This window comes from Abrus precatorius, unplaced genomic scaffold (genome assembly GCF_003935025.1).
Source record: "Abrus precatorius isolate BTA unplaced genomic scaffold, Abrus_2018 Scaffold11, whole genome shotgun sequence".
Classification (NCBI taxonomy): Eukaryota; Viridiplantae; Streptophyta; class Magnoliopsida; order Fabales; family Fabaceae; genus Abrus; species Abrus precatorius.
Window position 1 is genome coordinate 12612371 of NW_020874303.1, and position 72089 is coordinate 12684459.

The 72089-nt window shown below is 33.3% G+C and overlaps 2 protein-coding genes across 3 annotated transcripts in view; one reads left to right on the top strand and one right to left on the bottom strand.

The window, feature by feature from the left end:
• Positions 1–3245: 3245 nt before the first annotated feature.
• Positions 3246–35746, bottom strand: LOC113854046 (structural maintenance of chromosomes protein 5). Of its 2 annotated transcripts, none has more exons than XM_027484872.1 (30): positions 35492–35746; positions 34981–35158; positions 34745–34898; positions 33594–33667; positions 30602–30751; positions 30404–30508; positions 30040–30185; positions 24813–24924; positions 24410–24565; positions 22732–22853; positions 22499–22643; positions 22357–22422; positions 21509–21637; positions 21322–21420; positions 21000–21165; positions 20757–20902; positions 20533–20596; positions 20314–20438; positions 20040–20117; positions 18572–18644; positions 18389–18492; positions 8104–8220; positions 7958–8035; positions 6457–6556; positions 6323–6377; positions 5493–5541; positions 5326–5413; positions 5177–5249; positions 3841–3944; positions 3246–3763 (listed from the first exon to the last, which is right to left on the bottom strand). In XM_027484872.1, exons 1-30 carry the CDS (start codon positions 35530–35532, stop codon positions 3705–3707), a joined length of 3156 nt encoding a protein of 1051 aa, XP_027340673.1. In that variant the 5' UTR covers positions 35533–35746; the 3' UTR covers positions 3246–3704. The 2 variants fall into 2 exon arrangements, with proteins under 2 accessions (XP_027340673.1, XP_027340674.1); XM_027484873.1 differs by having other exon boundaries at positions 3484–3751.
• A 23995-nt stretch (positions 35747–59741) lies between these two features.
• The window catches only part of LOC113854261 (protein RETICULATA-RELATED 4, chloroplastic-like), a 14392-nt gene continuing 2044 nt past the window's right edge, over positions 59742–72089 (top strand). The window contains exons 1-5 of the mRNA XM_027485168.1: positions 59742–60375; positions 61573–61641; positions 68100–68231; positions 68395–68448; positions 68525–68569. Of these exons, the coding sequence (XP_027340969.1) occupies positions 59845–60375; positions 61573–61641; positions 68100–68231; positions 68395–68448; positions 68525–68569 (831 nt within the window). The 5' untranslated portion in view covers positions 59742–59844. The remainder of the gene's footprint in view (positions 60376–61572; positions 61642–68099; positions 68232–68394; positions 68449–68524; positions 68570–72089) is intronic.

Genomic DNA, 72089 nt, shown 5'->3' on the forward strand with positions numbered 1-72089 from the left:
ACTTGCTTCAATCTAAAAATGTCTTCAATCTATGTTATTGTTTACTTTGATGGTGCCATTAATCAATATCCTAATGAAGGAGTCACATTCACCTCACTATCAGCCAAATTGGTACATATAAAGAGAGGAATAACTCTACAAAGGCTGAAGAAAGTCATCCACACAAAACTCTACTGAGACAAAAATGAAAGGGTGACAACCATATATTTTCACTACCCAATTAGACTTGACCCGGGGGTTAGCAACTACACATGTGTTGAGTTGAACAATGATGAAGACATCGAGATTCTCTTCAACATCCACGATTCAAATCAACTTCAACATTCATGGGACAACGGACGACGCTAGGGACATATGACAACAAACCTAGCGGAGTCAATCAATTCGGTCTTGAAGAAAACCAGAAACCTGCCAATTTGCTCCATGGTCATGGCAACATACCCCTGTTGCAACAAGCTCTTCATTGAGAGAGGCAGGAAAGTAGATGCAATGATTAATGTTGGACATGTGTACTTGGAGGTTGCCACTAAAGCAATTCAAGATGCACAGTCAAGGCGAACACTTATATAGTCATCACCTTTGACAGAACAAGCACTATATTTTTTTGTCAAAAAAATGTAACATCCGAGACAAGTTTGACCTGTAGGGAGATTTACAGTATGGTTAGATGAAATATGGTGTGATTGTGGCAAGTTCCAAAAAGTTCACATCTCATGCTCGCATGTACTTGCTTCATACTTACACGCACACCACAACTTTGACATTTACATATCTCTCGTGTATACCTTACAATAGGTATACAAAGGTCAGTTTGGAGAACTCAGACACGAAGACTATTGGCCAACTTACACAGGCTCAACTTTGTGTCTAAATCCAGAACTAAAAAGAGCTTCAAAAAGTTGACCCAAGTCCAGCAAGATAAGAACAGAGATAGACATTACAGAACAACAAAATCGTGCAAAAAAATATTCCTATTGTCACATCCCTGTTCACAGAAGGAAGACATGTCCAAACATTGGTCATGCATCTAGTTCTCGTCAATGATTTCTTTTGTTGTAATGAGTTATAAAGAAAAAAGAAAACCTGACTTCAGAGGATGTTGTATTAATAAATGTCATAGTTTAGCGTATTAAAAATTATAATATTAAATAATATAATTTTTAAAAAACATTTAATTAAAATAAATTTTTTTATTCAAAATAACATTTTATCATACTAATCTTTAAAAATATTAACTCAAAATTACATATTTAAATAAATAAATAAACAGAATAATATTTAAGATATTTATTTAATTTTTAAAATATGATTATTATTATTTAAGTATAAATAATTTAAACATTAACATTATTATCTAAAATAAATTACTTATATTTTAAATATTTTAATTAGTTTTTTAAAAAATAATTATTATTGTTATTTAATTTTTATTTTAAAATTTAAAATTAAATATTAATATAAAAATAAAAGGAAGGGGGTTGTTGTAAGTCAGATATCTGACTTGAACAGTAAAAGAGTCTACATTGGTAATTAAATGTGCAATGGGTATATATTCGTATTTTTTTTGTAATATTTTGAAAAAAAATTTGAAATAATTTAAGCATTAATATTATTATCTAAAATAATTTACTTATTATTTAAATATTTTAATTAGTTTATAAAAATTTTCTAAAATAATCTACTTATTATTTAATTATTTTAATTAGTTTTAAAAATATAATAATAATAATAATTATTATTTAATTCTTATTTTAAATTTTTAAAATTAAATATAAGAGAAAAAGAGGGGGGAGGGGCTGTCAGAATTTGACTCCCCGGGACCAAATTCTGAATGCAATAGTAAATGGGTTTATATGTTTAAATATATTTGCAAAGGGTCCAAATGTGTGTTTTTTTTTTTGTAATATTTTAGAAAAAAATTCATTTTTATTGTAGTATGAATGACTTGACTATCACTGTTCATTCAGGTTTTTAAGGTTCAAAAAGTCAGAATATATATAAATTTGAATGTTTTGATGCTCTATATTAGTAACATGCTCTTTTAGTTTGCAACATTATCATGTACCATTATCTTTTTTCGAAACTTATTAATTATGCACTTAGAACCACACAAAGAACTCACAAATTTTAGGATTGAAATCCTCATTAGTTTTGAAGAGAATTGCAGTATGCAGTTTAGAGAAACAAAATTCGCTTAAGCAAATTTAGCAAAAAATGATTTTGACTTAAAGAAAAAAAAAATCACTTAAATAAATTTAGTAAAAAAGTGATTTTTGCTTTAAGTCAAAAAATTCGCTTAAGCCAAAATTACGAAAAAATTTAAAATTTCATCTTCTTTTCTAAATTGCAAAAAATTTGAAGAATCTTTATTTCTCACCAATAACTACCTAATCATCAAAGACTCTTACATATTTTATCTCACCGAATATTCCAAATGTATTGTCTAGTGTACTAAACATTAGTGAAGTAAAACCATTTGAAATCAAGTTAAATTATTAAGAATGATGAAACAGATTATCAGAATGATAACTTTAAAAAATTGGTTGAAAAATAGTTATGATATTACATGTTTTGAAACACTTAATTTTTGTTACATAACCATAAAGTATCACCACATGATCTTACACAAATATTTTTTAACTTTTCTGTAATTTAAAGAAGAAAAAGATGAAGTTTTAAATTTTTTTTGCAATTTTAACTTAAGTAAAAAAATACTTCTTTACTAAATTCAATTAAGCAATTTTTTTGCTTAAACCAAAATTACTTTTTTATAAATTTATTTAAAAAAATCTAAACTGTACACTGGAGTTCCCTCTAAAAATGCATAAGATCCAAATTCCAAATTCCACAATGAAATAACATTATTTTTCATTTTCCTCTTCAAACTAACTATTAAGTATAAATGGGCTAATTCAATTCCCTTTTGCACTTTCTATCTTAATTACATCTCTTTTTCATACAATTAACTACATAAATCCATTTAAAATATCGATTCATCAACTACCTACAAGTTTCAAACGAGAAGAGTTGGACTTATCTTTACTCTTCCCTTTAAATCTCTTTTTGGCTCATTTTGTTTCTTAGTCTTTCCTTTTCCCTTTCCCAATCAAACCATCAAAATAGTCTTACTCTTTTCTTTATTAATGTTTCACTTAACAGTTCTCAACATCCTTAGCAAATCTTGCAACGATTTGTCAAACTTTTTCATGTTATAATTGAAATGCCTCCTTACAACTCATTATATACGTAATTAATACCATGCATTCTTACTAAAGATATCTCAAAATACATTGTATTCCATATATATTACATTATTTTGTTCTGTAGACTTATGATACAAACATAATTTATAGCCTTTTTTTTTTTTTGTAGGAATGTACATCAAAAAGAAAAAGAAAAGAGTCCTACAACAAGTAGGACCATCCTAACCATTATAACTCCCTTAGGCCTCCATCCAAGTCTAAGTAACATAAGGTAGCGTAAAGAAAAGGGATACCTTATCGCAATAGTCCATAAATGATAGTGAGAAGAACAAAGAGGTTGTCAATCTAGCCTAAAGTATACATAAACACACTAATGAATATCATAGTCCGATTTACAAGATTAAAGGTCCAATTCACTATGCCAAGGCTAAATTTCCATGCACAAGTTCACTGGGAAATTGTCGTTTATTTGGTTCCTTGTGGCGTAACTCCTTTGTGTTTTCAACATTGCGTCTCCCCAAGTCCCGTGATAATACTCCATCGATCACCTGTAGCCCAGACTGGTACACATAAAGTCCTGTGAGCAAAATCTCAGTAATTAAAGAGGACTACCAGAGCTTTTGGTATGAGAAATTACCCTTTGAGGATTGCTCAATCCAAGGTCCATTCATCACATTCAATATACTGCATGCCTCACTATATTGCAGATCTGGTAACAATTTTGGGGTAAGCAAGAAACACCTGCATAAGATAAATAATAGCTTACAAATGAGGCAGAAATAAAAGGTGGGAAACAAAACAGATTACTGACAGAATCACCTGCAAGGATCAAAATTAATTATCTGTAGTATGTAATGTAAGCTAACCATCACAATCATAACCTATGGGCTTGTTTGCCTCATATATCATTCGCAATATTGCATTAGATACTATGCACAAAACATACTATCTGCAACAGATCTAAGATGCTGATCATACAGGTAGCTGAGTGTTCCTTCCTCAGCTGATGTGACCCAGTCATATATTATTAATAGCAATGTTGTCAAAATCGAGATCTTAATCCAATTAAGATCATGCAATCCCATGATCTTCCCCCACCCTGCAATCTTAAATGGAAACAGGATCGAAAGTTGGCAAGATTGTGTAGGATCCCAGTCTTTCTCGTTTTGACCACAGGATTGATGATCCAATCCTATCTTCACTACACAGGTTTCCGGGATGGATTTTCACAACCCAGTTTTTGAAAACCTGTTTCCAGGGCACTTTTTGACCCGATTTTGGACTTCCAAACTCTTATTCTCACTGTGACAATGCCTCTTCCAGCTAGGTCACAGTTTTCTCTATCTTGAAACAACATTTTTATGGGTTTGGGTTTGATTTCTACAACCTCTATTTGTGCTATCTCTATGTTCATTTTCTGCAACCTCTGCTCTGCATTTCGTCCTTTCTCTGTCAATCTTCTATTTTCTGCGACCTAGGTGCTGCTGCCTGGGTTTTTGGTTCCTCTTCTCTTCGCCACCGGTTCTGAACTTCTGTGGTGGTTCTTGCTTCTAGGGTGTTGTGGCTCTGCTTTATGAAATATTGTGACTGTGCTCATTTATTATTTCTTATTTGACTAATTATGTGTTGTATTGGATTAACGACCATGAATTTTATGTTTAGTTATTTTCTTTATCTATATTATTTTCTATGTTTATGTAAATGTTTAAGTATAGTTTTGAATGTTTAGTAGGATCTTACAATCTTTGTTACAATCACATGATTTACGATCTGGGACCTCCCCTCCCAATCCTATGTAGGATCCTGATTTCGGCAACATTGATTAATAGCCATGGTATTTCTCCATTTATTCAAGAGTATTGACAAACAAAACAATCTGACTCACTGAATTGGGTATGTACCATGTATTTATCTAGTTATAACCTCATTCTGAGCGAGAAACTGAAAAGACAGTGTTGGTACTTAGTACTCACTGTGGTGTATTTGGCTTGCTTGCTGCTCTCACTAGTTGCTGGAACATCTTCCTTTCATTTATTGGGTCCATCCCTGATAAAAGTACATTCAAAGGTAATTTTAGGGCTTGTGTCAATCTCTTAAGAATTTACTTCAAATGGTAGCCAACCTTGGTTGATCTCATCGACAACCCTAAATGGGCAGTTTGTAAGATCTTGAAGGGAAACAAGATAGACGATAGTTGAAACTGATCGCTCCTAGAAAACCAAACCCCAAGGTTCATTAAGGGAGGAAAACGTAGCATGAATGCAATAAGAAATAAATTCTTTGTAATACCCCTCCAGATTGATGATGGGCACTCAGGACTTGAAGCTGTCCATTTTCTCTGAATGATAACATATAAAAGATAAACTGTAAGAAGGAATAAAAAATAATAACCACATGTTGGGAAGTTGTGGCTTGGGTATTTTACCCTTTTGCAATAATATGCTAACCCAACATGTAGTAACATGGCTATTTGATTGAAATATAAATACAGTTAATGATGATGACACTCCATTAATTTTAAACAAAGTAGGCATGAAAGTGTTGAGATATTCCATAGATAGTGTTATATCAAGATGAAACAGACTTGACTTAGTTGACTTTGTTCTCATTTATATTTTATATCAGACTTTATTTGTATTAATGTAGATAGCCTATCTTTAGGAGATTTTCTGTACATTATGTAAATAGTATCACATCTTTAGATTTAGCTCCATTTTTTCCTTACTTTTGGTTTTTCCTTGTATCTATATATCCATGTATCCTATGTACAGTTTCATTTTCATCAATCAGAAATATACACATTTGACAATCTTTTCCTCTGGACTCTCAAGTGAAAGAACAATTAGTAAACTGAAAATTTGAATCTTATGACATGGAGCAAATTTAAACTGAATAATAAGAAAAGACAATGAATTTGTATCATTTTCTGACAGGTTAAATTAAATTTATCAAAAGTCTAATTACTATTATCAATAACTGAGTTGTAGATCTTAAAGTCAGGCTTCCTTTATATTTAAGTTGACTGGTAACCAGAAGTCATCAATTAACCATAAGGTTGAATAATGATCTTGTGAAAGGATATGTCCTAAACAAAATAGCTAGTTCAGAACATCAGTCACCTGAATTTAACTTTTATAAGTATTCCAAATTGATCGAAGTCCATATCATGCTCATCTGAGAAGAAGAGAAACAGAGATGAGGATATAAGAGTAAGAAAAACCCATCATGTTACGTAAATTACCATCAGACAAACCTAGTGAAACTTCTCCAGCAACAGCCATCTCTTGAAAATTACAACTGAAAGTTTCATTTATTTGTGCCACAAGGTTTCTCAATGTTGGAAGCCATTTTCCCTGCAGGAAAAACTTACAAACTTCAACTTTTATTTTGACAATATTTTCAAGGCAACTAGAAAGAGTGAAACGCATGCCATGAATAAATGCTCTGACACTCCCTCTCTTCCACAAAAAAAAAAAAGGATAAAACCATTAATACAACAAGCATCATTACTCAAACTCACTACAGTTCACAATCACATCATCTATTAATAGAAATTGGCTAATGTCATTGTTAAGATGTAAATCAAATTCAGTCATTATTAGCCACAATAATTAATATTATATCACATTCTGGCTCCATGCTAACTCTTAACTTCAATATTGTCTTCCGATCCTTGTTAGTTCGATGATTTCACTATAACGCACTGGTGATCTTATTTGATACTAAGGATTAAATCATTTCCTGCATTCAGTTCATCAGCTGTAAAGGTTCAGCAATCCATTTTAGCCTGTTGCTCCCTTTCTCTCATACTGACAAAAATGGTGATAAACATAAATTACACATGCCAGTATACATATTTTTGGCAAGAACACGAGAAATAAATAGCCATTTATTCTTCTTTGTCTATCTCACTTTCCAATCACAAATATATTTTGGAAAAAGATATTTGTGCATAACAACCAAGCTTTTCCATCAAGAATCACATCATTGTCCCAGCAGAGAACTCCTTTGGTTTCATGCTGAAAGCTGGAAACATGACAGAAATCCCACACCCCTCCCTGTGACATACACTTCCCATTTAGACAAATAACAGATCCCCTTTAGAGCTGTTTTCCCTCTCTTTCTCTTCTAGCTACCTTAACATTTCTAATGAATCTGTCAGTCTATGAGAATGAACTTCAGAAACTTCTCTGACACAACTTTCACAATTGGATCTGCAATCCACAAGTTGTAAAAAGGAGCCAGTAAACCATAGTAATTGGAAATTGTTTGCCCTACTTTTCAGGGGACACATGCTCAATTGCAGCCACTAACCTCTATAAGATTATAATTTGGGAGTCAATAATTGCACTTCATATATGCTTCTCTATGTTAGAGATGTGTAAAAGCTTATTAGGAATTTGAATTAGTTTGTATAAAGATCATATTACAACCTCATATTGGAGTAGCCTCTAATGAGGAGAGAATGACAAAAAATCTGTGAAGGTAGTTTGGACATGTGCAAAAAAAAAAAAAACTAGAGGCACTAATGAGAGGGTTGATAGCATGGACTTTTTAGTCATATGAAAAGAGTAGAGGAAGACCAAAAATTTAGTTTTTAACCAAATCCCATGAAGTCAAGAAATCCATGTAACTGACCTCAATGAGATATGACTTTATCGCTCTCTTCATTTAACAACTTATGCCCTCAGGATATTTGGTTCATGACAATTATAACGTTCTAGTCATGTAAAGAAAGTTGACACTTAACTGACCTTAATGTTATTTAATTCAGTAAGACATTGTGCAGATTCCCGCTTGTCTGCTTTAAGTTTTGCTGCAAGATCTTCAATCTGTACAATAATTGTCAATATGGATGGCACAGGGAATTAACATAAACAAATAACAATAGCAAGAGCACCTGTCGTTGACGATCTTCATATTGTTCCAATATGTTATGATTGACAAAAAGAATTGAATTTGCTTGAGAAGTGGTATCTTGGATGGCTGCTTCCAATTCCTCAATTGTTGTGGGCATCTACGTAAAAAAAACCTAAATCTTGTTAGAGTGTCTTCTCATCTACATATATAAAATTTCAAAACATAGTATTTCACTGAAACCGTGTATTTTAGTCATAATGAGATGGCAAGACGCAAACCAAAAGCTCATATTTATAAATAATCCAGGTCATCAGAAACAATGTAATAACCAATGAAAACAAGCTTGTTTTGTGGAAGGAGACCATCTTTTAAGTTGTGAGATGAAGAAACACATGCAGCATCATTTGAGTAATGAAGGATGATAACCAACCATGATTTGCCTAGAAAACCTTGGATTCTCAGTACACTTGTGACTTGTAGAGGCAATGATGCTCTGTTTTTGGGCTAAGAGTATGGAAGAAAACAAAGCATTCGAAGAGATTGATTGCAGCCACTTGTTTGTGTTTGACCAGGAAGCCTCGAGTTATTTTGGGCTGCGGTAGTGGGGTTGGCTTAATCATAATGCTTCAAACAAATGGAACCCCAGTACAACTTTGTTTTGCAGCTGCCATACACATCTTGAGGACAAGGTAATTATTTAAGGGAAGGGCATATTGTTAGGTAACCCCCAATTAGTTAGTTGCAATATCCGAGTTAGTTAGCCTGGATTTGATAATTAGGCATGGTGCCTTTAAATAAGTATATTGTGTCATTAAACGAAATTGGAGCCTTTGTGCATATGGAAAGCACAGACCCTCAAAAATCTGCATCATTCTAGCTTTGTAATTGTGGTTTATCCTTATTTATTTCTAATAAGACCAAGTACATATCATGCACCAAGCAGACCTAAAGTCCAGTTTATGGCTGTTATAGGGCTTGAGAAAAGGATAGGAAGAACCAGCAAATACCTTTAGGAGACTTGAAATCTGGGGCCAATAAGCTTCATATTGGGTATCAGCCATGTCAAGATGTCCCACATGACTAGGAATATGACCAAAATACTTCCATAAGAAGTGATCCCATTTTTTTCATCAAATCCGGGTAGAGACCAAAGGTCTTGAGCGATCCAGCAGAACAACTCAAAAGATAAAGAAATATCGTTAATTTCTTCATGCTCCTTCCAAGTTCGAAGCACCATTTGTACAAATAAAAACCCCCCTCGTTACATGATTTCTTCTTCATATAGATAAATATAGGATCTATGGAGCAATCTTTTGGAAGTTGACGAAGTCACAACTAAGCTAAATGTTTAACCTTACTAAATTTCATTTAAATTATAGAATTTCATTTAAGACATTGTGTTATTTTAGTCAGGTTATTAAATAATTATAATTTTTAAGCAAATTTATTAGAAATTAGACTAATATATTCTTTTTCTATTATATAGTACCATTTCATATGGAAAATAGCTTAAAATGAGCAAAAATATTACAAAATCTAAGAGCTGAACAAAGAAGGTTAAGCGTTCCAACACTCAGTTACAAAACAACAAATGTAAAAAACTATGACAAGTGCATCAATTATTTTAATGAGTATAGATAGTTGTTGTTCCCATGAGGATTGGGCCAAATAATTAATGTCGTAAAATATTCTGATTTCCTTCCCTATTTTTCTTTCTTTCCTTATTTATGTAATTAGCATAATTGGGTATGATTGACACCCATGATTTTAGCATAGAATTAATTACCATAACTGTATAAATGGGCACCATTGTACACTATAAAATTAATGAGAAATATTCATTCAATATTTTGTTCAGTACCAATTTTTCAACTTGGTATCAAAGCTCCTGATCTTGGGGGCTCTGCTTCTGTGTCCTAAATTATTTAGCCGCCTTCATTGTGGTCATCACAGCTTTGCCATGCCTTTTTTAGCCAAAGACACACCAAATCTTACTCTTCCTGTCTTGCTGGTTTTTGGCTGCAGCTGCCATTGTTGAGGCTGCACCCTACAAATTTAGTGTTTTTTTTTTTTTTTTGCAGTTGCTCTGTCGTGATGGCTGCAACAAAAGCTCCAGAGGTCACCCAAACCTGCTAATTTGGTGCCATTGATCTCTAATGATCTTCAAGCATTACCTTTTGCTAACTGACTCAATGGTCAGAACTATCTTGTGTGGGCACAATTTATTTGGAGGACGTTAAAGGGTCAAAAAAGGTTAGACCATATTGAAGGGGATGTTCCTATTGCAAAGGATCCACAATTTGAGGCATGGGATGATTAGGACTCTCTCATCATGACATGGTTGTGAGGTACTATGGTGCCGGAGATCAGCCGGAATTGTGTGTTCACTTCCACAACTCAGGAGATATGAGACAACCTTTGTTAGACATACTCTATGAAGCAAGACATCTCCACTTGTTATGGGTTGGAAAGTAGAATCCTTAGTGCCAAACAAGATTCTCTCTCGATAACTGATTACTATGAGCAGCTAAATGATTTGTGGGTGAAATTAGATCAACACCAAAATCTAGAATTGGAGAACAGCAACGATGCTGCTACAGTGTCACAGTCTACTCAAAGGTCTTAAATTTTCAAGTTTTTATCTGGAAATATGATCCTATGTGGGCTCAGATTCTTGGGAAGGAAAAGTTTCCCTCACTTTTTGAGGCACTCTTCATTGTTCGAGGTCAGGAGAATAGGAGGATGGTTATGATAAATGAGAGACCCGCTGAAAGTTGTGCCTTCACATCTGGCAAGATTCCCTAAACTGGAAATTTTACAGCCAACAAAAGGGAGGACCGTTGGTGCTCTTGTTGCAATAGGAGTGGCCACACCAAGACAGGCTTAGGTGGATTTAAAGCCCATGCACAAAAACAGGCTAATCAAGCAGTATATGATGTGGAGGATACAAACAAAGATCAATCAACTCAGCCTGCTGCAAAGGAGATACCAGCATTAAAAGTTGAGGTGGAGTGCTTGAAAAACCTCATGGAATCTCTAAGTAAGCCATCTAATACTTGCTCTCTTGCAATGAATGATAAAAATTCTGGGATCGTCTCTCATTATGTTTCCGGTACTATGCATAAGGATCTCTGGATAGTTGACTTTGGTGCTACTAACCATATATGACACCCCATTTTTCCCATTTCTTCACCTACTCTAGCTCATTTATTAATCAACACATTACTGTTGCTAATGGGTCCAATATCCTAGTTGTCGGGGAGTAGTACCATTTCCCTCAATCCTTATTTACCTCTTCATAATGTGTTACATGTTCTTCAATTATCTAATAATCTGATTTCTATCCAAAAACTTACCCGAGATTTGAAGTGTGAAGTAATATTTTTCCCTTCTCATTGTGTCTTTCAGGATCTTACCATGAGAAGGACAATTGGAACTACTAAGGAACAGGGAGGGTTATATTGTCTACAAAGCATGGGAATAAAGGAGAAATGAAAGACAAATGGTGCCACAATCTTGCCTTCAAATGAATTCAGATTCTACAACATCTCAAATTTGGATTCAACACAAGCGTCTAGGTCATCCACCATTTAGTATTCTTAGGTCCATGTATCCCTCTTTATTTTTAAAAGATTCCATTGAGCCTTTTAATTGTGATATTTGTCAATTTGCAAAACATCATTATGCAACCTTTCTTAGTAATAATAACAAAAGTGTTCAACCATTTCACCTTGTTCATTGTGATGTGTGGGGACCTGTTTGTGTCTAATATTTTTGGTGCAAAGTGGTTTATTTCTTTTATTGATGATTGCTCTCGAAAAACATGGATATATTTGATGAAGGATAAAACTGAAGTTGTACAACTTTTCAAAAAAATTTTCATATGATTCAAACTCAATTTGGAAAAACAATAAAACGACTACGTTCTAATAATGGAAGAGAATATGTGAACTAATCATTTTCTAATTTTTTAAAAAAAGAATAGTGTTTTTCATGAGGCAAAATGGGGTTGCAGAAAGAAAAAACTGTCATATGCTAGAAGTTGCCAGAGCTCCTTTTTCATATGTCAATTCCTCAATTTTATTGGGGAGAAGCAGTCCTGACAGCTATATATTTGATAAACAGGTTACTCATTCGTGTTCTTGATGGAGTCAATCCTATTCAGGTTGTCTTTTTTCTTCCCTTCTAGTCCTGTTATGAATAGTCTAGAGTGTCATGTTTTTGGATGTATTGTCTTTGTTCATATCCATCAGCAGCATCGTGAAAAATTAGATCCTAGATCTCTTAAGTGTGTCTTCATTGGTTACCTGCCTAACCAAAAAAGTTACAAGTTTTACCATCCTCCTAGTCATTGTGTCTATGCCTTTATATATGTCACTTTTCATAAAACACCACCTTTCTACTCTAGTCCTCAGCTTCAGGGAGCGAATGTGTTGAAAGCTAAGTCAGAGTCCAAGTGTCTTGAGTTTTCAAATGGTTGTCCTTTTATCCCTTTACCCATGTAGAATTTGGCACCTACACCAGACAACATTGTCAAGACATCAATATTTGCTCCTATTGAAAAACCAACATCTGCTCCTATATTGGTTTACCAAAGACAAAGGAAACCCAACCTGGTCCTACAGCAAGTCAACCGTCTAAACCGAAGAAAAGTATAGGTAATTCTAATTATTTACTCATTACCTTAAGAAAAGAAAAAAGGTCTTGTGCCATGTACGCTATTTCTCATTGTCTCTACTAAACCCTTTTCCATGCAGCACTTGAGTTTTCTTTCAGCTGATTAATCTATCCAGATCCCCACATCAGTACATGAAGCGTTAAAAGACAATAACTAGGTTCAAGCCATGAATGAAGAGATGCATGCTTTGGAGAAAAATGAGACTTGATAGATTGTTGGAAGGCCCAAAAACAAAAAGATAGTAGGATGCAAATACATATATATTGTAAAATATAGATCTAAGGGCTCCATTGGATGATACAAGACAAGGCTTGTTGCTAAAAGATATACTCAGACGTATAGGGTTGATTATGAGGAGACTTTTGCTCCAGTGGCAGAGATGAACACAGTCAAAATTATGCTTTCTTTGACAACCCACTTCAGATGGGAGTTAAATCAATTTGACGTAAAGAACACTTTTTTACATGGAGAATTGAAAGAAGTATACATGGAGATACCACCTGGATATGATTCCAAAGGAGACAATGTGTACAGATTAAGCACGGCGTTGTATGGGCTCAAACAATCTCCTCGTGCCTGGTTTGGAAGGTTCTCTTAAGCCATGGTTTCCATGGGGTATATGCAAAGCCAAGGTGATCATACCCTCCTCATAAAACATTCACAAGGTAGTAAACTGACACTACTTTTGGTCTATGTTGAGGAATTGCCCACAAAGCAATTTCAAGATCTTACTGGCAAGCTGGAAATGATAGATATTCATTCACCATTGAGGGGAAGTGTTGTAAAATATTTTGATTTCTTTCCCTATTTTTCTTTCCTTATTTATGTAATTAACATAATTGGGTAAGATTGACACTCCTGATTTTAGCATAGAATTAATTACCATAGCTATATAAATGGTTACCATTGTACCATATAAAATTAATGAGAAATATTCATTCAATATTCTGTCAAGTATCAATTTTTCAACTATTAACAACACCCTATGAAGCTCAAACACCTCTTGTTTGATGTGTTGTGGTGTTAGACACTTTTTCCAACAACACTTCTCGGACACTTATTCAACATGTGTTAAATACTCCTCATTGGGTGTCTAATTAAAATTTATTTTTCTTTGGCTTAGATATTTGAGCTGACACTTCTATACAGTTTAAACATCTAAGTTGACACTTAAATATAGAACACACACAAGTATTATTAAAAAAATTCTTATTTTTTTTAACTTTTATAGAACTTACCTTAAATTTTAATGTAAAATTTTTAAAAAAGATGTTTTTTAAACTCATTATCATAGAATATATATATATATATATATATAACAGTATATTTATTTAAGATGGTGAATATGATATAACTTTATTGTTTTGAGATCTTTTTATAAAGAGACTAAACATTATTTTTTAATAATATGTGTGTCCTACATTCAAGTGTCAACTTAAGTGTCCAAGTTGTATAGAAGTGCTAGCTCATGTGTCTGAGTTGAAAAAAATAATTTTTTAATTGGACACCTAATAAGGAATGTCTAGCAAGAGTAAGTGTCTAAAAAGTGTTGATGTTGAAACTTGTTCGACATTGCAACACTTTGAACAAGAGAGATGTTTGTGCTTCATAGGATATTATTAATTAATTGGCCCAATCCTCATGGAAACGATAACTATTTATACTTATTTAAATAATTGATGCACTTGTCATAGTTGTTTATATCTACAGAACAGATAATTAAGAAGCAATGTATTAGGAGTTGGGCCTAGTTTTCTTATATGTACACTTAATGCCGAAGAAGGGAAGTATGTTTATCAGGTAGACAGCATCTTGTGCAGCATGGCCCAAGATATAATTGAGAGTTGTGCATGAGCTAATAACTTAAGTGCCTCAACAATGTGGCAATGCTTTCGTTCAATTCCATTTTGATGGCGTGTAAGTGGGCAAAACAGTTGAGTGATTCCTGACTGCATGAGCCAAGAGGTGAAGAGTCAAAATTCACCTCCCCAATTAATTTGCACTGATTTGAGAGGAGAGCCAAACTGCAACTCAACCATTGTTATAAACTCCATGAACATAGCGAGTGTGTCAGATTTCTTCTTTAAAAATGTGTGCATGCATCAACAATAGTTAAAAGATAGCATTAACTGCAAGTAGAATCCACTGGGCTAGGTTCCCAAATATCACTGCTTACAAGTTCAGGAGCAGTAGAGTAGATAGTTGAGGATGAAAGAGAATGTGCCTTGCCTAAGAAACATGATGAACAAAAATAACTCCCAACTGTATTAGGAATGGAATTTTACACAGCTCAAAAATTTTATGCATCTCCTCATTATGAGAATGCTAGAAACAACAGGATTTTCAAAAAACACAGTACATGTATTAGGTGTGGTAAAATTGACAACTCAATAACATCTGACAATGTGTAGAATTCATGGTACCAAGTGTACATCGTAGAAGAAACTCACAGGTGCCATGTAATTTTAACAAGACAATGAGTGGGGTAGAACTCAACAAACAGAGTCATCACATGCAAACTTGCTAACACGTACAAGATTGTAATGTCAAGGATAATAAATGAGTGAGGTAGGTATTAGCATGTATAGGTGTCTTAAAAGAAGCTAAGCCAATTAAAGAAATGGACAAACCTTGTCCATTACCCAAGAATTTGATTTTCACCATTAACAATAGTGTTGGGCACAAGATTCTGCAGATTAGATGTCACATGATGCATAGCTGTAGAGGTTGGATACTGAGCTTGCATGGAATGCATATCAGATCATGCGAAAGTGCAAGGGATAGTACTATGGATGAATTTCCAGGTGCAGCCAAAAATGGCATTGGTGGTTTGGGACTACTGTGTAGTGTACAAGCTTGACTTTTCAACAATGACTATATACAAACTTATCACATATCTGGAATTGCACCAATGCCTGACTTCCATAATGACCTCCGCGACCTCAAAAAGATCCTCAATGTCCATAGCCATTTATTCTGGTTTTCAAAGTCTTGGAAGCTTTCATTCTAGATTTCCAAAATTTGGCAAAGCATTTGGAGCAGTAGATTGTCACCTGTGCAACATTCACAGAGAAAGAGTTGGATTCACTGAGAATTTCTTTTTGTTCTTCTCTAATCGTTTCAACCTGAGTTAGTTCAGATTGATTCTGAATGAAAATGACTAGAGTATCAAACTCTTCCAGAAGACCATCAAGAATGGTTTCCAACTGATTTCTGAATGAGATAGGGTCTCCAATTAAGAGTAGAGTATTGACAATAGCCTTAATCCAATGCAGATAGTCTGAGATTATGTGATTTCCTTTGGTGATACTCTTAAGCTTAGATTGAAGTTAACTAGACTTTGCTTTCGTTTGTGCATGAAAGAAATTGTGAATTTCTTTCCAAACCTGACATGAATGGATGCAGGAAACAATCACCCCAGGGTGAACTGATTGAGAAAGTAGATAACAACCAGGTGAAGAGCAACAAATCTTGTTGCTCCATTCTGTGTAAGCAGAATTCACATTACAGGGTCACAATATTCATCAGGAAAAAATCTCAATGGTATTTGCCGATGAACAACAAAGTTCCATAACTTGTATCCGTGAATTACACCTTCCACTTGCTGCTTCCATGGCAGAGAATTGTTCTCGTCCAATTTGATGGTAAGTTATGTGAGAATGTTGTTGGAGCATAAGACAAAATAGGATGTGGATTCTCCATTGATAAGAATCAGTAAACTCTTGATACCATATTGAGAATTCGGAGAGAGTAGAGAGATAGAAGTGAGAGAATTATTGAGTGTAAACTGTATTCAGTATTGTGAAAAAGAGATACACACAACACATGATAACTAACTATATATAACTCTGTAAGGAACTGGTATCAGTATTGGAATAACAGAAAAGAACAGAATGAAATTCAGCTCCTACCCTTTTTGCATATATTTCTTAGAGAAAGAAAATTACAGAAATCACTAGATGTTCGAGAGACCTAGTTCTTCCCCAAATGCAGAGTCTATTCTCTCCTAAGATGCCCCCCTTGGCACCTCTTCCAACCAATGTTATCAATGGTGGATGGCAGCTCATGGCAGAAACCAAAAAAATCTGCCATAAAGTTATGGTAACCACCATGGCGGATATAATAAAATATATAAAAAATATTATAATATGCATATATAATATTTATGTACACAGAAATTTAATATAAATGCTCAAGAAATTATCAAGATTACATCATCATTCCAAGTAAAAGTAACAGTGTAAAAGAGAAAAACATTGCAACATGGATGTTATATTAAACAAAAAATGCTAAACAGAGTTTGAACAACAAAACAGAGGATGAATAGCAAAATAGATCTTGAACAGAAAAACAAAAATGATCAGTGAATAGTAAAATAGAGCTCAAACAGAAAAGCAGAATAGATGCCGGAAAAGCTGATTTCTCCAGTGAACAGAAAAGCAGAGGAGACGTCGGAAAAACTTATTTTTCTGACGAAATGGAGTGGGTGACCCTTCGGACTAGCTGATTTTTCCCGTGAAATGGAGTGGGTGAGTCAGTCAGGATGGGAGAAATTGTTACGATGAGGCTTTGGCTTTTCATGCAGAGAGAAAGAGTGTGGAAGAAGATGAAATATGTTTTATCAAGGGTAAATGACCTTTCTACCCTTACAAATAATCAAAACGATGCATTTTAAGAAAAACAGAAGGGTTTCTTCCTTTCCCTAAAATCGTGCAGTAGCACCTGCAACTTCTCCTGTTCTAGCCGTCCTAAACCCGCAACCACCGCGATGAGACAAACGCCCCGCGACGTGGCGGCCAATGGCTGCTCTGCACCACACCGGCGCAATAGCACAGCTATTAACAAGTCACCTTAGGGTTTTCTTGCACGGGTCAACCTCTAGACCGGGTCAGATTCGCAGCCTAACCCTGCAAAAACGCCATTTTTCAACAATTTCCACCATGGCTGCCGTGGAAAAACGCCATAAAACGCTAACGCTGTAATGGCGGGGTTAATTTTCACCACCAAATTCCACCATGATGCTGCCATGGCCGTCATTTAACAACAGTGCTCCCAACCCATATATTCAACCCACTAACCCATAAACGAATCAGTATTTCTCCTTCTCTCCTACTCTAATTGTGCCAGCAGGCCAGTTAGTTACAAAACCCATTGCTATCACTCAATTCACATGTCCCACCCCTGTCATTTTTCATCTTTCCATTCCTTCTCACATATACCTTGTCATAAGGTAATATTCCACTGCTAGGGGCAACGACCTTAACTGCCTTACTGTCTCCCAGGGTCCTAACAAACTCAGACTCGGAAAGCTCTAGATCATCACCTAGAAAGCTAGCATGAATTCAGTAATAACTGTCACAGTCACAGCATGACAGAAAACAAAAATGTTACAGCTGTCTGAATACAGCTTGAACTGCACTAATACAGTTATACAAGACAGACTACAGTTCTACACTCTAACAGGGAAAATGATGTTTTTGCATCCATATAGCCTTTTAACATCAAGTTCTTCAAACAGATGAAAACAACTTACTATGTTGTCATGTCCAGAAAGCATCACCTTCAAGATGTGGTCAGTGATTCCAATTATGTAAATAATAAAAATGAAAAGTGAAATGCATACTATAATTTGAGTGTCTAAACAAACCTCAAGAAATTCCTTCTCTAGCTCAGGTGTCAACCGAACAATTGATTTTGCAAACTTCAAGGAATCTGTAAGCTTGTGTCTACAATTCTCAGACTCTTTCTTACCTGCATAAATAAAATCTACAAATTAGCAACTTATTCAAGCTCGCAAAATATAGAAATTAAAAACTATATAGTTTCTCACAGTTATCAAAGTGCAATGATGCTTGCAGAGCAAAATTCTCATGTTGCTTCAGATTGGCCTGCATTTCTCCAATCTAAGAAAATTTAAAACACAAACATATGAGAAAGATAGAGGCAGAGAGAAAGAAAGTACGTGTAGAAAACATAAGCATGGGACACAAGAGTCTACAAAATAGCATCCACAGTTGGAATCCATTATGCATGCCAGCACTTGGAAATCCATATCTCACAGTTGAACTTCTTTTAGACCTCTCATTCCTTTGGTTTAGATGACAGTTGAGTTCTCAAATTAAATTTTAGGAGGACACTTGAGTGGGAACTCTCCAGCAAACTCAGGATTATTTACATGTCAAGTTTATTTTTTTGTAAGAGTATAAACTTACTTCCAGTTCCTCATTTCATTTCCTAGAAATGACTGTTGTTTCCAATTTTCCATCTAGATAAGCCTGTTTGAAAATCAGTTCCTCCCTCAAATGTTTGTCATTTGCCTGTGCATTGCTAGGAGCTTCCCTTCTCTAGAATAATCCATATTGTGTTTTATGTAAAGATTGGGTTTTCCCCAAGGATTCCCAAAGGATACTGTATTAATTTGAGAGGTTTCCGGGCACCATTATAGATTCTTAAAGGCTTTGGGGCCATTCTCAATTTGCAGTTGTTCAGGGGAAATGGTTGAAAAGAAATGCTAATTTTTTTATTGGTCGGGTGCGGCCTCTTTAAGTTCATTGTGATTAAGTAGTTAGCTTCTTTGTTATCTTCTCCAAATGGTTTTTTGTCTTTGGTAGATTGATAGCAAACCATTAATAAAGCAAGGCAAGTATATGTTAAAAGAATTAAAAGAGGGGTAGGAGGTCAGAACCCAACTAACTAAATTAGTTGGAGATGGTTAGTAAGAGATTGTATATAAAAGGAAATATGACAGGATAGAAGGGACAGGGAGGATGGTCATTGTAAGTTTGGGAGAGTCCAGGGACTCTCAAATACCTTGTAAACAGTGTAACATCTTTGTCTGTTTCTTGGTCACCTTGATCAGGGGGCATTCTTGTGAATAAATACAATGTGGTTTTGTTTTTCCATCTGTATTGAACCAGTTCTAACAGATTTACAAAGCAATTAGTGTGTTTTGTTGCATGTAACACTCATGATTCTTTTGGTTTTTCTCTGTTTTGTTTTGGAGGAATTCTTACCCTTTTGCATTTGTATCTCTCCTTTGTTTCTAAATTTCATTTTATTTTTTCGTTTATAAAAAATAAACGGTAAAGAAAAAAATTTAGGCTATTAAATCTTTAAAACAAACAAATAGTGATCAACACGCTTTAACACAGGATGACAATTCATTGGTTGAGCTAGTTAGAGGTAATATGTAGCATAAGAATTAGAACTGAAAATAATTGATAAAAGCTTCTTCTGCATACATAATTATTAATGAACTGAGTTACATGTATCCTGTGTCATAACTATTATTTGATTACCTTGGCCTCGAATTCAATGAAAGCCATACGTTGTTCAACAAAACTCTGTCTATAACTCACAGCTTCGACAAGAAGATCCTGTCAAAAATAGGATGAAGATAAACAGCACAAAACCATATTCTTTGGGGATAGGGGGGTATAAAATAAAAACATTGCGAAAATAAATTCAACATTAAAATCTAAATGCATTTGATACATAATGATTCCAACCTCAATATCTAAGCCAGAAAATAACAAGATATAAAGATGCAGAGAATGAACAGAGATAAATCACCTTAATTTTCATTGCATTATGAAATCGCTGAATATTAGATTTTGTAGCCTGATCAACAAGCTTTGCTATCTCAGTATCTATATCATCCCGTTCCTCCATTGATTTTAATATACCTTTCCTTTGATCTAAGGGGTCAAAACAAATATTCATTTTACAATATCAAAGCAAGATATATATCTCAAGTTTTAAAACAAAAATTACACAGCATATTCTACTCACCAATGCGGCTAATGATTGCTTGACGTTTTTTATGCTCATTCTGTGCTGTAATACTAATTGCCTCCTAAAAAATTAAGAAAAAATAACATATTTCAACTACACTTAAAAAGAAATTTAACCTAAATTAGGTTAAATTCAAAGCCTTAAATCAACCACACAAGCCCCTACAAGAAAACTCTAGAACCAAGAAACTAGTATATTGATGTAAATTTGCAGTAGCCTACCCACTGTTTACGAAGATTAGCAGCTTGATTCACCAAGTTTCTTTCCTCATCTTGAAACCTTTGAACACTTTGCTCCAAGTTAGCAATGACTTGTTCAAGCTCCCTTTGCTGTGAACTCAGCTTCTCAATTTCACCAACATTCAAATCTAGAGTACAACAGAAAGGAAAAGGGGTGATAATCAGGAACCAGCAGTTAAAATTAGACTGCACCATCAACATGCAGCAAGGTTTAGAGTGGTATACTATTCAATAAAAGTTGTGGACGTTCCACTTGTTGAACAACTGCTGAGACATGATTCCCATATCTAGACTTGGACCAGTGGTAATGATTTTCTGGTGTCCATAAATCTATAATTCCCAATTTTGGGACCTTATCAGCATTCTGATCAGTTTCTTTCGATCCAATATACTGAAATGAAAGCATTTAGCAAAAATTGTATAAATTGTATAGCCTAATTACATAAACAACAATCCATAAACATTTTAGCTGGAAGTATCTTTCAAACAACCTATAAATATAAATTACAAATCTACAAAAAGAAAAAGAAAAGCAATAGAGGCATACTGAATGGTCTAGATTAAACTGGCTGATCAAAACCTCCTTGACAGCAAAAGGAGCATCAAAAATTTGATCCAGCCGGGAGTAGATACCAAGAGCATGCATCTGGTTAAAATTAAAAAATAACAATAATGAGATATTTAGGTTGATTAAATGCAAATTGAAAAAAAAAAAAATGCCACAACACACTTACATCTTCAGAAATTTCAAAAGGCTCTCTTTGATGACCATCTTTGCCTGTATAATTTAAAACTGGCACATCAAAGAACCGCAGTTGTTTAACCAAAAGGTCCCGATCCCCAGAATCTTGTGTTATGAAGGACTGGATTTGAACATAAAAGCAATCAACAACAGAGATAATCAAAAATTGAATAGCTATCCCACCAAAAGAAAGTAGAATTATGATAGAACCGGTGCACCAAGAAAAGGAAAAGATTGAATTGTATTACTAAGAATGAACAAGAACACATTGCTGTACCCTGCAGACTGTTATCATACAATGCAGGAAATAATCAAGAGATCCTGTCCTGGCTACTCTCCTACACAACCTTTTCCACTCACAAAAGACCACTCAAATCTCCTAACTCTGACCCTTACAATAACTATCCCTTGTAACTGCCTCCTAATTATGTGCTAATTGATTGAGAGCTTGAGTGTCAAAATTCACTGCCCCACTCTTCCTTTCCTAGAATGTAATCCTTTTCTTATGGGCTTATGACTATCAGATTAAAACAGCACCACCAACCAAAATTATCAACTTTACTGGAGAAAAAGTATTTTTGCATAGAAAAAAAAAAGGATACCAAAAACAGGAAAAAAATCATTAAAGAAAGTTGTTTGCACAATCAACATCAGAGAAACCAGTTAAACAACAGACTGTGGAGCTAAACACATACTCCACAAAATATTTAAACAAAGATTCTACACATATAACAGCCAGAATTTTCATTGACATTTGAGTTGAGCAAAATGCAGTAGAAGGAATTTTTTCCTTCTGCAGCAAGAAATTAGACACAATTTTAATAAGATATAAGGAATCACCTTCCAAGCATAATGAGCAACTTGACCCTCTAGATATGCAGCATGAACCCTATTTGAGACATTCACCTGAAATTTCACTCAACAAATTAACTATGTAACCAGCACAAAAAACTATAATAGCATGAATTTTGGACAAATGTACCTCAACTAAAACTGGACCATAAACTTCCTTATTGAATTCATGACGATGTTCTTGGACCCATTTATAAGCTTCAAAAATTTTTTCAACTCCTGATCTTTGCAAAACGTGCAAACACTTTGTACTTTTATTATTCATTTCCATTAACCTGCAACACATACAATAGAGATGTCAAATATATGAATTTGCATCAGTAAGCAATGTGGAGATCATTTCATCTTTAATCTAACTTCTACCTCTCTTTACACTGCATCATGGATGACTTCTTACGCTTTATTTCATTTTCTGCTTGTGACTTACTCTGCCTCAATTGATTAGCAGAAGAATCCAATTCCACAATTTCAGCTTTTAGTCTTTGCTGTTGGGGAAAAAAATCACATTAACTCAAGTACAAAACAAAAACACAATATTTTTTGTGCAGTACAACATCGGCTAAAGTTAGTAATGAATATACAGTGTTAAATGAGAACAATGCCCATAAAACTGATTAATGCAATCTAATTGCATTTGATCTTGGAGATATAAATGTAGTTATAAGTTAAATAGAATAGATTTTTTTTATAAAAAAAAGTCAATTTTGGCAGTAGGGATACTGTGAGAGTTTGGATATAAACTGCCAGAATTTTATTCAAGACAGTGGGCGCACTGCAAGACCGCATTGCGGTGGAGAATGCTTATCCATATGTGCTTTGGAACATGACACAAACCATGAAAAGAGTACCAATCATGAGAATCATGACATAGGGTGTAATAGTGGAGCTGCAGAACATAGGTCAATTTTGCTACACCAGGCCCAACCTTGTCTCAATTTGATTTCATAAAGAAGGAAATAGGATATTGCAAATTTGCCAGCTAACATTATCTTGAGCTAATAGACCAAGCCCAAGTCTATGGGCAAATGATTTCAGTCTTTTAGACACAGTTGAATTTCACGAAAGGTGATATTGTTAGGAATACGAAGAAGGGGAAGTTAATTAGGACAATTAGAATATTAGATATATTGAGAAGAGAGATAAATACAAGAAGCATAAAATGAATTGTGTCTTAACTACACAACAATGAAGCATATATTTAAGGAAATAAGATACTTTTTCTACAGTATTATTTGATATGAAAAGGAAAATCAATAGAATGAGTACTGCTGTCACAGAGCTAGGCTCCATTAGAGAGCTAATGCTCTATATAACCAACTTCTTGATTCTAAAAAGATACCCCTCTCTCACACACCAATCCCACTGTAATGGACTCCTCCTTACTCAGCTAGCAAATTGTCTTCTCTCTACCACGTCAATTTCCTTACCTATACATTTCTTATTTCTGGTGTAAACTCTCCATAGTGTGGGCTTGGGTTCTTGGCCAATTGATATTTGAGCCCATATTCTCAACCGCAGTCCAAACAATGTAGGGAAAGAGTCTTCATTCTATCTTGTATCAATTGAGAGAAATGAACTTGTATTTTCCAGATCTCTTTACACCCAACATCACTTTCACTATTACCATTTTCATCCTAACCTTCGTTTACGTGCCACTGCTTTTGCCATTTGTCAATGTCAATCAAATAAATGCTACCAAGTATCACCACCAACACATGCCAGCAGTGAACTATTGTCATCACAGCAATAAATGATTTGTTATTCTATACCACAGCAGCAATAGCTAGCAGTGCACTACCACAGCATCAACTGGCCAAGGTGGACGTTGGCATTCTTGAGATTACAAAAACAAAATATTAAATTTTAGTCACTTAGACCTTTAGGTATTGAAACTATCAGACAAGAAGAAGTTCATAAAGGCATTGGCTTATAGCAAAGTATATGTGGTAACAGTGTATTAAATTTTAAGATATTTTACCTAAAATATGAATGAAATAATCAAAGACATATATACATACATAGTGACTAAAAGAAATCTTACAAGCTCATCCCTAGGATGTACATAAGGGGGTAAGTTTTGAAGGTCAAGTTCAGCAGCAGCAAGTTCCTCCCTAGCTTTTATAAGTCTTTGCTGTCGAGTTTCTTCCTGCCTCCTCAACTCTTCCATATCTTTGTACTTCCCTCGCAATTCCACATCCTACAAAGTGATGATAATTGAATTAAAATCACAAACACCTCTAACTTCATCCAACAGGGTACAAAGATAAACTCACAAGCACAATAGCACAGAAAATTATCAGGTTATTAATGCTTATATTGCCAAATAACAACTTGGATCAAGAGAATGCATTGATAAATAAAAGGAAGACATAAGTTTTGGATCCTGTTAAATTTAAAAAAGGGGAGGGCGTGAAACAACTAAATGAATGGAACAGAAAACTCACCAATTGGTTCTCCTTCTCCATAAGTTCCATTCTCTTCTTGGCATTCTCATTTACACGGTTGCTTAGCTTTTTACATTTTGCATCTAATGCACCCTTCTCCTCTTTTTGTCTCCTGATACAGCAAGATAAATTATAATTTAAGTCATACCTTCACAACAAATGACGAGATGTTTGCCACAGACATGTTCATGAGTTCACAAAAATAATACAATGGTAGGAAAGGATAGCAATGTCAAAGACCAAATCAAAAGGATATGAATTGTATTATTAACAAAGAAGAAAATACTGCAGAATCAATTCTGCAATGCCCAGAGCAAAGCTCCTACAAAGGATCACACCCTTACCCACCAATAGGAAGAAAAAAAAAAAACAGAACTGTACTGACCCATTCTTTCTCTTCCCCCCACTATATGAAACATTACACGTCAATCTGCTCAACATAACTAAATTCTGTAAATTCCCATTCTTCCCTTTCTTATTTCTCCTACTGAGTTGGACTGGACTTGTCCACTAAGGTTTATGGGACCTAACAAGTAACGTAGTGACATATCACTTAGGACATCACCATCCACAGCTAAAAATCACAATAAAAGTATCATGATCATATAACAAATAAAATCTAATCACTGAATAGCCAACAGTTAAGTGTTGACAGTAAAGGAAATTTGAGAGAAATATTCACTCAACAAGTTTTCATATTTATATACATAGAGAAATAAATACCATTTATGTTTACAAGGGCACAAAAAGTAATTCAATTTCCTAGCTATGCGATGGCTACAATATGTACAAGACTCTACAATTTCCTAAGATCAATGAGTCATAAATAATTGTTCCCATGTCCAAAACTTCTGCCTCAAGCTTTAGCATATAAGTCAAATGCTCCAAGCTTAGAATAGATGTACCATATGGGACCTTGACACCTTGTTCTACTAGTTGCCCCTCCATTCTTGTGCACACCATGAACCAAGACTCCCTGAAGTGTAGAAGGTATGATTCCAATTGATAGAACTGGTTCAAAATAATAGGAAAATTTTGAAAATATATCCAAGACAAACCTCAGACTCTAGCTCAACATCAGATTGATATATGACAAAGATAGAGACGATGAATACAAGAAAATAGAAAGTATACAAGAGACTTGGACTCTCCCACTACTGTAATTTTCCAATTTCAAATCTAATGTACCTCACTACTTTCCCTCCTTTCTATTTACACAAGTCCCTCATTTAATATAATTTATCGTCTTCTAGACAATTAACTCTGCCTACAGTCCCATAGTCAGTCCCAAGTCCAAGTAAAGAAAGAGGGTTGTGTTAGGCCTTCAAAAGTCAATGTAAAACTTGTCAAAACATACATGGTTCACTCACAACAACATTGTGCTAGGGCTTGGTCCAAACCGGAAAGTAACACGTTCTATGGCTGGAATACAATGTCAAATGAGCTAGAGCCCCTTCATTGGCGCCCAAATGTAGTGTTAATGAGCAAGAGTGCTCACATTTGGCAGGACATATGTAAGTAAAGAAGCTAGTCCGGGAGCATTTAACTAGGTCAGTGTTGTTAAAAAACGATCATGGTGGCGCCATGGCAAGTAACGGTGGCATTTTTCAACCAAACCGCTGCGACCATGGCAAAAAATGGCAGTTTTCAATGGTGGCGCCAGGCAATAAGAGCGGCCATGACAGAAATGGCATTTTTTACAGGAAAATTTGGGTTGGGCCGCAGACCCAACCCAGTCCAAAGAGAAAACCCACGAGCCCAAACCCTAAATCATGTAATCACATCTCTTCTTCCTCCTTCTTCTTCATCACTATTGCACTGTCCCGGAGCGACAATCAGCCGCATGATACTTGTAGTCATGAAGCATTTCTTCTGTCACAAAGTTTAGCCCTAATCACAAACAGTGGGTGTGCATTTTTAAATCATAATGGATAGAGGGTGCAAAAGTCCTATCTTGACTTTGCTACAGTGTCATTTAGGGCTTTTTTTAAGGGCAAAATGGACTTTTTCCCACTTAAAATTTTTCCCTTCTCTTTCGAGCAACAGTTCTTGCACATGTTCTCTCTCTTGCTCTGTTTTTTCTTCCTTCTTCTCTATAGCCAACTTCTTCATCTCCTACTTCACCATTTTAGCCAGAGAAGACAACCTTTCTGGCTGTTTTCCAGCTAATGTGAGTGGAGGGCCCTGTTTTTCGGCATATATTTTCCATTTTGCTTCTCTAGGCTCTGTTTTTATGCTTCATACAGTGCTCTATTTGTCACTCTCTTTGCATCTATTTTGCTTCTTCAGGTGCTATGTTCTTCAAACAGTTTTCTGTTTCTCACTCAGTCAGCATCTTCAGTTTCCCTGTTTTGTAGTTTTTCCCTCTCCTATTCCATTTTTTTCAATTCTGTTTTCCCTCTCCTATTCTGTTTTACTCTCCCTTTTTTTTCCCCTTATTATTCTGTTTTCTTGATTCTATTTTTCTGTTTTCACTTCCAAGTTTCCTTCTCCATTTTTATTTTTAATTCTCTGTTTTCTTGTTATAACTTCAGCTTTTTTTCTCTATTTTACAATCATTTATTCTTTTTTTTCTCAAAACCTTCTTTCTTTATATGTAGTTAGTTTCTAGTTTTATATCACATTTTGCAATAGATATATATATATATAATTTTATTAAGACCACAATGCTTCCACCATAACCCACCATGGCTTCCCCCATAATTTTGTTGGCAGTTATTTTGCTTTTCGCCATTGATAAACATTGGACTAAGCTTCGTTCACAAAATATTAGTACTTTGACAGAAAAGTCTTTGCAAATGGTAGACACCATGATTCATAGAAAGATTAACATCATCTAGCTTCAAAAGAACAAAACAGGATGGAGAAAAAGCTCAAGAGTTTAATACTACGTGTTTCAAACTTTAGTATACAGGGTAAGTTAGAACAAAGAAAGAAGTAGGCATCATTGTGAATAACACTTAAAAAAAGAATTCAAGTGAAGATTGAAATGATTGGCGCAAGATTATATCTTTGAAAGAAAAAAGTTGGGAGGATTTCAAAGGTTTGACTGATTCAAGGCATTCCACAAGTCGAAGAGATTTTCATAGACAAAGACTTAAATGGTCATGTTGGCAGTGAGACAAGATAATTTACAAGGGCTCATGATGGTTTTAGTTTTAGAGTTAAATGAAGGACAATCTATTCTTGATTTCACAATGGTATATGACTTCATGATTATAATTTATAAACACTTGTTATAAGAGTGGAGTCTCAAGGTCACAAATCTTTTTTTTTTTTTTTTTTTTTTTTGGTAAGAAGTCTAGATAAAAGAATTTGTAAGGATTGAAAAGTTATTCTCGGAGAGAGTCTTACTACACAGCATAGGGTCTTAAACTCAACATGTTATAGTCCCAAGAATCATTTGGGAAGAGATGCATAACAAGGTTAGCATAATTGCTAAGGCAATTTTTGGTGAATCTAGAGGTTAAGCCAAGAAATAAGGAATTTTGGAGGTGGAACAGAAGTATGCAGAGAAGGTTAGGGATAAAAAAAAATTGGCATTGGAATTTTGACAACCTTGAATGGAAGTGTCATTTTACTAAGTTTGACACGTATTGTTATTACATGCACATATTTGCATCCATACACGCATACACACACATACGATATATATATATATATATATATATATTAGTTATAGGAGAGAGGCGTTAACATGCTAAATTGGCAGTACAGTTTATTTACACAAATATGAAGATGTTGAGGTGGATAAGTCACACCAAAAGAAATTAAAACATAAACTATTTAGAACTAGCTTGAAAGAGTTTGTACATGCTTACAATAGAGATACAAACACACCATTTAAAGAAAGAAATGAATGGAAAAGCAATAAAATTTGTGAAAATAAGAGAGGCACAATTAATTATGGGATTATACATTCATTCCATTGAAGTCTTGCATTATGGAACAATGGATTTACCTTCTTCCTAGATAAAAGGTACACTTTCTGTTTCTGAAAAAGAATGACATTTTCTTTTTTTTTTTTCAACTGGAGTTTGCTTAGATAAATAATTAATGGATTACATATTGTTAGGATCAATGAGTCTAAGGTCCCAACAGCACAACTTAATCAAGTGCCCAAGAAATGGAAAGTTCACTTCAAGAGTGGTAAGAAGGGAAAGGCCCAAGGATGATGAGAGTGAGCTATTGCAGTTAGTTAGCATGGGATGGGATCTATCACATTTTCCATATACAAGGGTGTAGAGGCTGGTGGGAAAGGGGATTTTACATTCTGTTAGTTTCTTTTCAGCTGAAGCTCAGTAGTGAGTGGTTTTAGCATTCTCTGAAGGAGCATGGCTCTGAAATTACAAGGATTCTCCCTTCCTTGTAAGAGATTCATTTTAGTCAACGATACAAATATAGTGCTTCCATTGATTCTTAGTCTCTAACATATATTCATTTTATTTAAGTCTTGCATTATGGAACTAAGGTTTGAGCTTCCACTTACCTTCTTCGAACATATAAGGTAGATTTATACTCTGTTTGGCTGTAGAGTGAAATAGAGAAGAAAGAAATAGAAGGGTGAGAAATAGAGTGAAAAAATGTACTGTTTGGATGGACTGAAATTGGATGGAAAGAAACCAAAAAAAGAATTGTCTCCACTTGTTTGGATCAGTAAAAAAGAAATAATTATATTAAAAATAATCATGAAAAATTATAAGCAACACAAATTTTATTATTTTTTATTATCATATATTTTCTTAATAAAAAATTATTTTCAAAATTTTATTATTTTTATATAAATATTTTTTTAAACTATCATAAATAAAAATAAAAAATTCAAAACTGACCCCTCCCAGATCCCTCCCCCATGTCCCTTCTCTCACACTTCTCCCCAAAATGGGGGTATTTTTTTGTGGTGACAAAAAATTATCTACCTCCTTTTTCCTCCTCCAACCAAACAAAGAAACTAACTAACTTTCCCTCTCCCTTATTTCCTTCACTATATAGTGTTAAAGTATCAAAAAGTATGAGACTTTCTTTCCTTGACTAGAGTTTGCTTAAATCTGAAACAGTTAATACATTTGAATCTATGTATCAATCAACCTACTAAATATTTAATCAAAAGTCAAGAACCCCAATATCCACCCATACTAAAATATATACAACCTTCGCTTCCATCAATTAAAACAAGAGGATAAGAAATTTAAACAGTTAAATATAGAAGAAACAAAGGCCACCATACTGAATGGGTTCTTTAAGATCATTTAATAACTGTGCAGCTTCCTCCAATGCCTTTGCTGCATCATTCTCACGCTCCTTAGCTTCCCGATATTCTGCCTGCTTCATATCATACTTCAGCCATGGCAATTTCTTTCTCATTGATTCAGCCTACATAAAAAGATATAGGCATGAATTTCTTATTAAGAAAATCATCAAGAGAGGGAAAAGTTTCAAGGCATGAGGGTCATAAAAGTTAAAACCACATACATGAATAAAAGAATGGGCTTAGAATATCAGAAAAGGAAAAACCACCGACACAAAGTGCTCGATGCTTTGCTTATATAAGACATTCTGACGGAATGTAATCAACAAAAATCAATATAAACCTTGGCAAGAAGTTCATCTCTTTGTCGAACACGTTCAACATCCTTCTCTAATTCAGCATTTTGTTCCTTCAACTGTTTTAAAGTTCCTTCATTTTTCTCTAGAGACTGAAACAGTATTAGTGATGTGATTCTCAAGTTTACTTGCAATGAAGTCCTATGAGATAATTAATCCCATTTCTTAGGGAAAGGTGAACTTACCAACGCAATATGCTTCAATGAACGACTTTTATCAACTAGTGCACGATGTTGTGCTGGAAGCTGTGGATCACCAACAGCCTTTTCAGTCTCTTCCAGAAGTTGCACAGGAGTTAATTTTGCAAACTCACAGACCCTGTCTTGCGGTAAAAACTTCAAAAGCCAAGGATTCCAAACAAGTAGTTGTGTGGGAGAAAAAGAAAAACAAAGTATTAGCCCAACACAAGAACCTAAATATGAATGTGACAATAAATAAAACAATTAAAGGACACTAATAAGAGGAGATGGTGAGAAAAAATGCAGATAAATACATCATAAACTGAGATAAAAGGGAAGACAAATTTTATTTTTAATTAGTAAAAGAGATATAAGACACAAAGCAGAACTTTTCCTCTTAAGGAAATGGAAGAAAGGGTATAAGTTTTACCTTTATCTCCAATAAATATTCTCTAATTTGATAATTTCTAAAATAAAACAATAGATTAACATAAACCTATACCTAATCTCCTAATCTTTTAGTTATTCTTATAAACATCATGTAACTTTCTTAATTTAAAAATTCATAAATTGCCCTCCCAATCCAATCCTTTTGAAACCCAACTCCCAAGCATATCCTCAGGGAAACAGAAAATACACACATGAAAAAGGGTACATCAACTCAAAAGATCCTCCCAATCCCTAAACAAGTAAAAAAGAAAAAGAAAGAAAGAAAACTATGAAAAACAACCAAATGAAATTCAAGGTTTTGAAAGCTAGTAGGAACTCCCCATCTTGATCACAGATGTTGGGCACAATCCAATAAGCTGTAAAACATGCATGAAAGGACTCTTAAGCCCTAGCACTATAAGATTGCTTTTCAACCCTATACCAATGATAGTTCAAAAGTAAAACACAAACAAAACAGCACGCCATATATTTCCCTAGCTATTCCCCCATACTCTCTTACTCTAGACGTACATGGAAACTTCATACTTGACACTAATGGAAACCCAGATACTATAGTGTTGATCAATCTAAAATGCAAAACCATAGCAGAATTCCAACAAAATGACCAATTCACTACACAGAGCATAGACTTCACAGAGAAAAACCTTTGCCCAAGCTAGAACTGGAATAGTGCTAAAAAATAGAAGACCATTCTCTCTTCTCCCCTTTGCTCCTATATTTAATCTGTTTTTTATCCTCTCATGTTCACCCTCCAATTTGTCCCATTCATCAAAGCTAAAAGTGGAGATGGTTGAATATATCATTTTTCTGGATAAAGCATCTGCCACCTTGTTACCACTTCCTGGTTTGTACTGAATTTCAAAATCAAAACCCACTAATCTAGTTGTCCATTTATATTGGTCTTCACCCATTAAACATTTTTCAGTCAGAAACTTGAGACTTCTTTCATCAGTTTGAATTACAAAGTGTCTGCCCATTTAATAGTGTCTCCACTTTTTAACTGCAGAGACAATGGCCATATGTTCCCTCTCATAGACCGATTTCTGTTGAGCTCTTTTTGACAAGGAATGACTGAGAAAAGCTATAGGGTACCCCTCTTTCAACAAAACAGCACCTATCCCTTTCCCGGATGCATCAGTCTCCACCATAAATGGTTTGGTAAAGTCTGGAATGGCCCGGACAGGTAAAGATGTCATGGCTGATCGTAATGCCTCAAAAGCCTGTTGTGCTTCTAGTGACTAGTGGAAGTTACCTTTCTGCAGCAATTCTGCTAGTGGTTTGGCTACCTTTCCATAATTCTAGACAAACCTTCTATAATACCCTGTGAGTCCCAAAAAACCTCTTAATCCCTTTACGTCCTTGGGACTAGGCCAGTCCAGCACCATCGCTTCAATTTTTCTTTGGATCAGCAGCCACTCCATCAGCTGAAATAACATGGCCAAAGTACACCACCTGTCATACCCCAAAACTACAATTTTATTTTGTTATCCACCAAATGGTGAATCTGCAGCAATTGGAAAACATGTTAGCCCCCAAGATTTCTTGTACATTGTTTTCGGTATAGCGAATACGCACTTCCAATAATGAACAACGCTTGCTTTCCTCTTCTCCTTGTTGCCGTAAATTTGATAAACTCCTCTCCAATGCTTCTACTTGACCCTCCATTCTTGTCCCCATCATGAACCATGCCCAGGAAAGTAGAACTTTGATACCAGTTGATAGAACTGGATCAATATAGAAGGAAATCAAAAACAAACTGATCGTATTATTCACAATAATGCCCCCTGATCAAGGTGACCAAGAGACAGAAAAATGCTACAAGGTTCACAGGGTATTCGACAGACCCTGGACTCTACCCAACCCTACAAAAATCATGTTCCTTTTCTGCCCTCTTTCCTATCATATTCCCTTTTAAATACAATTTCTCACTAACCACCTCCAACTAATTCAGTAAGTTGGGTTCTGATCCCCTACCCCTCTCCTAATTCTTTTAATCGAACAAGTGCTTTATTAATGGTTTGCTATCACTTTCTAAATTGAACAGCATGCCTTAACAATTATATCATAATTAAATATTAAATTAATTATTTGGAAAAAGAAATAAAAGCCTAGAAGAAAGAAAAAAATAAGTTAGAAAGATTGGCATATCTGGAAAAGAAATGCTATATCAGACAAAATGCTTTTTTTACGATTGTCCATGCACACTCTATATTTGCACTAAGTCCAAAGAAATCATATCTTGAAGACTCAATTCTATTCATGAAAAACTTATCTTAAACTCATCCCAGTGAAAGAACAAAGCTGTGATTAAAACAGAGTTGAAGATCTTCTACAATACTTATGCTCCAACACATAAGTTTAAGAGAAAACTAAAACACTAAATCTTGCAAGTCTATAAATTGACATTAATTTGAACAATAGTCCCATCCTCCAAAATTGTTAATTTTGAGGTAATACAATAAGACAAAAAAGTCATATAACAAGGTGGCTTTCTAGAATTCAAAAAAAGTATGCAATGAAATGTCCTGATTGCAGGTCATACACTTACTTGAGTCAAATTATTGACTTGGATGTTAAACCTTTGAAGGGTTTCAGCCACATCCTTTCTGGGAACTACATTTCCTGAAGTGAACACATTGACAAATCTCACATATTTATTTGATCAAACTTTGAAATTTCTCATGAAGATTTAAAATTACAAAGCTATATTTGTGGTTCACTCAAGCAACTTTTTTCTCTCATGAATAGAAATTCTCAGCACATAAAATTGAGATGAAGGGAAAAACTTCAACATCCAAGTTCTTGTAACGCATATATATATATATATATATATAAAGTTTAAGAACATGAAGACAAACATAAAGATGTATGTGTTCGCCTATGGCCATATTCACTAAATAATAGAAAAAATTGCTTTTGGCCCCAGAAATTTGATATCCTTCCTGTTAATTCCAAAAACCTTCATAAATCATAACAAACAAACAAAAGCTACTGTAGGATAGAAGGACACAGCCAAGACCGCTCATCAAAAACCCTAAGGGTATGTTTGGGAGAGGGTTTTTGAAGGAGAGGGGAGGGGAGGGCATGTGTTTTAATGTTAAATTGAGAGAATTATATATCATTTATGATGTTAAATGCATGATTAATACAATAAGTTTATGTTAATATATCAATTTATGTCTTTATTTTGAAAAAATATTAATTTTAAATATATTTAGTTAAAATAAAATATTTGTCCTCCCCTCCCCTCCAAAACCCCCCTTCTGAAACAACCCCTAAAGATATGTTTCCAAAGAAAGGTATCGCCTTGAAGAGCAGAGATAAATTTCATCCTGATTTAGAACTATACACTTCCACAAAAATAAAAAAAAATAAAAAAAACCAACCCAATATCGTGTAATATAAACCCACCAAGGTGGCATGCTATGTTCATAACCATTCATACACAAAAAAGTAAGTAGTACTTATTCAAAAGATGGTTTTAAAAGGTAGCTATGTAACTTAAGGTAAAACTCTGAATAAAAATAATGAACACAATACTAAGCAGAAGTACTGCATAGCTTTTAATGTCAAAATCAGAAGCCATATTTTGTTGTAAGATTCCATAACCAGCCAGTTAATATCAATGAACAGACTTAACAATTACTGTCAAAACAACAGTAGCTTTCCATAAAATTAGACAAAGTTTTAAAACCCCACCATTGATCAACCATTCAGACTTGTTGTTAGTATTAATTTTACGCATAATGGTAATTTGTTCCTCTTTACGGTCCCCTCTCAAGGTAATCTTAATGTAGCCAGATTCTTCTCCCCGCTTGACATATGCCTCAATACTTGTAGCACGCCCAAGCAACTGCGAGAAAAAAGTCGTATAATGCAGTTCAAAAACAGCAATCGTAAGAAGTTTGCTCAAGTGCAGAAAATATCAAACCAACCTGGGGCTCTCCACAGAGGCCAAGAGCAATAGCACATACAAGCGAACTCTTGCCAGAACCATTGGGACCAATTACAAGATTCAATCGAGGGCCAGGTTTGCATTTTAAGTAATCAAATGTCATGAAATTACAAAGCTCGATCTCAAGAATATTTCCAGGCACATAATCATCGTCCCCCCTGAAACAAAGTTCAAAGCATCAACTCCACAATCGCAACCCTCTCATCATTTTCACAAGTTAAGATTGAAAAATTCATCTTAATTTCCTCGACTTCAGGAAAGTAAAACAATAGTTATTTAAAAAGGAAAAAAAAAACACTCCTCCAAATGCCTCCACCCTAAGTCGTCCGTCATTCAGTTCCAACGGGAAAAAAAAAATCAAGATCAAGTTTACTACTTCAATCATTTCATCTCCTTTACTAGACATACAAATGGCTTAACCCTAACACTGAAATTGCGAGGAAAAATGCATAGAGATAATGAACAAAGGATGAAGCAGAACATTTACTAACCTAGTTATTTTGGGGCGCTTAGGGGGCCGAGACTCCGCCATTGGTTGTACTCTGCGGAAGTGAAGGTCTCCGTAATCACACAGAGTTGGGCATTGGGATTATTGATTAGGGTTAGAGATCAAACAGAACATTTGAGAGATACTGTCAATAACATTTGGCGCCAATAAATGCCTCCGGTTCTTCCCCTTTACAAATTAGATAAATAAATTTGGTTTTAAAAACCAAGGCAGCTCCGCGCACCGAAGTAGTTTTGGATTTAAATAGCGGGGAGGGAAGACAAAAAAAATAAAGCAAAATAAAATAATGTACGTATTATATTTTAAAATATATTATTCATTTGAAATAAAATACCGTTATCATGTATTTAATTATTTTATTTTATTATAAAATTTTATAAAATTAATATATCTTTAAACTCAGACAAAAAGTATTAAATAAATGTAAATATCAAATATCAGGAGATTATATATATATATATTATTTTCTTATAATTTTATTTTTAAATTTACTATTATATTTTATAATGAGAGTTAAACTCTTTAATACAAGTTAAAGAGATTGTTCAAAAGATTAAGTTATACCAAAAAATATAAAAATAATAATATTACAGAAAAATTAAGTTAAAAAAATTAGTGACAAAAAAGTATAAAAGATAAAATTATTAAAGTACCAGGGAAGATAAATTGGTGTCGCTTCGTGAATCGTGAAGTGAGATTGCCACTTAATTCTATTCTGATATTGCTATGTGCGTCATTAACAGAGTATAAATAGCACCTCCATGGATCATTCAATAGAAAGCCGAAGGCGAGGAGTTAACACCTCCATAGGGCTGGGTGATAAATGTTTTCTTCCTTTTAAACAGTTTGGACACTTTGTTGTTTTCTTTATGTTTTAATTTAACATTTGTTTTTTACTTTTCTTTAATTCCTAAACAATTTATGTAACTTTCTTTCATTACTTATCAAATTTTTTTGAAGAGATAAGTGGAACTGCTTCTTTTATGATTTACTTTCAAATTAAATCTGCTTCTAAAAGTTTTTATTTTATGAAAATAAGTTCAAATTTCAAAAAATCCTGTGTTCAAAATGTATGAATTTTCTTCTTCTTCAACAGCTTCTTCTGCTTCTCTTGCCTATTTCTCTTCTTTTCTATGAGCTTCCTCTGGCAAATCTTCATCACCTTGATTGAAGTTATAAGATCCATTAATTCTTCATTAGTCAAGGGTGCTCCTCCAACAATTAAGGTATCAATCCCCTGACGTTCAGCCATCATTCTCAAAATGGTATCTATGTTAGCTATGCTTCGTGCCAAAATTGTGTTGCTCTTCTATAGCTTCTGCACATCAATAGCTAACTTCTCTAAAGTGACTTTGGAGTTGAAGGTGTGTGCTTTGATCTTATTGAGGTTGTTGTGTTGCCTTTCTCTGCATATCTTTCTATACTAGCCTAGGAGCTAAACATTCCAAACAATCATCAATCAAATGAAAAGAAATTTGAAATCATGTTTGTGTTTAGTTAAGAAGAAAGGAAAGGAAAGAAAAAAAGTATGATAAAAAGTTAGTTAAGGGCAAAGAATATTTAGATATGATGTAGGTGCCTAGTTAGCTATGAGCAGAGAATAATTGGAAAGCTTGAGTGTAGGAAAGTGAATGAAAACATTTTAGTGTATATATTATTATTTTTGCTTTTTAGTGTATGAATATTGTTGATAGCAGTGTATATAGTTGATCGAAACAAGGTAAGTATGCAGATTGATTTATTATTATAAATTAAAAATGCAGAGTAAAATAAATGTATTAGTAGTGATGAATAATAAACCGATTCTCCATTCAATTCAGTAACAAAATTATCATATGATATAATTATTAAATTTGAATTATATTTTAACTCAAAGTGATTAATTAAGTACTAATTAGATTAAAAGAAATTCCTAATATGAATAGCACATAAAGTATTGATTCAATTCAAGTTAGTCACTCAAGTATTTTCTAATCTTAATTCAATTATCAATAATTGCATTTTATTCAAACTCACACAATATGATTCTTAATTTTAAATTTAATTTGCAGAATTAAGCATTATTGTTATTAAAATTTATTATTAATTATGTATTAAGAGTATTAATAAAATTTGAATATCATAAAGCAGGTACATTTAAAAATCATACAAAAATTTAGAATAAAATTGAGAAATATAAAACAAATTCAAATTTAATTAAAAACGGTGACATCCAAAATTTCATCACTGTTGTTCAATTGATAATTTTACTGTCCTAACTGAATTAGAAAATAGAATATAGATAAGAAATTAAAAATTAGAATACAAATAGGAAAATTGACCCAAAACTAAGTTCAAATAAAGAAGAATAATGAAGTACAAGTATAGTGTGATCTAATTAGAAGTGACAAGAGCTAATTAGAATTGAGAATTATTTTTCTAAATTAAACTAGTTCATTCTTAGTTATCCAAGACAATATATACAAAGATTATATATAATTGTGAGAAGATAAAAATAAGAATTAACACGCAAGTTACAAAAACTAACAAAAAAATCCCAAAATAAGTCTTAGAATGACCATTTTTATACAAGTGTATAAATAATGAAAACCTATAATTTTTACCATACTTAGCCTAGTGTTATTGCATGTTGGACATGAAAGGAGCCCTAAAAGTCTAAGAAAAATTTACAAAAATCTTGTAAATTAAGCATACACTTGACATGAAAATTGAACCATTACTTTATATAAACTTTAAAATTTTCCGTGAATACATATGTTTAAATTTATAAAAATTTCTATTACTTTATGTAAATTATCAAATTTCTTATGAAAATTTATGTTTACATTTATAATACTTAATTTATTATTAACAATACTCTAGTTAAACTTCTTAAAAATAACTTATCTTTAGTTTTGCATGGAAAACATATTTTCTCTCCTAGAAATTGCTCAGGCTATCACTTCCATCCATTTTTTTTCTTTAAAATTTACGTTATTCACAAATATTTTGTCTCATAGTCTTTTTTGAAACATGCTCACACATTTGTTTTTATTGTACTTAAAGTATATGTTATTTTTTCTACTTTTTATTTTAGATTTTACCTATGACAATCTTATCTCTTAAATTTATGGTTTTTAATATGTGCATTGTGCAAGCTATTAACTAGTTAAATCATATTTAATTAAGTGTTTGGTAAGTTATAAAATTTGAATTTAATCCCTATGAAATATTTTTTTACAATATAATCTCTACTTTTTCAAAATCTATGATTATAATTCTTTTTAGTCGACATTATTTAATGAGATACTATTAAGTATCATTTTTTTATTGGTCATATGTCACGACCCCTTTTTTTATAATTGATCAATAACATTGTACATTATTGCTCTATAGATTTATTCATGAGATAAAAAAATATATTTAGAGTACAAAAGATATAGTTTACAAAAGTTAAATTTCAACATTTAACAGAATAACAAAGCCCTAAGGGCATTTTCATACACCCAAAAATTTATATAAATACATGTATTTATAACAGTTACTCTACATTGAGCTCAAAATATAAATTTATGAATCAACAGTTACATTTATGAATACTATAGCTAAATAGTCTAGACCTATTACTACATAAAATTACAATTCTTCCAAAACTTATGCTAAACTCCAAATATCCCTCAGTTAGACTTTTTGGCATGGGGAGTAGATACATCACTTGTCACATCTGCTCACATATTATCGTACGGTCATCATAGCATACAGTAGCACAACAAAATATAAGAGTGAGCTTATATAAACAATAGTCATAACTATAGAGTATGAAAATATCATAAATATCTATACAACTTTTATAATTTTCAGCAAGCAACATAACAATCTCAACCAATTGATACAGCATGTTCAGCTCATCTAATATAAATGCAGCAATTCAGTTTCACTGGTTTCACAACTCAAGTATTCAAGAGGAACTATTTTCGGTTTGAGAGTGACCCATCCCAGTATCTGGATCCAGACATAACACAGCTCAGCATTTCTATCATTACATGTCTAACAACCTAAATTTGTAACTCGGCTCTAAAATGATGAAATTGGCATGATATAGTACAATATATAGATATATATATACATATATATGTATATATATACATATATATGTATATATATACATATATATGTATATATATACATATATACATATATATATTCTTAGCAAAACCAAACAACTCACAACATTTTCTCATTCTCTACAACTTGTGTAGAATTACATCATTTATCAATCAGCCTTAGCATAATAGATTTTGCAACATATACATATACCAAACATTTTTAGCATATCGTGTTATAGCATTTTAAACATTTTTCCATGTATAATCAGCTTTATACAACAATCAAACAATAGAGAATCTCCTCAGCCATGCCTAATATGAGTTATACCCTAAGGTTTGTTCATACGTCAACTCATTTTCAGCTAAAGCGAGATTATATACAATATCACAACAACCAAGTGAGTAATAAAGGCCTTCTAGGGTAAGCTCCCTTTACCTGGAATGATTTTCTTATATTGAAAGCTTCGTGAGCTCCAAAGAGAGAAAAAAGTTCAAGGTTCTCAAATCTTCCTATTATCACGAAATAGAGACTCTTGAGAAAAGAAATTAAGAAAAAAAGGATAGAATAAGGGAACCAAGTCCTAAGAACTCACCTAAATTCGCACTAAGTAGAGGTTCTCACTTGAATTGGGAAGAAGTCCGACTTTGGGAAGGTTTTCTCTGGGGAAAAAGGTGAGAGAGAATGGTGGTTTGGTGAGAAATAGAAGTTTTCAACTCAAAATCTCCTTAAATACCCCAACTCATGTGTAAAACCCTGAATTTTGTAATAATATTTTGATTGTTAATATAAGTATGTGTATTATTATTTGGATGTGCATCTTGATTTGTGATGGTGATGTGGATGTGTGTGTGTTGTAACGCTTTGACTTTTTGTAATATTGATTATTAGTATTATTATTATTATTATATATAAATAAATATTGTAATGTATACTTGAGTGCGTGATGAATATTAAATGATAATGTGTAGGAATGTGTATGGATAAATACGCGATTATAAGAATATATATATATATATATATATATATATGGTGATGAGAATATATGTGTATGTTTGGAACTAGACTGAAATTTGGCTAAGTGTCTGATGTAGGGTGTTCTTGCTATAGCGAGAGGCCCTGGGAGGAAGGCGTGAATTGTAGCCTTCTCGTTGCAGTGAGAGATCTCCCACTTTAGCAATAAAACGACAGTTTGAGATGCATTTCTAGGTGCAGTCTCGTTGTAGCGAGCAGTCCTCACTGTAGCAAGATTCTGCATAAACTAGAATGCAATTCTCTCTGAGATTTTTTCTGTAGCGAGAGAGGGTGTCACTGCAGTGAGGTTTAGTGAGAATATCTCGCTGTAGCAAGAATGTCGCGACCAGAAAAAGGATTTAAAGGGGGTTTAGGGTTGGGGAACCTCATTTCTTATATCTACCTTTAAAATTTCTTCGATCCTCTCAATTTCAAACCATATTCCACCAATTAAATTGCCTTCAAAATCGTTCATGAGTTAGATTAAAGGTTGGATTCGAGTTAGGAACGCTTGGAGGTGAGTTTTAATGGTTAGGGTTTCAGTTTTTGTCCCTTTTCTCTGTTTTCTGAGTTTTTTTTGAGTTCTCATGGAGTTTTTCATGTGTTTTGGGGATAAAATTCATGTAGAACGCCCTTTTCCTTGTTGACCTGTGTGTGAGTCTTCAATCCGAGGTAAATGGGAACTCTACCCTATTTCATTGTGTATTATTTACCATTTATATTGCAATGTTGCTTAGGTAGTAGAGGGTAGGAAATATGTGTTGATGAAAATTGTTATGTGATGAATATAATGTGATAAATGATGAGATAGTTGACACTACTAGAAAAGCGCTATTTACAGACAGATTTTTATCCATCTGTAATACAGATAAATTTTTATCCATCTGTAATACAGACAGATTTGTGGTTTTTTTTTTTTTAATATTCGTCTGTAGTTTGCCCGTCATTTAACGCGAAACTATATAGACAAGAATTATAAATGAATTTTTCTGTCTGTAATTTAACAATTAGAGGGAAATTGGGAGCGAGAGTTACAAACAGATTTTTTCATATGTAAATATTACCCCTTTCAAGCGACTTTTCATGTGGCTATTTACAGACGAATTTTTCCATTTGTAAATGGACTTGATGAATTTCCAGACAAAAAAATTCGTCTATAAATGGACCTTTAAAACGCACCGTTTCATTAAACCATTTATAGACAGATTTTTTCGTCTGTAATGTCTGAAACCCATAAAATCGCACCTCCCCCTTCCCCTAACTTATTTTTCATAAATCTCTCTTTCTCTCTAGCCTCTGTCTGTCTCTCTTTCTAGGAGCTCAGTTTTTTGGCCTTTGCGAGTGATTGAAACATCCTTTTGAAAGATAATTTGCATCATTGTGTTCCTGGTACAATACTCTAACTTTTAATCGATTTAATCTTTTTATTTTTGATGTATTTTAGAGACTTAAACTTCTAAGATAGAGTTGTAGGATTGGAGATTGTATAACTGGGGGGAAGGGCGTAGAGGTCCTTCTCCAAACCTGATTATTGTGTGCTGTGGAATTTTTTGTGTTTGCGGAGTTTGTAGAATATGCATCTTGTGGAGTTATAAGGAGATGTGCTCTAGAACGGTTTAGGATTATAATGTGTATATTTTGTATGCATTGATTAATAGATTGTTACATAATATATAGATTATGTGTAAAGAAAATTTAGATTTTTATATTATGTGGAGGACATGGTCCGCACTCAGGTCCATGCCTTGAATGAAGAACTGTAGAAGCAAAATGAGGAGATGTGGAAGACCAAGGAAAGTGCATAGAAGAAGAAGTGGGCGAAAAAAATGGAGAAGAAGATAGAGAAGAAGGTGGTGTGAATATGTGATCACAGTGCCACAGTAAGTGTGGCTGCGTGTGGTGAGTGCACACGTGTAAAATGTTTTGGTGCTATGAGTGCATTGGTCGTGAATTGAAATAAATTGTTGAATCTTGTTGTTTGTAATTATACTTGTATAAAATGTATTAGGAATTGTGCGAAATATGCATGAGGTGAGACTTTATGTTTAATTGTGTATGTTTAGAGTACTAACACTTACATTTATTTTTCAGGTGACCAAGACGATTAGCCCCAGGCTCAGTGAAGGATGGATGAAACTGCTATAGGATTAGAAATTTATTTGAACTCTGATGTAATTGAATTAATCTTGTAGCAATGATTTGATGCAAGTTGTAACTCATTCTTATTTTGAATATTTTGACAAACTATGTATGGGAAAAACCTTTTTGAATGAAACTTTATTTTCTCCCATTTTTCTGACTTTTGATATTTGAGATTAAATTTAAGGTATTACATGTGTGTGTGTGTGTGTATAAATATATGTAAATGTTGACTTGGATTGGCCGAAATTGATCGAGAAATAGGCTAAGTGTGTGCTGCAAGGACATTCTCACTGTAGCGAGAAGGTCTTAGGCGAGTTGGGTAGCTCTGTTGCATTTTTGCTGGAGTGAGAAAGCAACAGAGAGGGGTAAGTTTCTAGGCTTAGTCTCGCTGTAGCGAAAGGGTCTCGCTGTAGTGAGACTATACAGAAAACTAAATGCAGATTCGTCTAATATTTTCGTTGCAGTGAAAAGGGCTCGTATTTAAGGGTTTTAGGGTGAGGGAAAACGCATTTCCCACTTTCCTCTTCGTTTCTCTCTCAATTCTCTCAATCCCTAGCCTTTTTTCACCGTTCAAATTGTCTCTTAAGTTATTTGTGCCCTAAATCGAAGGTTGTGGTCGTGTTTTGACGTTTGAAGGTAAGTTCCATGAGTTAGGGTTTTCGATTTTTACTCTTTCCTCGTTCTTCTTGATTTTTCATGGATTATTCCATGTATTTAGGGTGAGAATCTGTGTAGGGAACATTTCTACCATTGATCTCATGGTGGGTCTTTATTTCAAGGTAAGGGGAGTTGATCATAAACCCTAACTTCTTTTGGGTAGTTTGAATTGAAAACCTTTGCTTACTTTCACAACTAACTAAATGTAACTTGTAGTAAAGGCTAGAAATAAAACTATCTTTGTGGAATATTACAATTTTACTAAGCAAATATTGTTTAAGAGTAGTTAAGATTTGTTATTTGATGTTTTTGGAGTAGTGGACATATTATTTATAATGGATTATGCCAAACTTTGGATAGACGACCTTATTATTACTAAGAAAATGTGTATGTTGGATTGTACGACTGGACTAAGCCTAGATGTGTTTGACCTCCAGCATATTGTATTGATTTGTGTGATGTATGGACTTGTTTAAGGATCTTCTGTGTTGAATGAATGTTTGTTGATGATTGAGGTATGTAGAAATTGGTTGGATTAGGTTTTGAAAAGTGCTATATTATTCTTGAATGAAGATATAGTTTGATGTATGAAATGAAATGATGTGACATGATGGTGAAATTATGAGGGAAGTGATTATAATATGAGAGTCAGAATGATTGATGGATGTGATTATAATACAAGTATTGTGGTACATCCAAAGGGTTAATCATAATATATGTATTATAATACACCAAGTTGTGTGGTCAAGACTCATATATTATGACACGTTGATCTTGAGAAGGATATGGAAAAGGATGAGAAATGTTAGTGGTAAGTATAGATAGCTATAGAGATACATTAGGGGTATAGAGTCCGAAAAAGATTTGAAAAATCTTGGAAAAATGAAGGTGTTGAATGCTAAGTGTAAATGAGTGCATAATGATTTGCTAAAAGTGAAAGCATTTGCAAGCCACACACTCATTTTCTGACGCGACTCCTAACTATACCTTTGCTAAAAGGGGCCAGGTAGACACACGTGTATCTGTGTTGCTGCGGATAACCAGCGATTATCTATGCTGTGAAGTCCTCAAGGGATCCTAGGGGCATTGAATATGAAAGTGAAATAAGTATGGAAGTGTGATGTATGTGAAGTAGTATAGAAGTTGTTTGATTATAATATGTGCATTTAGCACATCGGTTGATGTTGTTGTGATATATATGTTGTGATACATCGACAGGTGTGATTAGGACATATGTATTGCGACATATTAATTGACGCGCTATAATACATGTATTATGACGTACATATTGATGGAAAAATGTATGTTATAAATATTTGCAAGATGATTGATTGATTGTTTTGTGTATTCTATTATGATAATGAATTGTATAATTTGAGTGTCATTGTTAATTCAATGTATATTAGATAATCCTTTCAATATTATATATATATATATATATATATATATATATATATATATATATATTATCTTACTTCTGTCAAATAAAAGATTTAATGGGAGTGGGAGATACTCACCCTTACTAATATTTTTTAGGTAATGAAAGTGAAAGAATCAAGATGGTTGGTCTTTTCTAGGATCATAATCCAGTGATATTGGTAGGAAGACTGCTCTATAGGGATTAGAATAATTTGAGAAATTGTAATCTTTTATTTTAATTACATCTTATATTGCCTAAGATTTGTAAATGATTTTGAACGTTAAATTTTATAATTTATAATGTTTTAGGAAATTTTGTTGTAAGGAATAATCTGCCTGATGCAAATTTAAGTTTTATTTATTATTTTAAAGTCTTGAAATTATTTCTTGAAAATTTAAAATACTTTGAAGTCTTTACAAAATTCACATAAGGAAAATGTAAGTTTTGTTTTTATCCAATTCTTAAATCTATGAAAAACTATTTATTTTGAATACAAAAATGAGGATGTTACATCACGATCCTCTCGTTACAGTGACATAAATCAAACAATGGATCATTCCTGCTATCTATCATTTTCATTGTAGTGAGAGAGTTGTTGGTTTAATCTTATTAAAACTTCTCGCTACAGCGAGAGAGCTCTAAAGAGCCTCATTTTGTACAACTCATTTTCACTACAGCGAGCAATTTTACACCAACTAAACCTATGCAATCCACACAACTTGTATCAACATTATGCTCAACAACTATATAGCTCACACATACATAAATTTAACTCATTTAATACCATTATCAACATACAACATTGCATTCAAAATACAAAGGCACCATAGTTAAATGATTACTACATTTTCTTCAAAAGAAAAAAAAATATATATATATATATATACAAGCCTGACATCATACATCAATTAAAAATATTAAAAATAATATTTCATAAAAAAGTTATGTCTATATACTAACAAAAATATTTTATAACTATTAAAATACAATTTGTGTAACTTTAAAAACTCAGTTAAATCTTAAGTTTAAGTAAAAAATAAACAAATTCTCCCTTTCTCACTTTAGAAGAGGTAAATCAAATAATAATAATAATAATAATAATAATATTTTTTATTTGATTTTTTTGGGTGAACAACAGTTTAAATTTAAAATTTTTAAATTGTGACTATTAGGAAAATTATTATATGATAGTTTTTGTTTCATGTTATTTTCTTAATTGGGCCATGTCATTAAAAAATTTAATTTTATATAATTTAAGAAAACTAATTTTTAAAAAATGTTTTTAGAGATATTTTTAGTAATGAGCATTTTTGGGTTATTATTAAATGAAAATATTTTTAGAATTATGTTTTTTATCCTCCAATTAGTTTTTTAATATTATTTATTTTTAATTTTTTTATATATTTTTAGTTTTTTTCTTTTTTTGTTAAACAATGGGGTTAAAAGTTCAAAAAAAATAAATTAGAAAACAAACCTACAAACTCAACCTCTACTAGCATCAAGGCAAAGAAAGGGAAGCAAATCTGAAGGGACAACATTAAAACAAGAGAGGGTTAAAAGGCCCTTAAGACCTAATTTAGCAAGTTTTTTAGCATAAAGATTAACTTCCCTAAAGATGTGGGCAAATTTAATGAAACTAATGGACTTTATCAAATTCCTAATGTTGGTAATCAACTCAAATAGAGGATATGAAGGCTGCTGGACATGGAGAAGCAGAGTCAAGGCTTTTGTGGAATCACTCTCCACCCAAATAGTTTGAATATCCTTCAAGAGATTAGATGTAATCCCCAAAATAAACCTCATAGCTCAGCAATAAGAGGGGAGCAGCCATGAAGCTTAATGTGGAAACCAGAAATGAAATTTCCATTACTGTCACAGATTATCCCTCCACAAGTAGCTCCATCACAAGACAACACCCATCCCAGTTGGCTAGGAGGGGGAGAGACCTATTTGGTTATGATTTGATCCTTAGCCATTCTAGGAAGAGGTCTAATTTTATTCCTGCAACAATTGAACCAAAATTTAAAATCAAATAAGATTTTATGAATGATTTGTTGTGTAAGGAAAGAAGAAGCTTGAAAAATAAAGGAATTTCTATCCTTCCACAAGTGCCAAGTAATTAAACCAAATAAACAGTACCAATTAGAAAATTTACTCAACATATTATTAACAAAGTTTAGAAGCAACCAGTGAGTAATCCCTAAACTATAAAATTGGACCCATTGATTAGAAAAAATAAAATGCTCTAATAAGTGCCAATTAGTAGTAATTTTTTGTATATAATTTGGCACTTATTCGATTCCTTTCTAATTTGTTTATGCTTGAATTCCCTTTTAATTAAATGTACTCATATCTTATGCCAATTGAAGTTTAGCCACTTAAATTCAGTAACTATTTGTCTTAAATTTATGATTATATGAAGGTATTTGATCCTTTATGTTTGAGCTAAATAATCAGGAGCAAGGCTTGGTGAAATAAAGATGGAAAGAGGGAGAAGCAAAGTCCTCATAACCAGCAAATCTCGCCTGGGCGAACTCTGGGTCGTCGTAGCAAGGTGTGGGGCGCCTAAGCGAGGACATCGAGCTACAGGACCTGCATTTTGTTGCATTTTCGCTCAGGTAAGATAACCATCGCTTGAGCGAGAGTCTTGCCTGAGCAATCAAAGATCTCTCCTGGGCAACATCAACTGGAACTAGAGGGCACCTCTGTGTAGTTCTCGCTTGAGTGAGAAAATCCTCACTCAAGCGAGAATTCATTAATAGAGCCCAAGCATGAGAAAAAGGATCATCCATGATTCAGAAGAATTGCGGAGAACCTAGGGCAAGAAAAGAAGCGTGGAAGAGTAACTACACCATTGGAGAACTAATTTTTCTTATCTTTCCATGTATTTTCTTGTTGTTTGGTACATTATGAGTGGCTAGAACTTCATAGGGGATTTGATGTAATCTTAACTTTCTGAGTATTTTAGTTCATTAATATAGTTGTTCATTTACCATGTGCTGTGTCTGTTTATTTTGATATTAATGCTTGATTCTACCCTACGGGGAATGATTCATGATTCGAGAATCTGGGGTGAGTTGGGAAACCACTTTGGAACTCAATTGAGATAAACACACACGATAGGTTGGAACTCTAGGAATAGGTTTGAATTTGTTGTGTGTTATATAACTCTTGTTAGTAATGTTGGATTATTTATTATTTGTATAAGGGATTATCATTCAATAAATATATCTTAGAATCTCGGGTGATAGGAATCCAATGGGTGAATATAATTATGCAATTATATTATGACTAAAATATGAAGTTAGTGATAGATGAAATCCAATCCCTGCTTTTCATTATTATAGTAAATTTATATTTTGTTATCTTGCTAAATTTTCATGAACCCAATTAAACAAAAGCACATGAATAGTAGTTGTAAATTTGTGAATACTTAGGATTATTACTTTTAATTGGGATAACTAAAATTACTTGTGTATCACCACTCTTTGTGGATACAATAATCTTTTATATTACATCGAAACTTGGTATACTTGCCTAAATCGCTTAACATGCTCCCAGGCTTGCCTAGCATAGAAATAATCTCTAAGGACATGCATAATGGTTTCAAGGGCCTCACCACACTTAGGGTCAGTATTAGTCATATTTCTAACAAACCTTTCCTCATTAGTAAGCAACTTGTCATAAGCCAATTTTCAAAGAAATAAGGAAATTTTGGGAGGCCCTTGCCACTTCCAAACATAATGAAAGAGATTTTGGCTATTATAAAGACCTTGAACATGCTTATAATAAAGATAAATAGGCTGACTTGATAGAGAAAATGCCATTAGCTGTTCAACTCTAAAAGATTAAATCTATCTCCTTGGTCTGGGCAGGAGGAACAATCTGAGAAATATGGAGACAAATTTGGGGAGGAAGCACATACTTAATTTTGTCCCAATTGCAGCCATCCTTATTGAAAAATAAATCAGTAGGAGAATCTAACTCATAGGCTGGGATAAGGTGTAAGGCAACATTGAACAAAACAGGTACCTGAGGAATCCAAGCATCCTTCCAGAATTTAGTATCCATCCTGTCCCTAGTATCTAGCCTAGGCCTAGGGAAAATTTAGGCCCCACAAACGCTATACTCTTCCAAAGATGGAAACAACAATTATTCCTAGTATAAGGGAATTTGCTAAAGGAAAAATTATATTTTTATTTAACAACTTGGACCCACAATCAAAGGATGAGATACTTAACCTCGGACATAATTTCATAATATGACAGTTTTTTCAGAATATTGAGATTTCTAAAACTAAGACCTCCTTCATACTTGGGTTTACAAATATCGTTCCAGACTATTAGATGACATTTCCTTCCTCCTAAGGATCCCCAGATGAACTGCCTACAAAGCTTATCTACTTCATCACAAATAGAGGTGGGAATCATCATATATTGCATCACATAAGAGGAAATATTTTTGAGGCAAGATTGGGCTAGAATCATCAGCTAGGGAGAGAGAGTTCATTCTTTAGAGAGAAAGTTTCCTCCTAATCTTATCAATAATAAAAGAGAATTGATGCCTATTAGGCTTGTAATGGCTTATGGGAATGCCAAGGTACTTACCAAACTGAGTAGAAGGCTAGATGCCCAAACTGTCACTAATATTCTGAATTAGGGTAGAATCAATGTTCTTAGAAAAATAGCTTTAGCTACTAAAGTAATGTCATCCGTAAAAATAAATGAGATATGATAGGACCATCAATACTAAAAGGAAAAAGGGTCCACTCAATAGTATCAATTTTATCCTTAATTAGATGAGTTATCCTCTCAATGCATAAGACAAACAGCTAAGGGGTCAAAAGGTCCCCTTAATGGATACCCCTAGTAGGACATAAAGATTGAGAGTAAGGATGACAATAGGTAAAGTACTTGATAGGTACCTGCAAAATTTACCCTTAACAGGTAGAGTATTTACTCGCTAAATAAGTACAGGTATAAATATAGGAAAATACCTGTAAATTTCAATGGGGATGGGTGCGGGTATAGGTACCTAAGTACTCACCCCACCCTATACCCTTATATATATATAATTATTATTAATTATGCTACTTATATGAGGAGGCCTTAACGGTTTAACTCAAAAGCCTATAATGAGAGAGAATTAAGGTTAATAATTTATATATTTGGCTAAATTTCCTTTATAGTCATTGACAATTATGTAATCATATGAGCTATTTCACAACTTGTCTTACGAGATGTGAATACTAATTTTAGCCTTCCCCATATTGCCTCCAAAATAAAAAATAATAATAATAAAATCATTTTACAAAAAAATAGAAAAATTTTTGAAAAAAAGAGTTTGGTTCCGAAAATGAAAGTCTTGCGCTATGCAGGCTTATACCCAGCATCAAAGACCAATTTTAAGCATGAATTTGGAAAAACTCTGGACCTTTGGCATTTTGCAAAAACCCTAAATGTACCCAATATAAAATCTCAAGTAAGAGAGGGAAGGGGGCTTCCGAGAAAAAAATGAAAAAGAAATTGGAAGAGCGGCAAAATAAAAAATAAAAAAAAGGAGAGGGTTTTCAGAAACAAAGATGAGACGGCTACAATTTTTCTTTGAGAGAGGAAGAACAAAATTTTTAAGAGAGACAACAAATGTTTTTGAGAGATATGAAAAAAAGAAAAGAAAGAAGAACACAAAACAGAAGAGTATACAGCTAGAAGGAAGAACAAAAGAGTAGAAGAAGAAATCAGATACCAAAAGAAGAAAAAAATCACACCATTTCAGCCGCTTCATCATCTTTCTTTACCCTTCAACTTTGAAATTTGTACACTGCATCAAGGTTTTTCTTTCTTTTTTCGCTCCCAGGATAGGACCATATTTTGAGTTTTTGCACATGATGAACGAAGTAGGATAGAAACCATTTAATAAAATATCTTCGATTACTTTATCAATGTTTGTTTGTTTAACTTTTTTACAATATATTATTATTATAATAAAAGTTGATTTGATGCACTATGCTGAAAGCTGAAATGCTACTCTCGAAACATCATTTTGAAAGTTGAAAGATGCAAATATGTTCAGAAGCAAAGGCCATCAATTTGGCACCATTTTCCATTTTTTTATTTTATTTTAATTCTTAGCTCAGATAGCTCATTTAGAATAATTTTAGGGTCCCTTTTTTTTTATTTAATATAAAAAACATAAAAAAACCTTTTTATTATTAATCTATTTTAAGTTTATTTTAGTGAAATATATTTTCTTATATATCTTTAATTTTATTTTATGTTTTACTTTATTTTATTTATTTATTTATTAATTATATTTGACTTCTATTTTTGCTTATAAAATTTATCTCTTTCTCACTAAAAGCTTTACAAGATAAGCAAATAATAAATATTAATAAAAAAAATTACACAAAAATCCTGAATTTTTACATGTATTTATTTTATTTGCTTATTTTTTGGGTTGTGTATTCTTTAGCATTTTGTATAAGTTTAGAATATTGATGTAATTTGATTTTGTATTAATGTTTCGTCTCTATGAAATATTTTTTTAATTAATATATTTTATTAAATAAATAAATAATACAATATTTATATCAATTTACAACATTAATGTGTAGCTACTCTACCGTCATATGTTATAAATTGATAGAACCTTTGTGTACCAACGTTACCTTAGGTTTCATGCAATATAAATCTATAAAAAAAAAATTAATCTTTTTATTAAATAATAATAAATCTTTTATTTAAAAATATTTATTCTTTTCATTAAATTTATTAATGTCATATTTTAATTTTCCTTAAGTTATATTTTAAATTTAAATAAATTAAAATAATCTCTTCACTTTATTATAGAAACTTTTGTAATATCGATGTGTAATTTACATTGCCTTCGATTGTCCAATAAATTATAAGAGATTTATGTATAGCTTACGCTATCTTAAATTTTCTTTCAACATTAATTATAGTCAAAATTAAAATTCAAATACTTTGTTTATGAGCAAAATATTTTTAACGATTGATAATATAGTTGTGTGATCTTCCTTCACTTTTTGTATTGTTTCTCGTAAGGTATATGTATAACCGCGTTATCTTGTATCCCTAAACATGATAATTTTATGAAAATAATTTTAATGTCAAAATAAATTTTCTCTTACTAAATTCAATTTTAATCAATTAACCTTTTAATTTTTTAGATAGAACTACATGGCTTTGAGTTCTCCATTGCACCTGGGGATATGTAGGAGCGTGAACCGGACCCGTCAAGTCAAAATAATTTTCAAAATAACCCAAATAATATCTCAATAAATAATATTTCTTCTTCTAAAATAAAATAATTAATATTAAGGGGTTAAATAAATAGTTTTCAAAATTAGAATGAATTTGCACAATTAATTTTAGTTAACCATTTTTAAATAGACGTTGTAGGGTGTTAATACATTCCCTACACGTAAATGACTCCCAAACTCGCTTTTGGTTTCAATGACTATATTATTTTAAAAAAGGTTTTTCTTGAAATAAACTTTGGTGACGACTCCTCTGATATTTTTTAAAACGTTTTTCGCTATACCGTTACGATCGCCTTGTTGCGACACGAGAGTTGTGCTTTAGGAGTGCAACTTACATAGAAAGATCTAACATATCATTCTTTATAGAATCCAGAGTTCAAGTACGATAACTTTTACACAAATTTTATATCTTATATTTTTTACTCAGTTCAGAGTTCTTTTATAAGTCATAATTATTTTATTTTTTTGAATAGACAAATTTTTTATTTTGAATTTTTGAGTAATATTGTCATTAAATTTATAATTCTTTGTTTTCAAAATATTTTCTATGCAAAATAAAAGTTTAAAAAATTTAATATAAATATTTATGTTACTCAAATAAAAGAATGTATATTTAAAGATATAAAAATCAATCTAATTAATTTTTTTATAAGATTAATATAAAATATATTTATCAATAAAGTAAACCATAAAAATAATTTTTTTCATATTTTTAATAGAAAAAATTATTTATTATTTTATATTATTTACTATTTTATATCATTAACTAGGCTAATATAATTTAATTATTACATGATTGATATGAGATTCACTTTTTCTTAAAAAAAATTATTATCATACAAAATATTTATAAATTTAGTGATTAAAATTATGTAATATTATATTGACTTGGGTTAAATAAGATTTTTCATTTAAGTTTTTCCTTTGATATAGATGATAACAAATAGAAAATATACATGGAGTAACTCCTTCAAATAGAAAGTTAATTTATTAAAATACACTTAGTATTTTTTTATTTTTGAATATTTGTTTTCTATCTATGCTTGAACTTCGTTCAGGTAGTTATGTATCAAACTTTTGTATTATTATACTACTTATATAAAATTATATAAGCATAATTTTTTATAAGTATTTTTTTTCTTAGACAAGCGCGAGTAATAAGGACGGGTATGGGTATAAGGATTAAAATTATTACCCACACGTATTTTTTTAAAAACGTGGATATAGGAATGGGTACTATTATAGTATCCTATCTATTGTCATCCCTAACCAAGAGAGACAGTTATTAATATTTAAACACATAAAAGGTGAGGAAATGGCATGGTGAATAAGTTGCACAATATCAAGACTTATATCAGCAAGGCTAAGAGAATTAGTTAGAAACTTCACTTAAGTTTATCATAAACTTTGTTAAAGTCCATTTTGATAATCATATATCCATTTTTGCCTTTAATGGTATGGAAAGAAAGCATTAATTCATGTTGAATCAGTGAATTATCTATACCCTGCCTGCTAGGGATAAAGCTAGTTTGATTAAGGGAGATTAACCTAGGGAGATAGTCTCTAAGTCTATTAGCAATTATTTTAGTTACAATTTTGTAGCTAACATTACATAGTAAAATAGGCCTAAAGTTATTTATATGCTCAAAGTTCTCAAATTTAGGAATGAGGGTGACACAAGTTTCATTTACTTCAACTATTTTACGGGGATTCAAAAAAATATTAGACATAAAGGCATGTAAAAAAAGACCTAGAAAACTCCATTGGGACTTTAAAAATAAGGCATGAAGCCCATCAGAACTAGGAGATTTGAATTTGTCTATGCTAAACAAAGATGATTTTACTTCATCTAAAGTAACAAGGGAGGAAAGTTTGTTCTTATCAACTTGCCGAAGGAGAGCATAAGAGATAGTAGTATAAAGGGTAAAGTCATTAGGAAGAGGATCAGAATAAAGGTTTTTAAAATAGCTCAAGGCAATCAATCTAATTTTGGAAGGATCAAATTCCTAGTTATCTTGATCATTTCTTAAAGTTTGAGTTATATTTTTATGTCTTCTAGAAACAGCATCCCCATAAAAAAAATTAGTATTCCTATCTCCTAAAGATAACTAATTGGTTCTATAATAGTAAAACCAATAAGCTTCTTCCTGGTCTAAAATATTTTGATATTTTTTCTAGAGAGAGTTCATTAGGTTGGTTAAAAAAGGGTTATTAGTATTAGCAAGTTTACGAAAAATCTCATCCATCCTATTTAGAATCTTTTTTTTCTTGATAAAGATATTACCAAAAGTGAACTTGTTCCATCATAAATATTATATTTAAGCTTAGACACATTAGCATTATTAATTGTTCTGTTAATAAAATAATTTAAATTTAAACTAATTGATTGATTTGTAAGTTAGTAACTAGAAAAGGAATATATCTTGATTTATTATTAAGATGATTAACTAATTAATTAAAGACAACATATAATAAATTAATGTTACATAAAGTCTTTGTAACATACGTACATATAGATTTTATCAATTTATAATACATGACAATAGAAAAGTTATATGTTAGTATTATAAATTGATGCAATTATATTATTATTTATTAATTGATTGTATAAAGAAGTAATTTACTATTCACAATATAAGAGGAAGTAATCCTAAATATAAAATTAAATTATATCAATATTCTACAAATAATAAAAGATGACAATCCTAAAGAATAAGTAATCAACATGATAATTAAAATATAAACAATGAAATAAAAAAGGGGAAGAATTTATCAGTAATGTTAGAATAAGATAAATTAAAAAAACAACTCAAATATAATATTGTAAAATAAATAGTATCAAGAGAATTAAAATAAATAAATAAATCAAAATCAAAACTTTTTATTTAAATTAGGCTAACATAAAAAAAATAACAAAAATAAAAATAAATAATAAGAACTCATTCATTAAATAAATTAATAACCATCATAATAATAAATAATAATATTAATAATAATAATAATAAATAAAATAAATAAATAAAACTGGAATAAGAAAACATATGTTGAGCTAAATAATAATAATAAAAAAATTCAGACCCAAAAATAATAGAAAATAAAAAAAGAGTAAAAAGGTCCAAAATTTAAAATTTTCAGATTTGAGAGGGAAAGATTTTAGGGTTATAGGTGTGCTTTTCTCCAAAAAAAAAATAAGGAGGCCATGAAATGGTGGAGGTGAGGTTAATGAAAGCTATGATTTTGGGTGGTGGAAGTTAGTGTGAGAGAGGGAGAGAAAGAGGAAAAGTGGGAGAGGGACTTTCATAGTAAGTTTTGTGTCTCGGGATGATGATGAATTAAGGAAAAGAAAAAAATGGTGAATGGAGAAGTGGTGGATCATGATCCTTGAAGGTGAACTTTTTAAAAAAAAGAAAGTAAAAATGAAAATATGTGGTTGAATGGACGTATAATATGCTCCTAATAGTAACATGTCAAGAAGCAAAATTTTTAAAAATAATACATGATAAAATTTACTTAAATTTTTGAAGCTCTTTGCTTGCTTTCTGTTCTTCCTCCTTTTCCAAATTCTTGAACTCTTTTCTCATGGTTCCTCTCCCTTTATATTGCTAAGGTTTTTATGAAATACCAAAAATTTAAAAATTTTCCTCTTTATGTATAAAGTAATATTAATTTAAGAGTTTGACTGTTTGTAATATTTCATTTTCCTTTGAAGAATTAATTCTAATTTTTTTCATTTTATTAAGAGAAATTTTTATTTTTTATTTAAAATCCTTTGTGTCTATTCCTTTTTTGTAATATTAAAATTTAGATTAATTATTTATTTTTTAAAAGAAAACAATTTTTTAAATAAAAATTGCATTGTTCACACCTGCACTCCTACAATTCAAGAATAGACAATTTATATGGAAACCAATTCCAGAAGATACAATTTATATGGAAATAGAGAGAGTTATTATAGCGCATCTGTATGATGCTGGGACTTGAGCTTATCTAGCTCTAACTTATTTTTTACATTCAGAGGATCAATATCCATAAAGGATTATATAAAGAGGTCTTATCAGGAGATTTAAAGGCTTCCTTGTTTGAAACTTTCCAAAAGCTATCTAGATTCATACCCAACAAGTCTTGAATAGACCTATCCCTGGAGCTTTGGCTAAGTTCTTATTGCAACATGTTCATAATCATAAAAACTTCCTTCTCTTCCTCATTAGGTTCTCCTAAGCTTCTCAAATCATGTGAGGGCAGAATTGCACTATCAACAGGGACGTTGTCCCCTTTCCCAGAGCTTCCCATCTCTTGTTTTGGTTTAGCTTTGGATCTTGGCAATTTTTTTGGCTGGTGATTTAGATTATCTTCAGCAAGAGGTTTACGATGGTGGTTGGGAGCAGATGAACCAGACTGACTTGATTTGTTAAATTCAAGACTTCTAGAAGTATTTAAGGGGTTAGAAGGGATGGAATGTTTTTGTTGATCTTGCTCGGATTCGAATCCCCTCTAATTTGCGCAGGAATTGGACATCCAGTTTTAAATTCACTTAAGCAAATTTGGAGCAGCTTAAGCAAAAATTTTCGCTTAACAAATTGGCTTAAGCGATTTTCTCTTTTCCTTGAAAAAAATCGTGTTTCTAGATCTGTCTGCCTCTTTGACTCCCAAACACAGTCCAATCCCAACATGACAAACAACAAATCTTTCCCACTCCATATTTGATTTTTTCTCAAACTCAAACCAAGCTTTTGTTTTTCAAGTTAGTTGTGGTGTAATTGGCAGTGGGTATACTTCATCTTCATCTTCTTCTAACTTAAGCCAGTTTTTGAGTTCATTTTGGTGGTGGCTCTTTGCTTGGTCGCAACTTATAGTGAAATCTCTTTCTTTAAGCTGAACAATGTAACTAGTTATGCTCACAACTTTTTCTTTTGATAGATATTGCGCTCTGATGCAAAGCTTCCCCCCACACATACATGAAACTGTTCTTTTGTCAGGATATGTAAAACCCAATATTCTTTACCCTTGTATTGGACTTCGGGAGATGAATAACTTTATGGTACTTGCGAAATTATTCATATATCCTGAAGTATACTCATGTGGGGTTGTCTTCGTTGTCCTTTTTATACAACAAATTGGATGAGAAGTAAGAGATAGACCTAGAAACACAATTTTTTTCAAGGGAAAAGAAAAATTGCTTAAGCCAACTTGTTAAGCAAAATTTTTTGCTTAAGCTGCTCCAAATTTGCTTAAGCGAAATTAAAATTGGATGTCCTGTTCCGGCGCAAACTAGAAGAGATCCAGATCCATCCTGCTCAGAGTAGGAAGAATCTAAGATATTAAATCTAGATCCTGAAAAATTGTCTTTCCCTCTAGGTTTAGGGTTAGTGTTTCCTAGGGTCCTAAGCTAACCCACTCTTTTCCTTATAGGTCTTTTAACAAGTATCCAAGAGCCATACTTACCCTGTTCATTAGTTGGATTACCTTCAGAGGCCCCTGAGACCTCTCCATAAGGGAAGGTCCTTGTGATACTCGCTCACTACCTTATTTTACTATGGGGTCTACAGGTTTGGGGTCAGAGGGACAATAGTCAAGTTTTGAAACAAGGATTTCAGGGCAGCAATCTTGCTTGTGCCCATACCTTCCACATTTAAAACAAATGGGGTGCAAGCTCTTATATTCAATTCTAAATTCCTGCCTCAAAACCTTAAAGGATGGGGTTAATTTCTTTCTTAAATCAAGCTCAACACATATCCTAGCAAATCTATCCCTAGATACTAAAGGGAAGTATGAGTATCAACCTTTAGCATTGTTCCCAAACAGGTTTCTACATGCCATAAAAATTTGTCATTATAAAGTTATAAGGGAAGGTCAAGTGTTTGATCCTAGGTAACAATTTTTCTAAGGTTTTGGTCCTTGGATCTAAATAAAGATCTCCAACATTGAACTAAAAGATAATGATCAAATGTTAGTCATGGACCTTCAAATAGAGCATGCTTATAGTCTTCCATATTATCAAACTTAACCATAAAATTCTCATTAGTAAGGTCTAAGATTTTGAAAGGCCCATTTTTGCCCCAAATATTTCCCAATATTTAAGTGAGAAAGTTAAAGCTTTCAGTTTTACCTAACAATTTAACGATTAGGATTGAGGACCAATGGAAACACTACATTTCATAGTCTTTTAAGACAATCTTTAGCTCTAGACACAAAACTTGGTTTTCATCATTCAAAGATTTGTTATCATCAGAATTAGCAACAATATTCAAATTTTCTAAAACTGATCTTACAATTTCCTCGTCACATAAAACCATATCTAAATCTTTTTTTTTCCCCCCTAAAACTGAATCTTTATATGAAAGAGGGATAGGAGGATCAAGGTTAGAAGGCACCTAGAAAGATTGGTCAAGACTAAGAATATCCTCTTGCATGTATGATTGAAGAGCCTCTAATGAAAGATCTATGTTGACTATCACCTTCTTTGAGCTTCTGCTTGGTAGATCTTGTTTTACAGTAGGATGTTTTTCCGTTACAACCCAATCCATTCTCGTTCCACACAAGCAGTCCGATAAGCATTTGAGAAGAACCCTGCAGAGCCATTGGATAGTTGCCAAGAACGAGGTGGTACAGGGAAGAAACTTAGGAGAGATTAAGGTTGAAAAAAACCCTAGCAGAACCCTTTATACTTTTCTCATTATTCATTAAAGACCAATTCTTGAAGACACATTTGTTTTTACAATTTAACATATATATATATATATATATATATTTTAGTTTTATTTAATATAATAAAATATATATTATTAATAACTAAAATGTTTATTCTTTTTAAATTTATTAAATTTAATAATAGTCAAATAATATATTTTAAATTAATTATTAAAAATTTAATTTAATAATAGTTATTTAGTGTATGAAAAAAAGAATATTGTAATCTTTATCATCATAATTACTCACCCGTGATCAAAACAATTTCTTTTCATAAAAATAAAGTAAAGTATTACTAAAAACAAAATGCACTTTTAATCTACATTCACTCATAATAAATAATTGTCAAAATAAAATAAGACATTTAAAAAAAATACGTAACATTTTTTTTAAAGTACCTAATATATATATTTTAATTTTGATTATTTAAGATAAGATCATATAAAATTACGTAAGTTTCTTAAAATTTCACGTGATCACCTATTTTTAAGGTCTAAAATTTTCAGTAATCTTCCTTTTTTTTTTCTCTCGTTTTATCCTTTGTATTACTTGAATTTATTACTTGCACACGCACATTTACACACTTATGCTTATGCGTGATAATGAATATGAAATTCATTAAAAAAATTAATTATAAATTTTTTAAAACTAAAGTTATATAATTTTAAATAAATTATAATAAAATAATTTAAAAAACAAAATGTATTGAATTTTCATAAATTAATAAGTTATTTTTACTTTAAAAAATTAAAAATTAATGCTTTATTTAAAATTTGGGGGAGAGAAAAAAGAAGAAAAAAAAGTTGAATTCCAGTGAAAAAGAAGAGAAGAATAAGAGTTTAAAAAGATTTACAAGTGGACTTGTATGCGTCTCATTGTGAACTTGCAAATAAATTTTATAATGAAATTAGTGTTCCTCTTCCTTCTCTTTATCCATCAACCAAGAATCTATGCAAAAGAAAGTCTGCAGAAGAGTGTCTTATCAAGTTGCTTATCAACTCTCCCACCATATTTAACCGTAGCCATCTTCTTTTGTCCCTCTCTCTCTAAAATGGCTATGCCTTCCTTCTCTAATACTTCAACACACTTGTTCTCTCACTACAACTGCTCCTCTCTTCTACCAAACTACTCTGTCAGAACCCGCAACGCAGCTCTCTTCTTCTTCTCTTCCAAGCTCAACCATTGCTCTGTCTCCACCCGTTTCCTTCATTCTCCGCCCGCCGCCGTCTCCTCAGCCGAAAATGGCGACGGCGGGTTCACGGGGAGTGGTGATGGTGATGGCAGCGGCGGCAGCGGTGGTGGAGGCGGTGACGAAGAGGAGGAAAGGGATCGCAATAGGAAAGAGGCCATGCTGGTGCTGGCGGAGGCCAGCAGGTCACTGGACAGTTTTCCGGCGGACTTGGCGGCGGCAGTCATGGAGGGGCGGGTGCCGGGTTCGATCGTGCTGAGGTTCTTCGAGTTGGAGGAGTCAGTTGTGTTGCGGTGGTTGCTCAAATTCGGAGGGTTCCGAGAAAGGTTGCTGGCAGATGAATTGTTCTTAGCAAAGCTTGTAATGGAGTGTGTTGTTGTCATTTTCACAAAGGTTTTTCTGTCATCCTATTTTTGTTTTTGGGTCTTTTTAGTGTCCTAAGCAATCTATTATTAGCAAGTTTTTCTTAGAAATTATGGTAAAATGCATTGAAAAATACTCTTACCTTTTTATATTTTTTAATAAGAAATTTTTATTTTTAATTTCTTAATTAATATCGGGCATTACTTAACATTTTTCTTTATTTTTTTTGTTTTTATAAGAATAATACAATAAAATGTTCATCACTGATTAAAAATGAGTTTAAGTAATTAAAAATTATAATTTTTACTAATAAAAAAATATTTATTGTTGAAAATGTAAAAATATAATAAAAATATTTTTAAAAAATATTTAAAATTATTTTAATAGGTAATATACTTATTTGTTTATTTTTTTATGTTCCGATTTGCTGGAGAATAGATGGTTTTTAATTTTTATTTTTGTACAAAAAATTGTCAATATTAGTAAATTCTACGCTTGGGGAAGGGAAGAAAAATACACTGATGTACATGTTAGAATGTTACTTACTCATTGTTCAATGAACTTGTTCTTTGTTTTCTTAAGATAAAATGTTGGTCGTCTTTTTTCTCATTTGTGCATTCTCATGTCAATAGTCATTTTTATGTTGATACCTCGAAGCTTTCAAAGTATGTTGTGGGAGTTTTTCTCCCCAAAATCGGCCATGTAATCAAGAGTGATGTTTGTGAGCTCTTTCAATTTTAAGTTGTTTGGATTGGTCACAGTTTATAGTTAGATTCAGTAACAAAACAATGACAATTTATGAATGTGAATCAATGGTATTTTTTCAGCTGAGGATATTGTGCATTAATTTAGACCTTGCTACAAATTTTGAGACCATTGCTTTAATCTGATGGTGCTTCTTCTACCAAGTGGTTATAGAGTATGGATGCAATAGCCCTCAAAGTTTAATAGTTTTTGATACATCTTGTCTGCGTCATGTCCCAATCAAATTATATAATTTGCTTGTCCAGAAAAAATATAAGGCAGATGAGAAAGTGAGATGATATTATGAACCAAAGTTTTTTTATGACATGGATTTAGATTTTCATCGCTTACCTACAAATGAATATAATTTCGATGCACAACTGTCCCATTAAGCCCCTTGTTCTTGGTACTTTGTTGTTTTTGAGTGAAGCGTCTATCATAAACATGATCAATCTGTGTAATGGATATCCTGGGTGCTTTTAGGTTGCTGCAGAATTGGAGCGCCGTAAAGAAAAATTCACCAAGGAGCTGGATTTTGTTGTTGCTAATGTGGTACGCTCTTAAAATCTTCTTCTTTTCTTATTTTCTGACTAAGGAATTTAGAAATTTTCCAACCTATCACTTTCTAGGCATTGAAGTGTTTTTACTTATAAAATGCGAGGAAAGTGTTTTAAGTTCCCTCTTTAGCCTGATTTCTGATTTTGACTAGGGAGAACACGAGAGAATTTTTCAGATTAACTTCTGTTTGCTTTATAAACATTTGAGATAGTGCTGCAAAATTTTCAGATTTTGTATTTAAGCTAAGTAGGATATATGTACATGCCTTCCCCAGAAAATCTATGATAGATAATGTTATGAAATTTCTTAGAACTAGGAATTGTAGCAATTTGAATAACAAGAATGAATAGGTATACTTATGTGAGAAAGGAATCCGAAAAGAGTATTATTATTAATAAGAATACAGGAAGAATTACAATTCATGAATGAATCAAATCAGTCTATCCAAAACAGAAACTGACAACTAACCGACTTGCTGACTCAGCAAGGATACAAGTCCCAAATCTTATTCTAAAAATTCTTCATAACAATGCTTCCCTCTTGAAAGCATCTGTGACCTCAAGGATGAAATGATGAATACTTCTTTTTGAGGTCATAGTTGAATTCCCATGTAGAGTCTTCAGGAAGCTTATGCTTCCATTTAACCAGTACCTTGGTTACAACTACACCTTTCCTTTTCATTGTCATCATATCCAATATAGCCGCAGGTTTTTTCTCATTAAATGCATCTTCAACTTGAAATGGTAAATCTGATGAAGTTACTGTATTGCCAACATGTTTCTTAAGTTAAGAAACATGAAATACATTGTGTACTTTTGACTGTAATGGCAAGTCTAACTTGGAGGCCACTTCTCCAATTTGATCCAGTACCTTGTAAGGCCCAAAGAACTTAGGACTTAATTTAGCATTGCTCCTATAAGTCATTGACACCTGTCTATGCAATTTCACATAAACCAAATCTCCTATCTTATACTGCTTATCTTTTCTATGTTGATCAGCAAGTTGCTTCATTCTCTCTTGAGCTCTTTTAAATTGAAATTTGAGCAATTTAAACATCTCTTCCCTTTTTGACAAGCTTCTATGAATCAACTCAACCTTGGATTCGCCTGGTAAGTGAGGAAGATAAGCTGGAGGTGGTTGACTATATACGATTTCATATGGAGTAGCTTTAATGGCTGTGTGATAAGTGGTGTTGTACCACCACTCAGCTAGAGGAAGCCATTTACTCCACTGATGGGGAGTATCTGTACACATGCAGCTTAGATAAGTTTCTAAATACTTATTCACAATCTCACTTTGACCATTCGTCTGAGGATGATAGCTTGAAGAAAGCTGAACCTGAATGCCTTGGAATGCCATGAATTCTTGCCAAAAATTGCTAACAAATACTGGATCTCTATCATTGGTTATTGAACTTGAACAACCATGCAACTTGAAGACATGATCCATGAAAATTGTGTTACCTCACTAGCTGTATAAGGGTGTGATAAGGCCATGAAATGAGCGGATTTACTCAATCTGTCAACTACTACAAATATTACTTGCTTCCCATGAGAACTGGGTAAACCTTCAATAAAGTCCATGTTAATGTGCTGCCAAATCTGCTCAGGAATTGGGAGTTGTTGCAGCAGTCCAGGTGAAGCAGTGGTCACACTCTTGCATTTTTGACATGTGGCACACTTGGACACAAGTGTTTTAACATCTGATGACATACCCTTCCAATACACCATTAACTTGACTCTTTGCATAGTAGCACAATACCAGAATGAGCTCCAATAGCAGAACAATGTAGCCAATTCAAAAGATCATTTCTGAGCTTCAGATCATTTCCCATCACTAGTTTACCCTTCCTCCTCAATTCCCCTAAATGCCAAGTATGATGTTTATGGGAGACAGCATTAGTTTGCAATTCATTAATTAACTTTTGGATACTAACGTCAGCCACCCATGAATTCTTAATTCTATCTACCAAATCAGATTGTATTTGATGAGTAGTTAGATTTTGGCATTCCACATAATCCTCCACATGCTCAATTCGAGACAAGATATCAGCTGCAACATTTTCATGACCATGTTTATATTCAATAGAGAAATCAAATTCCATTAGCTTAACTAACCACTTTTGTTGAAAAACAGTGGTCAATCTTTGCTCCAGTAAATACTTCAGACTTTAGTGATTAGTTCTGACTATAGAATGTCTGTTAAGAAGATAATGTCTCCACCTTTGTACAACAAATACTATTGCCAGTAATTCCTTTCCATAAGTAGATAAAGATTGCTGTTGTTGGTTCAATACTCTGCTGATATAAGCTATGGGATGATGGTCTTGCATAAGCATTGCTCCAATGCCATAACCAGAAGCATCTACCTCAACAACGAAGACCTTAGTCCAGTCAAGTAAAGTCAACACAGGTGCACTACTCAATAACTCCTTGAGCTGTTGAAATGCCACCTTAGCTTCTTGACTCCAAACAAAACTGTCTTTCTTAAGCATGTCACTTAATGGTTTAGCAACAGCACCAAAACCCTTTACAAACCTTCTATAGTAACCAACTAACCCCAAAAAACCTCGTAGCTGTTTGATAGTTAGTCGTAGTGGCCAATTCCTCACAGCTTCAACCTTGCTAGGATCTGTTAACACAACTTCCTTAGTAATGAAATGCCCCAAGTATTCTACTCTATTAACAGCAAAAAAACATTTAGACTTCCTAGCAAACAAAGAGTTATTCCTCAAGGTAACAAAGACTTGTCTAAGATGGACAACATGATCATCCAAACTGCCACTGTAAACAAATATATCATTGAAGAATACTAAGAGAAACTTCCTAAGAAACTGTTGAAATATTGCATTCATAAGACCTTAAAATGTAGCAAGTGCATTAGTCAGGCCAAAAGGCATGACAACATACTCATAATGTCCTCCATGAGTTCTGAAGGCTGTTTATGAACATCATCCGGGTCCATTCTCACTTGATTATACCCAGCTCTTAAGTCTATCTTGGAAAAGATTAAAGATCTATGCAACTCATCCATTAAATCTTCCATTAATATGATTGGAAACTTGTTCTTAACAGTATTTTTGTTAAGATTTCTATAATCAACACATAGCCTTCATGACCCATCTTTTTTTCCAACCAATACTACGACTCGCATAGGGGCTGTTACTGTTGTTTATCACTCCTGACTTTAAGTACTCTTGTACTAACTTGTCAATCACATCCTTTTGGTGCTTGACATACCTATAAGGCCTTTTATTGTATAAGTGGTATTTTATGATCATGGCTAGGTCTAAAAGGTGGCAGCTGCTCGGTTTCTTCAAAAATGTATGAAAATTCCTCCAAAAGCTGAATTATTACTACTGGTAAAGTAGGCTGGTCTGCATGAGTTGTTAAGGATTGTAGCAATCCCCCATCCTCCTCACATAGCTGCATCATTGAGAAATAGACTCTTTCCTCTAGAGTTTTACCAAGCTGTTATTTCTTCACTGTCTTAATACCACCAGATGTAGCCCCTCTTAATACATGTTTCCTGCCCTGAACTTTAAACTCCATAGTCAACTTATCAAAATTTCAAGTGATGTCCCCTAGTTTGACAAGCCATTCCACACCTAATACAAGATCACAACAGCCCAATGGAATCAAAAGCATATCTGAAGTAAATGTAGTTCTCTGAATTGTCCAAGTAAAGTTTCTCACAATAAAAAAAATACTCAACTTGTTGCCATCAGCTATAGTGACATTCAAAGGCTCCATTTTTTCAATCTTACATCCAAATTTCCTAGCCACCTGTATGTCCATAAAATTATGCATGCTGCCACTATCAATCAAAATATTCAGAGCTAATTTCTGCTTATAACTGGTGACCCTCATAATTTTGAAATTGGCAATGCCAGTTAGTGCATTGACTGAAATTTGAAGTTCCTCCATAGTTGATACATCTTCTCTAGCATTTTTACACATCTCCTCCTCATCCAGAATCTCCATGACATGAACCTGTAGCTTCTTATGAGTTAAGCTATGTTCAGGAGAATATGGCTCATCACAAAAATAACAAAGACCCTTGTAAGCTGGTGTCAAGCTTTTTTTGGGTCTAATCTTATCCTTACCCCTATCAACCACCAAACTAGAAGAACCAAATTTATCAGCAGCTACTGGTCTAGAACCAAGCACCCCTTTGTGTGACTTTGAAACACCAACACTCAAAGCCTGGGGAACATTAGTAGCTTCATACAGTCTTGCCAACGAAAATGCCTTACTCACATTGGTTGGTTGAAACATTCACATTAACATTTGTATATCTTGCTTCAATCCACCTAAGAAACAGTTCAGCATATAATCCTCAGGAAAATTCAAACGAGTAATAATAGCATCAAACTCCTCATAAAACTCAACCACAAATTTCTTGTGCCTCAAACGCATCAATTCAGCCATGGGATCGTCGCAGACTTCCCCAAACCTCTCAAGAACCAATTTCTTGTAAGCAACCCAAGGAAGATTAGAACAATTGGTGGTTTTATCCATGGCTGTGTGCCATTGTAATGCATGTCCCTCCATGTGAACCATCGCAAGTTTAACACACAACATCGGGTGTATTATCAATAAGGAAGAATTTATCACACTGATACAGCCATTGATTCACATTTTTGCCATTAAAACGGGAAAAATCGATGCGAGCAAGTCTTGTACCACAAGAATAAGAAGAGGGACGAGGCTCCCCGTGAAGAAGGTGAGATCCTGAACCAGCACCATTAGTTTGTACTACCAAACCTTGCAAGGTTTCCTTCAAAGAATCATCCAGGGTTCATTGAATGGAGCCTGCAAGTTCAGCCAAACGAGCCTCCAATCGCGCCGATACACAATCTTTGATGTCCTTCAACACTTGAGCTTCCGTAGCACCACACCTTCCTCCCACCATTACCAACAACTCCGAATGAACCATCCAGACTGATACTAATTGTTATGAAATTTCTTAGAACTAGGAATTGTAGCAATTCGAAGAACAAGAATGAATAGAGATACCTATGTGAGAAAGGAATCCGAAGAGAGTATTATTATTGATAAGAAGAATACAGGAAGAATTACAATTCATGAATGAATCAAATCAATCTATCTAGCTGTTATTTATAGCCTAACTAACTCTAAATTCCTTTCCAAAACAGAAACTGACAACGAAATGACTTGCTGACTTAGTAAGGATACAAGCCCCAAATCTTATTCTAAAAATTCTTCATAACAGATAACCCCCTTATGTAGTTAGTTAGAGTTGGTTGGTTAGTTTGTTGGGCTGGGATTGTTAGTGAAAACTTTTGTTAGTTACTAATAAAATTGTAAATAGAAGAGAATATAAATAATAAAGAGGGAAATAGAGGGGGCAGGGAGTAATAATTATTTAGTTGTGGGAGAGTTTCCTAGTCTCTCTTTATACAGGAGAGTTTTTATCAACTAGTATGAGAGCTTTGATCTTGGAGATGTGGGTATCAAATTTTGAAGATGATTCCAAAGTTTGATGGGAAGGAAGCCTATTGGTGGATTACAAGCCATGCTGATTTAGATCGTATATTCACATAATCCTTTATTTCACATGGATTCAGAATGTTTCAGTTATCAAACTACTCTGTTTGAAGATGATAAACAAAAGGATTTATGAGGACATGATAATCTATTCTATTTCCATTTGTAAAAATAAATTGTATGATTTCCCAAAAGTTGGCTACTCTGTTTGGTTGGATTACAAGTGATGCTGATTTAGATCTTATATTCACATATTCTTTTATTTCAACTCACAGAACCATTCATCGGATGGATTCAGAATGTTTCAGTTATCAAACTACTCTGTTTGGTGGATGATAAATAAAAGGGTTTTTGAGGATATGATAATCTGTTCTATTTCCATTTATAAAAATAAATTGTAGATTTTTTTTAATATTGCACTGGGCTGGGAAAATTCGCAGGGTTAGGTTTTTTCTTTTTTCAGTCTAGGGTGGCTTGATATTGGATCTACAATAGGCTTTGAAACCATTTTGAATTTAGGCTTTAAGCCTAACTCAATCCCAAAAGCTGACTCATAAGATGATGATTGCTTTAGCCTTTCTAAACTATTATTTAGGTGTATCTATAGTTGATGTGGGGGACCTCAACAAATGGTCATACAATATACTGCTTTTAAGGTTTCAGCTCTATCTTCTAGTCTACAGTTTGTGAACTGGACTTGATGGCATATAGGTTTTCAATTTGTTGATTTGGATAAACAAAATGGTAGTCATTTTTCTACAGATCTTGTAATAGTTATTGATTTAATAGTTTATGCCTGCACCTTTGGAACCTTGTTTACTTTCATTCCTAGAAGCTGTTTGGTCTTGCATATTCCCATTAGTACGAATCATATTTGAATTAACTTATTGCACTGTGATTTAATATTGGAACCATCTAATTCTGTTTTCTAATTTATCTTAGGTAACAAGCATTGTAACAGGTTTTGTGCTTGTGTGGTTTCCTGCACCCACTGTTTCTCTCAAACCTCCTCTTACAGTGAGTGCTGGACCTATTGCTAAATTGTTCTATGGATGCCCTGATAATGCCTTTCAGGTTAATTCTCTTTTAACTTCTGCATTTATTCTATTTGTTTTTTTTTTGGTACCAACTACCAACTTTCTGTATTTCCTTTTTCTCTATTTAATGTTTCAATTTTTAGTTCTAATTGTTATTGTAGCTATTATTTGATGTTGATAAGTTTTCATTTCCTCAACAGATGGCTTTGCCTGGAACATCATATACACTTCTACAAAGAATAGGTGCTATAGTGGTATGTGTTGGATCATTTAAAGCAAGTCAAATAGTTTTTTCCTTATAAATGAGGGTCATCTCCATCTCTTATGCAGCGTAATGGCGCGAAGCTATTTGTAGTTGGCACTGGTGCTTCATTGGTAAATTAACACTTTACTTCCTTACAAAAATACCCTTTTAGCATGTTCTAGCTTTTTGCAATCTCTAAAATTTTCTCGTCTGCTCTGGAAGATGCTTTTGGGTTTTTACAATTAGAATTCAGTTGATCTTCAAAATATCCTAGGAAAAAAAATGTATGTTATACTTCCTGCACCAGTTTCATTATCTTGATAATTAGACAAGGCTTTTAAAGGCCATTGATGACTGTGAAAGATATCTGTCCGCATGAGTTGTGGTGAGAATTGATCTCTGCATGATCTTAGTAGAAAGTTATGGGATATGTCCTTTAATTGTAGTAATTATCTAATTATGGTAATTACCTTAATTTGTGTATGGCCAAAAATAGTTATACTTTCTGTGTATATATATCGCACAATATCTCATGTAATTCTACCAAGTTAGAAAATAATTCTTACCGTGTCAGTTTGACATGATACAAAAGCTATAGTATGAAGTGCAGTATGTTCAGAAGTTAAGGGAACCGAAGTATGAAGTTGAGTAGTAGAATGGTTGAGCAATGGATTGAAGTAGACCAAGAGAGGGAAAAATATAGAGTCCTTCAAGCAGAGTCTTGTGAGAAGCTTGACATTTAACAAGGTAGTGATTAGGATGGAATTCAAAGTAGACTTGATTGTCTCTTGCAAACCTACTAACACTAAGAAGATTCTTAGTGATAGAGGGAACAAGGAGCATATTGGTTAGTGCAAGAGTTGTGTCATTGTGCAATGGTGCGGTGAAATGTGAAGAGCCCATAGAGGAAATAGCTAAACCTTGTTTGTTGCCAAGTATAACTTTGTCAAACCCAGAATTCAGGGTGGGTTGAACAATCTGATGAGGATCACTGGTAACATGATGTGTAGCACCAGAATCAGCAATCCACTGCTGAGAAGGAGATACAAACTGAATAGCACTGGTGAGGTTGGCCATTGCTGATGAAGAAAGAGGAAATTGAGAGTGAGGTTGTTGTGAGGGATAAAATTGATGAGGATTGGTTGGTGGAGGTGGAAATTCTTGAGCAGGGGCATAGGTGAAGTGTTCTTGTGGATGATGTTGATTTAGAGGAGCATTGTGAGATGTAGGAGGTCGCTGAAAGGAGTTGGCTTGAGGTTGATGGTACGGAGTTGTAAAACGATGACTGCTAACAGGTGCAGGTCCTGAAATCCCATTCTGAACATTGAATCGGTGGTAGCAACTTTGAGCATCATGCCCATATTTGAAACAGATTTGGCATTGAATTGATCCACAGCCACGACCGCGAGCACCACGGCCAAACCGACCACCACCACGGCCATGAAAGCTGCACACTGACTAGAGAATTACTGAGAAGCATCTTCCGAAAAAAACCGAAAATTAGGAAACAAATGAGTGGCATGAGCTTGTGCAGGTAAGGTTGAATCTTGGATCAGAATGATGGAATGGATCTGATTAGGTTAAGATTCTTGAACCAGAGTAGGAAGTAACACTTGGATCAGATTGAGCCAGGCAGGATTTACCAATTGGCGATTCCTTTCAAGACGAGATTCTTGACCTAGAAGCAAGGATTTAATCTCACTATATTCTTAGTAATCAGATTTGCTGGTGAGGACAGTAACAATGGTGTCATATTCTTTGGGAAGACCATCGAAGATGATGTCAAGTTGTTCACGAAGAGGAATAGGATTACCGATTGTAGCAAGCGCATCTGAGATCACCTTGGTGCGAAGGAGGTATTCTGAGATCGAACGAGTCCCTTTCTTTGTGCTACGCAGTTCCAAATGCATTTGATGATGCCTTGGCCTGAGTTTGGCCATGAAAATGACCATGGACCCTCTCCCATAGTTTCCAAGAATGAGTACACCCGATGACACGTGTGAGTATGGATGTTGAGAGAGAAGATTGGAGCCAGGACAGGAGGAGTTGATCCTGTTGCTCCCAGATTTGATAGGTAGGATTGACTGTGCCTGCATCACGTTCTGCATCTGAGAGAAGTTTTGGTGGAATGTGCAGATTAACAACGAAATGATGTAGCCGATGGCCTTTTGAGTACAGATTCAACCTGTTGTTTTCAAAGAAGGTAATTCTTGTCATCTAGTTTTTCAATGATAACCTGAGAAAAGGTTGTGACACCAGAGGTGTGACCAAGTTGGATGCCATTAAGATAAAAAAGAGAAGCTCATGATACCATGAAAGAACTGAGAGAATTCATAAAAAGAAGAAAGAGAATAAGAAACCGAATTGTAAACGCTGTAATTCGATGTTCCTAAAAGATGAGTGTGTACAAGATATATATGGTTTATGGGTACGATTGTTGTGCTAAATACAACTGAATCTGTTATAAATCATACCAGACTGAACAGAACAAGTCTTAACCTAGAGGTTCTTTTATTATATCTTGCAGCTCTGTTCTGACAGAGTATCACACATATATCTCTAACAAACTCAATGGCATCATGTGATCTATATAACCGACCTTACCTAGTGAGATAAGGCTTGGTTGTCGTTGTATATGTTATTGAAAAATAAAGAATAATTTGTCCTTTCTCATTTAACTCTCCAAAGTCAAAACCTGTATAAATTCTTGTAAATTGTCTTGCCTCATGACCAATATGATTGTTTAAATCTCCACCTATAGAAATCTTTTCAGACTGTGTAATAATCAAACCCTCTAAATCCTGTCAATGCTTATTTTTCTTCAAAGCAGCTTCTAAGTGAACTTGCATAGCATAAGTATTGTGCAAACAATAACTTCAAAGAAATGATTTGATTTCAAATCTTTGAATCTCTACTACATTCTTCTTCCAAGTGTTATCCACAATGATACCTACTTTATTCTTTCTTCTATCTGTCCATGTGTATCAAAGTTTTAAACTTGTAGTATCAAGCTTCTATGTTTTTTCTCCAACCTATTTTGTTTCTTGAAGATGTCATGTTAATCTTCCTACAACTTATGGTACCCACCACTTCCAAAGATGTTCCTATCAATGTACCAATATTCCATGAATCAATCCTGATCAAGTGCTCCTAGAATAACTTCTTTACCCACATTTGTTGAGCCAAATGTGAGGGATTCTTGCTCATTCAACATAAAATCTGGGCAGTAATGTAGCAGCTCTAACTCATTTGACATTGAACTCAAGCTACACAACGCGCTACTTTCAAGTAACAACCTTGTCCTAGTACAATATCATCGTGAGTGATCCATGTATAGGTTTGGACAAGTTTTACGTTGCTTGTTGAAGGCATACGTAATACCACCCTCCTCCTTTACCTAGTCTTAAGGACTGGCTATTGACTATAGGTGGAATTACTGTGAAAGATATCATATTTATTAGAAATCAACTTCTTGTTTTTCTGTTCTTCATTTTTCTTCTTAGTCTCACAGAAATAGATCTTCACTTCGTTTCTTACTTCACATTGCTATGTTGCTTGATGACTTTACCACCTTCGTGACTTGGAAAATAAGAACAAGGAAGTATATAAAGGAATCAGTTCAGATACATCATCAAATACAGTATAGAACAT

Coding starts and splice junctions, on each gene's coding strand:
- LOC113854046 (XM_027484872.1), bottom strand. CDS start 35,532: ATGGCGGAGTCTCGGCCCCCTAAGCGCCCCAAAATAACTAG. Junction 21,421..21,508: donor CTTTTGAAATTTCTGAAGAT/GTAAGTGTGTTG, acceptor AATTTTAACCAG/ATGCATGCTCTTGGTATCTA. Junction 20,903..20,999: donor TCCACAACTTTTATTGAATA/GTATACCACTCT, acceptor GTTGTACTCTAG/ATTTGAATGTTGGTGAAATT.